We start from the raw sequence: 72089 nt of genomic DNA, 5'->3' as shown, positions 1-72089 counted from the left end.
GTCGGCATAAGCAACATGGGCTCAGTGGGCGTCCATGATAGTGTAAGTGGCTCAGTGGGAGTCCATCAAATGCATAAGTGGCTGAGTGGCAGTCCAGCATAAGGTCCTATTGCGACCAGGGTGATGACCAGTGGGGAATTCGTCCATCTACTAGTAGAAAAGGTTACTTATGGGTATCTTTGCCTGATCAGCAAGATATCTGGTTTATGCCAAATTCTTTTCCTTTCCAAATTTATTGGATATTGCAATTCTGTTCATACTTTACATGACAGAGGTTTTCAGGAAATGTATAAAGAAGATGTATATGTGGATATATATATATATATATCAGAACTAAATGAAGTATATCATAACTTCATTTCCTTTAATAATATTTCAAAGATTTAATCTATTCAAATCTTGTCTGGTAGTCTCATCTATGTGATGAACTGTTGAAAGCTCATTATACTTTGAACAGTGGTAGTTCAAGTAGCTTTATAAATGATATAAGTATAGTGAAGTATTTGGTAACTTCATCCCTTGTTTTTACTTATATCTAGTAAGTAATTATCTTACTCATGATAAAAGATTCTAGTAAGTATCCATTTAGATACTTATATTATTGTTATCACTATATATTATCTTGCGAGCTGTAAGGCTCACTCTTGCTTTATTTCTTCATCACACAACAACAGTTAGGAAAGATGGCCAGACTCCAGCAGACCTAGCGCAAGCGCGTGGGAAGCGTCCCGCGTCTTCCCGATGATGTTGTGGCTGCTATAGCTGCAGAGGTAGATCTATTGGTAGATCAGGCATTCTATTTTTGAGAATCAAATTATGTATAATTATAACTTGTGGCAGATAATGGCAATTAACTGTAAATTTATCAAGTAATCATTTTCGGTTGTAATAACTTTTAAATTGTGGATTCAAAGACTTGTACTTATTTAAATTTCATCTCTGAGACTATAACGGGTTGTGGTGTGTGTTAGTGTGGGGTCACAACATAAGGTTATTATTATTAATTAAGTGAAGTGATATTGTGGAAAGAAAGACCGTGACGACCCGGATCCCCGACCCCGGATCTGGGGGTGTTACAGAAGTGTTATCAGAGCTAAGCGTTATAAACCTCAGAGATGATGTGACGTTAAGATAATAAGTTCACAAAGATAATAAGAACTCTTGCCAAGTTCATAGTCGGGCTACCTAACGTAGTACTGACAGTTAAAACCCTTATGGGAACCCTTATAAATATCGTGATAGGAGCGTAGTTCGTTATCGTGTATGGTAGCGGGACTCCGAACCCTGAGGTTGAGGAGCAACAGCGCGATGATGTTTTATTACTAATTGGAGATCGGATTGTGGATCCGATAGAGTGTCCTAATGCAGGACCGGATGATGTTGATATTGAGGATGTAGCGGTTGAGGATGTTGTCCTAGAAGGGATAGTTGTTGAGGAGGATCCCATGGAGGATCCTGACAAGATTGGATAAAGGACCACTGATGAATTGATGACCATGGTTAGGTCGACTACCAGAGGTAGGATTGGCCGGTCACTACCGGAGGTTCGTTCAAGTTTGTAAAGATAGTAACCCCTTTAACGCGGCTTACTCGTAAGACTGAGAAGTTCGAATGGACAGAGAAATGCGAGAACAGCTTTCAAGAACTGAAGCAGAGGTTGGTGATGGCCCCTATGCTGGCATTGCCGGATGGAAAAGGAGATTTTGTGAAGTGTAGTGACGCTTCGCACAAGGGCTTAGGGTGCGTGCTTATGCAGCACGGTAAGGTAATCGCGTACATGTCAAGACAATTAAGGTAATATGAAATTCGATATCCCCGCCCATGAGCTTAGGCTCGTGGCAATAGTTTTACCCTAAAGATTGGAGGCACTACTTGTATGGAGAGAAGTGCGAGAATTACCTAAGCCATAAGTGCTCTAGTACATTTTCACGTAGAAAGAGCTCAACATATGCCAGAGGAGGCAGTTAGAGCTAATCAAGAATAATGATTGGGAGATTCTTTATCATTCGGGGAAAGCCAATGTGGTGGCTGATGCCCTTAGTAAAAAGGAGAGACTCAAGATGATAATGTCTTTGGGAGAGTTTATAAGAGATTTTGGAAATAGTAGTGAAGGTAACCGGAGCCGGTACCGAAAAGCTGTTTGAGATTGCAATAGAGACCGAATTATTGGAAAAGAGCATACGGTGCCAGAGAAAGATGATAAGGGAATAATGAGGTATTCCTATAGAATTTGGGTTCCGAAAGTTCAAGAGCATAAGGATGAGAACTTAGATGAGAGCCATAGTTTGAGGAATAAGATTTAGAGCAAACCCTGAACGTGATAGTCAGGGAGGTCGCCATCAAGATAGAAGGAACCCATGACATAATGGAGTGGAAAATGAGGATTTTAAATTAAAAGATGACCCCAATTATGGGGAGTAGGATGAAACATTTCATACTAAGGAAACAGAAAGTCGAGTAAGGAAAGGAGACCCGAGACGGTACTCCTATACGGCAATTCATGGACCTGTCTAGACAGAACTTAGACTATTATCCCCAACCACCACCTTGAGGAAACAATGCGATAGGAAATTCTTTCAGGACCTTTAAGTCTCTAAGCTCTCAGAGTTCCAAGGAACAGGTTGACCTAGTCGAGGCAAGAGCCTGGCTAAAGGAAATAGAGGAATCATTTGAGATTCTGAATGATTGACGAACCACAAAAGACTGTTTTGTCACTTACCCTCCTAAGAGAGAGACCACCCGCTGGTGAAAGACCAAGAAAGGCACGGAGCCAGAGGTTAGAATAAACTGATTTAAGTTCAGTCAATTGTTTTCGGGAAAGTAATTCCCAAAGATAAGGAGATAGTGTAAAAGCTTTGGAGCTAGAACAAAAGTGGATGAGTATGATGAATTATGAATCTAAGTTGTAAAAGTTATCAAGATTCGTTCTGAGGACACGAATCCAGAATGACGGGATGTTTGGAATCAATACTTATGTTGTGTTAGTTCATGAAATAATGATAAGAGAAAGGAAAATAAAAAGAAACTGAAGTGGAAAGGAATATAAAGGCAATAGAGTTTGAGGTATGATAAGGGAGTTGGGTATGAGGAAACCCTAAAGACTCGTAGCAATAGACATAGAAAAGTATGTAATCGTCAGGATGAGGGTGATTCACCATGAGTTAAAGTTGATGGTTGAAGGCATACGAGTTATGTACATTTTATCCCCTTTAAGTTGGGAGGATTCAAGGAAACCTTTAGATAGTTCGAAGGATAAATAATAAAACGCGGATAGACTAAGGAGACAAGAAAGTAAGAAAGTAGGAAAATTTGGATGAAGGAAGTGACCTTCAATAATGTGAAATGTAAGACCGGTGGCTCGATACTCAGAAAGGGAGACGCCAGGTATGAGAGGTATCCCAACATTGAGGTGACTATTGAGATAAACAACAAAAGTAAATAAGGAATTATTAAGAAGAAGTTCACGTTGAACATGACCAATATCTTCCAGAACATCCATGTTATCATTACCAAATCAGGAAAGAAAAGCGGATGACCATTATTATCTTTTGGAGGCCATATGGATTGACCTCAATTTGAATAAGGATACTATTATGAAGTTAGGTATACACTATCGAGGTGGGAATGATGAAGAAGATAATCTATCAAGGATATATGACTTGGTTTATCCATGGATGGATGCATGTACCTTTTCAAAGGTGGAATTAAGGATAGAACATAGGTAACTTAAAATGAATCCTAGGGGAATGCATAAAGGTTGGCATTTCACCCTTAATAGGGATAGTATGAAATTTGACAGTATGAATTGGAAAGGATTAAGGTAATAACAACCTTTAAAGAATCAGTGGAGAATTTTTTTTTCAAAAGTATATAGACAATGATTCTAGTATTAGTATATGGTATTTTGATATGCCCTGTATCTAGGGAATACAGGAGGAACGATTCAAGGATAACCTTAGAGGTTTTACAAGGAGAAAGGTAATATTCAAAATTCTCAAGAATAGAAATATGGATAAAGGAAATATGATGTAATTATAGTGTTGTCAAGTGGGGCACGTGTTAAACCACGAGAAAGTATGGATCGAACCAGTAATGGTCGAAATTATTCAGGGCAATTAGGACTTAAGATAAAAGATGTTCTAATTATGATTGAGAGTCAGTCATGACAGTGATTAACCTCTAAAGACTGAGGCAATAACTTATGGAAAAATGGTGATTTTTTTTTACTTATCAGATTTTAAGGAAAACATCTTCACTCAAGCAGTGATCGGAAATAGGGTAGAAAATTTGTGAAAGTGGTTAAAATGAAATTGACTGTAAGGAAATTTTACTATCAGGAAAGGCCAAAGAGGTGGCCGACACTTTAAAGGTAAGAGGATAATTACAGGCGCTTGTGCCAAAATAATACAGTGAGGATGGTTAAAACTGTGAAGGTTGTATTATGGTTTGGAAGATTGACATTCCTTTTGATGACTGTGCAATACCCAACCGTAATAGTAGTTGGTAAAGGTTTAATTCGTGTAATCGCCATGAGCGGGCTATCTATCTTAGGAGGTCCTATCTTGAGATAAGCCAGGACCATGTTTCAAAAAGGACTAGACGAACCTTTGAGTTAAGTCTTCTATTTAAGGCATATGATTAAGAATGGTATTAACCTGCTATCGTTGCTTTGATTGAAACTCTTCTGCAATTTTATCTACTTCATGTCATGAAAGTACGTCAGAGTTTGGAGTGTTCTTCATGAATTGTGATTGGTGGTTATGTTAACTCCTTAGGAGAATTAGATACGAGATGTATGGACTCCGTATGGTTAGCTATTAAGACTTCATGGAAAATGAATGACTACAGTAGGTCAGTGGTGGACCATAGTAAGGCAGCAATGATTCTGCGAGTAATGAGCTGATTACAACCGTGAGAGTTGTATTGGAATGGGTGTTGAGATTGAGTACCACTAATCGGGTCGTGGTAGTGTATAAGTTATCATTGATAGACTAATTAAGTAGAGTATCTACCTAGTGAATTATTATTCTTTCTTATCAATAGAGAGTCGTATTATTATACGAGGAAGGTTGCGGTGTAAGCATAGAATTCTAGTAACGATGATGTATAGAATGAGATCCCAGATTCGATTTTCGATGTCGAGGGAGTTTCAAAGGTGATTGTGTATAAGCTCGAGGAAGAGCATGGGTCCATAGAATGATGGACGGAATAGCAAAAATATTTAGGCATGTGAAATAGGATGCTATAATACTTGATGTTGATATAAATACATATATGTTTTGTTCTCCTATGACAAACCTCTATAGTTCAGAGGTAGGTTCCAAGCCAGATATTTTATGGCAGTATATTTTTTTTTATATATACAATTCTCTTCAGTTCGTTCTATTCTCTTCTTTTTATTTCATGTAAGTTGAGAAGAACAACCCTTCCAGAAGGGGAGGTATTGCCGAATGACTGTCTATCTGTGTGATAGAAGCCTAGTAGGATACCAACTATTGTTTAATTGCTTGTCAAGTACTAAAGGCTGGCCACCTTCTGTACTAACTATGCGAGATAACAAGTGTTCATGATCATAGTGATCTCTCAACAAATTCCTTTACTTCTATATGATTGATCAAACTTTGGGAAATAGAAACAGCTGAAAAAGGAGTAATAAAGTTGTGGTAGTATTCGGAATGGAAACACATTCGTGATACTAAGGTTGACGTGGTTATTAAAAGGTTATAGAACGCTAACGAGCAAAAGTATAACTAGTATAATATTAGGAACGGAAGATAATAGCGACTACGAACTGGGAAAAAGGATGGGTAGTGAGAAACAAAAGCTCTAATGCTAAAAGCTATAATGAGAGTCTATGCAATAGACTTGAAAGAAATTGGAATGATCACTTAACACGGGTTGAGTTTTCTTACGACAATAGATCATATGTCAGTATTGAGGTATCGCCTTATGAGATCCTTGAGGGAAGACAATGTCGATCTCCCTTATGTTAGGATGAAGTTGTAGAGCGCAAGATGCTCGGACCCGCAGTAGTCCAAAGGACCAAGGATATGATAGATCTAATCAGAGGACGGCTGGTAGTAGCCCAAGATGGACATGATAAGTATGTTGATTTGACACGAAAGGAAAAAGAGTATGAAATAGGGGACCTAGTGTTGTTATAGGTATTTCCTTGGAAAGGAAGGATGAGGTTCGGAAAGAAATGAAAGCTAAGTCCACGAATTGTTGGACCCTTGGATATATTAAGACGTATTGGGAGGATAGCATAGGAGCTAGCCCTAACCCCGAACATGTAGCAGGTCGTAACGTGTCTCACGTATCAGTGTTAAGAAAGTGTAATTCAGATGCCAGATAAATAGGGGCTTATGAGCGCATAGATATGCAACCCGACGTAACCTATATGGAGCAACCAGGAAGGGTTGTAGAGTGAAAAAGGAACAAGTGCTTAGGAGAAGGGTTATCAAACTATTCAGAGTTTGATGGAAGAACCACAATGTGGGAAAATTTATTTGAGAGTTAGAAAGTGTAATGCTAAGAAAGTATCCCAATTCATTTTCTATCTGATTCCGGGACGGAATCCTTTTAAGGAGGGGAGACTGTAATAACCCCAATTTTTGGAAAATTTTGAAACCCTTATGAATAGTGTTTTTGCTGAATGAGAAAACTTTTCATGCCACACTATATAGGGGTTCTGATATGGATATTCTGAGATTTTATTAGTACTTTATATGGGATATAAGTGTATGTAAAGATTGTCAGAATCCAAATCCGAACACTTTGATTTTTCCCGGAAATCCAATAGATACGGAAAGAATTGAGTATAAGGTAACAGGATAAAAGGATTTAAATTAAAGGATTACAATAGAGGATCATAAAAAGAAATATAATGTATTGAGAAAGGTTAAGAGAACCTAAGTAATAAGATCCCGGGTATGATCCCTGAAACGATAAACGAAAACGAAAGTTAAGCGAACAGTATAACAGATCAGCGGTCATTAGGCAAACAATTAGGAAGTTAATCAAAGGGATTAGAGAGGATGATGTCACCCAACCAATGAGAAGAGGACAAGGAGGGGAGGATGACATCATGAGGATGACACAAGCATGACATAGGAAGGAAGGAGATGTGGTGGCTTTTTAACCACACAAAATCAAGGGCAACTAGGTAATTTACTAAAACAAACACAAAAATCAAACCAACCAAGCCAAGCAAATCATTTTTCATCAAAATCAAAAAGAAACCAAGGCATTGTTCTTCATGCTCTCGGCCAAAACAGAACCAGCACACTAAAACTGCTGTATCTCCTTCATTTCTCACTCAAATATTGTGTTCTATAGCTCATTGGAAAGGTATTGAGATGACCTACAACTCTTGTTCACAAGTCTCGTTCATATAATCATGGTAAGACCCTCATTTTTACAGTTCTTTAAATCGGACTTTTAGAAACTTCAAAGCCTAACTTTGTGTTCTTGATTTTTTGGGAAAGATCAAGCTTGTAGGAGGCTCCCTAAGGCTTTCTAGCAACTTAACACCTCCCAAGGAAGGTATAAACTTCAAACCCTAGCCTTTACTTTATTTTTTAGTAAGTTTAATGGTTGGTTTTGTTAAATGAGAAGCATGGATTGTGATTATTAGTAGTTTGGTTTGATTTGGAAGTGTTTTGGTAATTGAAGCTTGATTATAGTTTATAGGTCTTGATTGTGGTTGTTTGAGTTGAAAACCTTGGAGATTATGGACTGATGTGGTATGGTTTCGGTGAAGTTTTGTTGTATTGATGGTTATGAGTTGGTTGATGGTTAATTGGAGTAGTTTAAACATTGGTAATCGCGTAAACATAGCCGTCGTAATGTCCGATTTACTTTAGACTGCTTTTGTTCATAACATTTGGACCCGAGAACTCCCTGCTAGATTATGACCATTTCCATGTTTAGATAGTTCATGTTACGAGCTTCGTTTTGATATGTAGTTCGTTTGATTCCGATGTACGGTTTAGGAGAAACGACCGTTTCAAGTAACGGCGTTTCGCGAACGAATCATTTCCCCTCGCCTTACTTTGAAACATAGGTTAAAGACCAAAAAGGGTTAATTAATGTATGAAACAATTATGGTAAGAGTGTTAGGCAGTTGGTAAGACACTCGCGAAGGAATCGCTTTAAAACTCGTAATGGTTAATTTATTAAAAATGGTGGAGCCGAGGGTACTCGAGTGACTTAAGAGAATCAATAAGCACAAAACAAGCGTTAGAGTCTAAGTTAGTTAAAGTATAGATTTACAAGTGACTTTGGTTTAATTCCAACTTACTTATTGTTTATAGGTTACCAGACTCGTCCCGAGCCTTTTATCACCCCAAGTCGCTCAGGCAAGTTTTCTACCCGTTATAACTGTTGTTGTGATGAATATATGTATTTGCATTATCTTGCGATAGATGCATGTTGGTTAATTAGCAAATGATGCAATATATTGAAGCATGCTGCTATAGTATATATATATATGCATGCCTGTTTCACATTCTTTCCATATATATCTGTTGATTCAGTTGATAATACCTATGCTAGAGGATAGCGGTAATTTGCATATACCCTTAGTACAGGGACCCAAAGGTGAAAATATTTTCTAAAACCGGGAGTCGAGGATCCCGAGTAGATTTTGTATATATGGATATAAATATATATATATATATACTTATATATATATATATGGTCATAGTTTTCAAAACTATTAATCGAATAAGGTTTATTCGATAACTTTAACTTTATTTTATTATTGAATATTATTTTGAATATTATTCGAAGGCGTATGACTCCTTTATATTAAATGAATATTATTTTGAATATTCATTCGAGGACTTATGACTCCTTTTATTTTATTAATGAATATTATTTTGAATATTCATTCGGGGACTTATGACTCCTTTTATTTATTTATCTGAATATTATTTGAATATTCATTCGAGGGCTTATGACTCTTTTATATTATTTATTGAATATTATTTTGAATATTCATTCGAGGGCTTATGACTCTTTTATAATATTTATTGAATATTATTTGAATATTCATTCGAGGGCTTATGACTCAGTTTATATTATTTAATGAATATTATTTGAATATTCATTTGAGGATCTATGACTCCGATTATTTGCCGAGGTATATTCTTTATTTTATTAAAGAATAAGGTGTCAATAATCAAACTTATTTTCGATTATTCAAATAAAGATAGTACTTTCATATAAGTATATCTTTGGTTATTTAATACTCGTTTCAAGTATAAGTTTTAATACTTCTACTTCAATTATTTTTATAAAGATTATTCTTTATGGGAATATTATTTAAATAATAATATTCAGTCATTTTTTAAATATTCTGGGGACTGATTTACCTCATTAAATCAGCTTTACTCAAAACACTCTATAAAGTGTTTTCGAGTCTTCAAAATGATTTTTAAAAGTTAGAGCGGATCCCAAAACTCATTTTTATATTTAAGATCTTCCTTTTTAAGGGGATTTAAATACTCGCTCAAAACCTGAGGGATCCGGCTCTATGGTGTATTTTATATTCGCAACAAGGTTGCAGTTTTGGTAAATGAATTGATTACTTACCCAATGTTCGGGAAGTAAGTCCATCTATTGAGTCGGCATAAGCAACATGGGCTCAGTGGGCGTCCATGATAGTGTAAGTGGCTCAGTGGGAGTCCATCAAATGCATAAGTGGCTGAGTGGCAGTCCAGCATAAGGTCCTATTGCGACCAGGGTGATGACCAGTGGGGAATTCGTCCATCTACTAGTAGAAAAGGTTACTTATAGGTATCTTTGCCTGATCAGCAAGATATCTGGTTTATGCCAAATTCTTTTCCTTTCCAAATTTATTGGATATTGCAATTCTGTTCATACTTTACATGACAGAGGTTTTCAGGAAATATATAAAGAAGATGTATATGTGGATATATATATATATATATCAGAACTAAATGAAGTATATCATAACTTCATTTCCTTTAATAATATTTCAAAGATTTAATCTATTCAAATCTTGTCTGGTAGTCTGATCTATGTGATGAACTGTTGAAAGCTCATTATACTTTGAACAGTGGTAGTTCAAGTAGCTTTATAAATGATATAAGTATAGTGAAGTATTTGGTAACTTCATCCCTTGTTTTTACTTATATCTAGTAAGTAATTATCTTACTCATGATAAAAGATTCTAGTAAGTATCCATTTAGATACTTATATTATTGTTATCACTATATATTATCTTGCGAGCTGTAAGGCTCACTCTTGCTTTATTTCTTCATCACACAACAACAGTTAGGAAAGATGGCCAGACTCCAGCAGACCCAGCGCAAGCGCGTGGGAAGCGTCCCGCATCTTCCCGATGATGTTGTGGCTGCTATAGCTGCAGAGGTAGATCTATTGGTAGATCAGGCATTCTATTTTTGAGAATCAAATTATGTATAATTATAACTTGTGGCAGATAATGGCAATTAACTGTAAATTTATCAAGTAATCATTTTGGGTTGTAATAACTTTTAAATTGTGGATTCAAAGACTTGTACTTATTTAAATTTCATCTCTGAGACTATAACGGGTTGTGGTGTGTGTTAGTGTGGGGTCACAACATAAGGTTATTATTATTAATTAAGTGAAGTGATATTGTGGAAAGAAAGACCGTGACGACCTGGATCCCCGACCCCGGATCTGGGGGTGTTACAATAACCCATCCATAAAAAGGTATCATGGAGCAAGATATCCACTGAAGCACCATTATCTACGAGGACCCTCTTCACCGGCCTGTTCCCTATTATTGGTGTTATGACCAGCGGCTCATCATGAGGAAATTTCACACCCTCCAAGTCAGAATTATCAAATGCCATTGTTACTCCTGTTCTGGCCCTCTTCGGGGCTTCCCCAACAATATGCATAACCTCTCTGGTATATGCTTTCCTGGAGTTCCTGGATAACCCGACAGCAGTTGGTCCTCCAAAAATTATGTTTATCACAGGCCCTCGGGGTCGCGGTCCTCCAAAGATTGCATTTATAACCGGTCCCCTAGGCTGGGGATTCCGCCCCTGATCATCTTAGTCCCTCCTACGGTCTTCAAAGTTCTTTCTCCCATTGTTATTCCTATCTCTTCCTTCCCCAGTGTACTTGTTCAATCTTCCTTTCCGAATGAGGAATTTTATTTCATCTTTCTGTTGCCTACACTCATCGGTGTCATGACCAACATCTTTGTAAAATATACAATATTTGCTCTTATCTAGCTTGGCAGGATCATCCTTCAAGGGTTTAGGCCAACGAATATCTTGATCTTTATCGATTTCCATCAAGATCTGGCTTCTTGGAGCATTCAGTTTAGCGTATTCAGTGAACTTTTATCCAGGTCTTCCCTTCTTTGGGGTTGAATCAGGATTTTGCTCAGTTCTGGGATACTTGTCCTTAGCTATATATTCCAGATCAGTTTTTCGCTTCTTGCCTCCAGTGGGCTCGTTACTTACTACTGTCTTCCTCATACTCTCCTTCACTCTGATGTACTTCTTGGCCCTATCTTGGAGCTGCAACATGCTTTCAGGGGGGCGCTTGGCCAAGAACATCTTGAAGAACTCATCCCTAGTTCCCTATTACAGTGCTATCATGGCTACCTTATCATCAAGGTTCGGGACTTTTAAAGCTTCCTTTATGAAACGATTCAGATAGTCTCTCAAGGATTCCTTCGCTCCCTGCACAATGCTCATGAAGGATGCTGAACTTTTCTCATGCACTCTCCCACTGATGAACTACTTAATAAAAGCCTGACTTAATTCTCTGAAGGACCCAATAGGGTTCGGGGGAAAATGACTATACCATCTTTGAGACATACCCGAAAGGGTTTGATGAAAGGCCCGACACTTAATAGCATCATTCACGGGCTGCAACAACAGTGCATTAGAGAATGTCCTGACATGATTAGCGAGATCTCCCGTGCCATCATAAGCTTTGATAGTGGGCATCTTGAACTTCCTTGAGATATGGGCATTCATTATTTCTTCAGTCAATGGTGGAGTAGGATCATCAGGATCTCCAAGGGGAAGTAGATTACTTGGATCAGCTCTTGGGACTATAGCCCTTATTTGTGACGGACCATCCAGGTCTATGATTGGAGGAGGATTTCTCCCCTTAGGTGGTAATGGGAGTCTGGGAGCCTGGTGCGCCTCTAAGTCGCGCTTCAGCATTTGAATCTCAGCCTCATGGGCCTTGATCCTCTCCTGCATTTCTTGGGGATTCACTCCTTAGGTGCTCCTAGGATGTTGGTTACCATCTGCCATCGGCTTTTTTCCAACACCTCTCCTTCTTGGGGCCACTTCGTCATCCGAAGATTCAGAGTCTCTCTCAGTATAAGGACCAGAAAATTCCTGATCCTCCAGGATAGGAGCCAAACCTTGTATGTAGAGGGGTGTTTTCCCCTGTGCTTCATTTCGTCCAGCATGTCCACTTCCTCCAACCTCGGGGTAAATGGGCATTCCATAAGGGGTGTTAGTGGTCATAACAGTTGAATACTCATACCCAACGGGTCGAGAATTCACAGGTGTATGTAGTTGTTAAAGTTGGGGATTCGTACCTTAAGAGCCGGGGGAATCGTCCCTTGAGGTTGAGGTTCGGTTGCCTCTACCTGGGCTCCTCCTTGGGTGGCGACATAGGTTAAATGCAGAGGTACCTCCACGGTTGACGAAATCGTTAGGGTTGTCCCCGCTGGTGTTCCTCCTTCTAGGGCGCTGCTTCCTCTCCGTGTTTTCTCTATGGTTGTTGTTATTTTCCCACAGACGGCGCCAAATGTTATGGATCAAAAACTAAGGTATAAAAATTGTTGTGTTTATTACTAGGGAATGTGAGCTTCGAGGCTCGATTTGACTGCTCTTGTGTTTCGTGACTCGATCTGCCTTACAAGATGCCTATGTACCTTGCTGTATGGTAAGGATCAAGTCAAAAACGTAGTTCTAATTTGTGGGGTGAGGCCCCTTATATAGATATTGGGAGTCCTTAAATTGGACTTGGGTTAGGAGACTTGGTGGTCAAATCTCAGAATTAGAATGGACTTTGGAGTCCTAAGAGGTAGGAAGCTGATTCCTTATCCCACCAGGTTCCTTGGAGACCAATCTACAAGGATTTATTTCTCCACTAGGACTCATCTTATCAGCTGCCTTATCCCTTATTAATTAATTATCAAATTAATTAATATTCAGGGTTTTGGGCCTTCTCAAATGGGCCTAGCTGTTGGCCCAATTCTGATATGATTAATGCAATATTAATTATATACTTAGGCCTTATTTTCTTCCCTATCAGGGTCATAGATGCTAAATATCTTCCGCTGGCATTTGTTTATTGATTAACAGGTTGATTTGGATTGAGGTTTCATAGTGACGACCAAATCCTCTGACCCCGGATTTGGAGGCGTTATATTAGATACTAGTACTTAAATATTTTCATAATTATCCTTGAATAATCACCAATAGGATATATGACTTATATACATGGCAACCACTCTCTTGATAATTAGTAATTTTAGAAATACTTTCTAAGCATATAAAATATTGTGAGTTTTATACACATAACTTAGAAAATACTTCAACTTTCAATATTAGTGATTTTATAAATAATCATTGATTACTTAGAACAAAAATTCTAAATAATATCACTAATACTAAAAGTATCACAGTTATTCGTACAAGATAAAAATAACTATGCTGTATTTTATTTTAATATAATTCAAATTATGAGACTGATATGGAATGGAATTATCTACACTCATAATTTAAATCAATTAAAATAATATTCAAACTTAATGCTATAATACTTTACTACCACAAATGTCTATGACATCGTAATCATGATAATCAAGATAGTAGCACCAAGTACGAGGAACTGGAATACTGACAAATTTATAAGTCCTTTAAATATTGAAGATTTAATACTTATGAACTTATATTAAGAATTCCTTACATATGGGATTTCCAACTAATGTGCAATGAATGATATCCCACACATACAAACCAATCTTGAAAAATTAACTTTATCAAGTGATTTAATAAATATTTCTGTCAGTAACTCTTAGACTAAAACACATGCTCTCGAAAGAAATGATACCTGGTGTGAAGGTGCCTTGTCATAGAGTGTTCACAGAGTTGTTGGATTTGAGGTTGTTTCTTATCATAATAAGAAATCAATCTTCTTTCACGAAGTTGACAGCTTCCTAAGATGCTTATCCTGTCACTTAGATTGACAGCTTCAGAGATGCTTCTCCTGTCTTTCTTACAATCTGCGTAATCTATATCTATATAGCCAAACATGTTAAGCAAAATATCTTTAGGGTACTTTACTCGAAGAGTTGGTAGTCCCGTAAGATATCTAATAATCTTGTTAATAACTATAAGATTGGATTCTCTAGGTTCCACTTGGAACCTTGCACATTGGCATCTTAAGAATAATACATATTGTCTATTAGCATTTGAGTAAAAGAGTGAGCTTGTCATACCTTTATAGCTTTTCATTGTTACCTGAGATGCACTAATCAAGCTTATGTGGTTCCTATTGGTAAGTAGTCTTGACATGTTCTGAATCTTCCAAATTTTGCATCTTCAAAAGATTCTTAACTTGTATTGCCATCATTCTTCTAGTTTACTTGTGCTCCTAAAAGAATTGTTCCTTTGGCTTGCTTGAGCTCCTAAAAGAATTATTCTACTGTCTTACAAGCAATCCCAAAAAGAATTACAACATTTCTAACATGTTCCTCCATACCTACTCTGCAATTACTTAGCAAATAATCTTGCACAAGTCTTTGTTAGTAGACCAACATATAACATTATTATTATTATGTCACTGCACATATAAAATAATATGTTTGTGCCTAGTGATATGAGAGTTATTAATATGACGACTCTACTAGTTTATATTTAACTATAAGTTCAGTTAGAGTGTCATACCATGTCTTCGTATGCAACTTTTTCAACTCTCTTCAAAACTTCAAATGAACCAACATATCGTGGTTTTAGTTTTCCCTTATTGCCAAATCTAGTCAATCCTTTCCATGGTGATATCTTCAGTAATACATGTTCTCCTTCTTGATAATCCACATCTTTCCTAGTTTGATCTGCGTATATGCGTTGTCAATTTTGTGTTGCTTCGAGTCGCTTTTGGATCAGTTCTACTTTTTCCTTGGTCTGTTGAATAAGTTCTGGACCTAGAATTTTACGTTCTCCAACTTCATCCCAACATACAGGTGATCTACACTTTCGTCCATATAAGGCTTCACAGGGTGGCATTCCAATGTTAGCATGAAAACTGTTGTTGTACGAGAATTCTACTAGCGGTAAATGTTCGTCCCAACTGCCTTCAAAATCTTTTGCACATACACGTAACATATCTTCAATTGTTTGAATCTTCCTTTCACTTTGCCCATCCTTCTGTGGATGATAAGCGGTGCTCATATTTAGTTTAGTACGAAGATATTCGTGAAACTATCTCCAGAGTCTTGAATTAAAACGTGGATCTCGATCAGATATAATGGATACAGGCACTCCATGGCGCATCACTATTTCTTTAAGATATAGGTGCACTAACTTATCAAGTGAGAATCTTTTGTTGATTGGAAGAAAATGTGTTGACTTTGTTAATCTATCAATAATAACCCAAGTTGCATCAATGGTTTGCTCTGGTTCTCGGAAATCCTACTACGAAATCCATTACTAGGTGTTCCCATTTCCATTCTTGAATATCCAATGGTTGTAGTAATCCGCTCGGACGTTGATGCTCTGCTTTAACTCGTTGGCACGTATAATATTTACTGACCCATCCATCTATTTCTTTCTTAATATCTGGCCACCAAAAGTTTTCCTTTAAATCTCTGTACATCTTGGTACTCCCGGGATGAATTGAATATCTTGAATTTTAAATGTTTCATAAAATTTCTTCTTTCAATTCCTGTACATTGGGTATCCAGATTCTTGAGGCAAATCGTAGAATTCCTTTGTCCTCTTTCTGACTTGTAATTTCTTCTCCTGTCAAGCTATCGATTTCCTGATTCATTACTTCCTCTTGACACCTTCTTATATTTTCTAATAATTACCGGCTAGAATGTCATTGCATAGTTCACTTCAATGAAGTTTTCTGGAATACGAACTTCAATTTCCAATTTATCAAATCCTCTGATCAATTCTTATGAGGATGTCAACATATTCAATCTTTCCTTTCGACTTAGTGCATCTGTTACAACATTTTCTTTACTTGGATGATAGTTGATTGACACGTCGTAGTCTTTGATTAGCTCCAGCCAACGTCATTGTCTCATGTTGAGTTCTTTCTGTGTAAAAATATACTTCAAACTTTTATGATCCATGTAGATTTCACACTTCTCGCCACAAAGATAATGTCTCCAAAATTTTAGTGCGAACACGATGGCGGCTAATTCTAGATCATGCGTTTGATATTTTTGTTCACGAGGCTTCAGTTGTCTAGAAGCATACATAATTACATTTCCGTGCTGCATTAATACACATTCAAGTCCCCGATAGGAAGCATTACTGTAAATAATGAAGTCTCCTTGATCATCTGGTAGCACAAGTACAGGTGCGGTAACTAGTCGATTCTTCAATTCTTGAAAACTTTCTTCACATTTTTCATTACATACAAACTTTTCGTTCTTCCGGGTCAGTTTGGTTAATGGCGTAGCTATTTTCGCAAAATCTTTTAAAAAATCTTCTATAATAACCATCCAATCCCAAGAAACTTCTAACTTTCGTCGAAGTCTTTGGTCTTTCCCAATTTAGAACAGCTTCAATCTTTGCTGGATCTACTTGAATTCCTTCAGTAATGATTACATGGCCAAGAAATTGTACTTTCTTTAACCATAATTCACATTTTGAAAACTTTGCATAAAGTTATTCTTTCCTCAAAATTTCCAAAGTAATTCTTAGATGTTCAGCATGTTATTTAGTCTTCGAGTAGATCAGGATGTCATCAAAAAATACAATGATAAATTTATCCAAGTACTTTTTGAACACTCTGTTCATTAAATTCATGAACGCTGCTGGTGTATTGGTCAGTCCAAACACCATGACGAGAAATTCATAATGTCCGTATCTCGTTCAAAAAGCAATCTTAGGAATATCTTCTGCCTTAATCTTTAACTGGTGATAACATGATCTTAAGTCAATCTTCGAAAACCACACCGCTCTCTTCAGTTGATCAAATAAATCATTGATATGTGGTAAAAGATATTTATTCTTGATAGTTAACTTGTTCAGCTCACGATAATCGATACATAATCGCATACTGCCGTCTTTCTTCTTCACAAACAATAATGGTGCACCCCATGGGGATACACTAGGCCTTATAATTCCTTTATCCAGAAGATCTTGCAATTGCATTGCCATCTCTTTCATTTCAACAGGTGGCATTCGATACGGAGCGTTCGAAACTGGTTCAGTACTTGGTGCCAAGTCAATAGTAAACTCGATTTCTTGATCCAGAGGTAGACCTGGATGAAACTGATTCTCCAATTCCTTATCAACAATGTCCAGTTTCCTTTTGGTTCTTCTAGCCAATTCCTTGATTCTTGGAGACTTCTTCTGTTGTTCAACTTGCTTCTTTGGATCTTGAGATTCAATGATTTCAGATGGTTGAGCAGGAATTTGATGTGATGAATTTACAGCATGTAGCTTGGCCAAGATAGCAATTTGCTCTTTCTTTTGTTTAGCCTTTTTAGCATCTAGAGCAGCTTGCTTCTTTTCCTGCTTCAATCTAACCTTTTCTTCTCTCTTTGCTTGAGAAAATTGAGGATGTCCAGCCACCACATAAATTTCTTTCCCATTCCTGAAAATTTTAGCAATTCTCTTTTTGGAAGCTGAATCAGTTGGATCTTTGTAGAAAGCAATTGACCTTGACAGAAGCTTCTTTTCATCAGGCTTAGGTGTCTCATACACAGTATCCAAATGGTTCTTCAATGATAATTTAGGATAATTTACCCTTGGTTTTGGAATTATTTCAGCCTTTGGAGATTTGATGCAGGATGGCTGTCCCCTTTCCAGATAGTCCATGCTCATCTCATTCACAGAAATTTGCTTGACTTTAGAGTGATGGATGGCTGACTTTACTGGCTCCTTGACTAGTCCAAACTTCTTTTGTATATCCTCATCAATCTTCTCTCAGTTGATTGGCTTCAAATGCTTCATTTCAGCTGCTCTAATGTTGGCTGTTGCTTCATTTATCAGATCTATACTGTTTGTAACTGGTGGCTTTGAGATAGTAATTGAAGGCACAATTACTTTACTGATTTGAATTTGAAGCTTCTCCCCCTCACTTGGTCCTTTCTCCCCCTTTTTGTTATCATCAAGTTAAGCAGAGGAGGGGGTTTGAGCAGCCACCAGTTTTTAAAGTAAATCTGTCTGTTGGGCTTGATGAAGATGAATGGTTGTTAAAGATGCTTCCATGGCTGACATTCTTGTATCCAATGCATCTATCTTGGTTGCAAGATCAGAATTTTTCCTTAGTTGCCTCTTGATGTCAAGCATTGTAGCTTCTGGAAGCTTAGAGTCCATTTTGTCTGAAATGGCCTTCTTCATCTCCTCAATATCACCCTTGATAGTGTTTACATCCCTAGCATTTTAGAAGCCTTGAATTTGTTGAAGTTGCAGACAGGCTAGATGTGTCTGAGGGAGCTTCTTGGTGCTGGCATTTGAAGTGGTTTGAAGAGCAGTATTTGTCTGATTGATTAGTTGGATCAGGGTTGTCTTGAAGTAGTGCTCATCACAGTGCTTTGAAAATGCCATGATGGCATACCTGATCTCGAACTGGAACCTACTTCTCCCCCTATGTCCATTGCTTCATCTTCACTATCCCCACTTTCATCACCAAAGAAATCAGCTGAGCCACCAGTCTCATAATCCACATCACCAGCTGTAGAGGGCAAAGTTGTGATGGCATCCTTAGCTCTTATCATAGACTGTGTGGTATGCACCAGATTGAGCATCCTTTCTGTATTGTCATTGCCATGTTCAGCTAGAAGTTGATGAGCTGGAACAGGGTGAGTAAATGCCTCAGCATCATGGGAGGTGGAATCTATGACAACTTTAGGTTGCTGAGATAGTCCCTCCCTGTCTGCATCCTAGACATTCATTAACTCATTAGCAATGAAATCCATCCTTATAGCTCCAGTACCTGCATTTCTCTCGTTTTCTCACTTTTGTTGCATCAGGGTCTCACTCTGGCTCCCCACCCTCACACCCTCACCTTCACCTTCTAATGTGGGACTCCTCTCACTTTCTTTTTCCAATCCTGAAAAAATGGATTGCATAATTTCACTCATTTCCTCTCCTTTTTCCTGGGAGCAACCCAGACTCTCCCTCAAAACACTCTTCTCTCTCAATCCTAATAGTGACTGTACAACCACTAATTCTTCCGCACTTGAAATAAATGAAGTTTGAAGTTGTGCAGAGATACTCGACGGATGAGTGATATCCATCGGGTGAGTGGTTTTGCTATCCCACGGATAACTGCTGTTAAGCTTATCCGTCTGGATACAATCACTACTCGACGGATGAGCAATATCCATCGAGAGAGTAGAAATGAATGAACTAGGAATGGAAACTATTGTGGACTCTGTGCTGATTGAAGATATTTTGGGCACAAATGATTCAACAGTTCGTGAAAGAATGGGCAAGTGAACCAACAAATCATCTAAAAGATGATGCTCACTTGCACTAGATTTTGGCTTCCCCAACAAAGTTAAAAAAGGGGAATCAGGAATTGATGTGTTTATCATATCCACATCCAGTGAGTTTGTGGGTGAGTTTAGTGTTTGAGGTGCTTCTATTACTAGAGATTTTGGCTGTGACTCCATATTTATTGGAGTCACATCAAACTGAATTTGTGAAGGTGCAGTGACTGTGTCTTTAGCACCAGTTTGCACAGTGTGTGTACCCTGTGCATCCCCAGGGGTTTTAGATTTCTTCTTTCTGGCATAATTCTGGGGTGAGCTTGTGTCCCTAACCCTTTTGGCCTGTGCTCTTGGTTGAGAGCTTTGTTCAATAACTACATCATTTTGGGAGGATGCAACTAGAAATGAGCTTTTATCCTTTTTAACCACTGCAGTTTGTTGGGAAACTGCAGTGTGGCAACGGGCGCCATTGTTAGAGAATGAGAGCTTGAAGAGAAAGAGTAAGTGCTTTGAAAGAGAAAGAAATTTGAGCAGTTGATTTGAGAATGATAAAAGAAAAGCAATTGAAATGAAATAAGCTTTTATACTATCTCAAAGAATAACTTCTAAAAATAATAAAGTAAAATAAAGTAACCAATGAAAATTGCCTAAAATAGCCGTTTAAAAATAAACTGTAAAAATTCCACCCATTATCCATCGTGTTATGCTTACAAACTGTAAGTATACTCGATGGATAATGTTCAGGAAATTAACGGCTGAGACTATGACAATTCGACGGATGAGAATAGACTGTTATCCGTCGAGTCATAAAATATTCCAGAAAAATAAGTGATTTTTGTTAGCAAATAGTATACCAACGGATGATCAATCTCGATGGATAAGGGTCATCCGTCGAGATGTAAATTTTGACTTAGCCAAAATTTCATCCAAGACTGAAAAATCAATTAAATTTATGGCTGCATATCAACTTGCAAATTATCTCATATTGATTTAAGAATAATTAAGCATACCTAACTCACTTACCAACCTTGAAAAGGTGGATTAATCCAGTGGCTTGGTAAAGATATCTGCAAGCTGCTTCTCACTTGGAACAAAGTGTAGTTCCACAGTACCATTCATTACATGTTCCCTTATGAATTGGTACTTGATATCTATGTGCTTTGTCCTTGAATGTTGTACTGGATTTTCAATGATGGCAATTGCACTTGTGTTATCACAGAAAATAGGAATCCTCTCAACTTACAAACCATAGTCTAGCAATTGATTTTTCATCCATAATATCTGTGCACAGCAACTACCAGCAGCAATATATTCAGCTTCAGTTGTAGAAGTAGAAACTGAATTTTGCTTTTTACTGAACCGGGACACAAGCTTGTTTCCTAGAAATTGACAGGTTCCTGTTGTACTTTTTCTATCAATTCTACAACCTGCATAATCTGCATCTGAATAACCAGTTAGATCAAAACCAGAATCTCTAAGGTACCAAATGCCAAGTTTTGGTGTTCCCTTGAGATATCTGAAAATCCTCTTAATAGCTATTAAGTGAGATTCTCTACGATCAGCCTGAAATCTAGCACATAAACATGTAACAAACATTATATCTGGCCTACTAGCTGTTAAGTACAAAAGTGAGCAAACCATGCCCCTATAACTTGAAATATCCACAGACTTTTCAGTAGTGTTTAATTCAAACTTAGTTGTAGTAGCCATGGGAGTTTTTGCAGATGTGCAATCCATTAGATAAAACTTCTTAAAAAGATCAAAAATATATTTAGTTTGACTAATGAATATTCCATCACTAACTTGCTTAACTTGCAAACCAAGAAAGAAAGTTAGTTCTCCCATCATACTCATTTCATACTTACTTTGCATCAATTTGGCAAACTTTTTGCAAAGTTTCTCATCTGTAGAGCCAAAAATAATATCATCTACATAAATTTGAACAAGTATACTAGAGTCATTAACATTTCTAAAGAATAAAGTTTTATCTATAGTATCTCTTGTGAAATGATTTTCCAAAAGGAACTTTGATAAAGTGTCATACCAGACTTTAGGTGCTTGCTTCAATCCATAAAGTGCTTTCAAAAGATAATAGACATGTTCTGGAAAATTTGGATCTTCAAAACCAGGAGGTTGACTGACATAGACTTCCTCCTCTAAATCTCCATTCAGAAAGGCACTTTTGACATCCATTTGATAGACCTTGAAATTGGCATGGGCTACATAGGATAAGAAGATTCTGATGGCTTCAAGTCTTGCAACATGAGCAAATGTTTCATCAAAATCTATTCCTTCTTGTTGACAATAGCCCTTAGCAACCAATCTAGCTTTGTTCATGACTACTATGTCATTTTCATCCATCTTGTTTCTAAATACCCATTTGGTGTCTATTGGATTCTTTCTTTAGGCTTGGGTACCAGCTTCCATACATTATTCCTTTCAAATTGGTTTAGCTCCTCCTGCATAGCTAAAATCTAATCAGGATCTAACAATGCTTCTTCTACCTTCTTTGGTTCTTCCTTGGAAAGAAAGCTGATGTATAGACATTCATCTTAAGTTGCTCTCCTGGTTTGAACTCTAGAAGAAACATCACCAATTATGAGCTCAAAGGGGTGATCTTTTGTCCATTTTCTTTATTGAGGTATATTAACTCTAGATGAAGAGGCCTCATTGTTGTCTTGATGTGTGATTGAGTTTTGATTGTTAGAAACTCCCCCTGAGTTTGTGGATCTTTGATCTGAGAAAGGGGAACTTTCTATAGGTGATCTATCCTGACTTCCTGCTCCTTTTGATAACCCGACGGATCGTGAATTTTGAGTACCAACGGATGAAGCTGGTTGTCTCCCGACGGATAACGCAGATTGCCTCCCGACGGATGAAGCATTATGTAACTGGACAGATGTTGAGTTTTGTGCTTCATTGGTAGTAGATTTTTCTGCATTATCCTTTGATACTGTTTCTTGATCACTTCCATCATCACTTTCATCACTAACCATCTCCACATTGTCGAATTTTAGGCTCTCATGGTAATCTCCATCTTGAAGTCCTTCAATCTTTTTATCATCAAACACAACATGTATTGATTCCACAACAATATTTGTTCTTAGATTGTAGACTCTATATTCTTTACCAACAACATATCCAACAAAAATTCCTTCATTTGCTTTAGCATCAAACTTCCCATTTTGATCAGTTTGATTTCTCAGAATATAGCATTTACATCCAAAGACATGAAGAAAATTTAGAGTTGGCTTCTTGTTCTTGAACAATTGATAGGGAGTCATGCATCTTGCTTGATTAACCAGGGAAATATTCTGAGTATAGCATGCAGTATTTACAACTTCAGCCCAGAAATATGTCAGTTTAGATTCTTCAAGCATTGTCCTTGCAGCTTTAATAAGTGATCTGTTCTTCCTTTCCACTACTCCATTCTGTTGTGGAGTTCTTGCTGCTGAAAACTCATGCAGAATCCCATTTTCCTCATAAAATGCTCTCATGACTGAATTCTTGAACTCAGTTCCATTGTCACTCCTGATTCTTCTAACCTTGAAATCAGGATAATTATTGACTTGCCTTATGTGATTGATGATGATTTGACTAGCCTCATCTTTGGACTTTAGGAAATATGTCCAAGAAAACTTTGAAAAATCATCTACAATTACTAGGAAAAATCTTTTCCTTGAGATGGACAACACATTGACTGGTCCAAACAAATCCATGTATAGTAGTTGCAAAGGTTCTTCAATTATTGAATTAAGTTTCTTCCTGAATGATGCTTTAATCTACTTCTCTTTTTGACAGGCATCACACAGTCCATCTTTAGAAAACTCCAGTAGAGGATTGCCTCTGACCAGTTCTTTCTTTACTAGCTCATTCATGGTCTTGAAGTTTAAATGGGATAGCTTCTTGTGCCATAGCCAACTTTCATCCTGACTTGCTTTACTGAGATGACAAGTAATAGATTCTGCATTAGATGAGTTAAAATTAGCTAGGTACACATTTCCTTTTATCACCCCAGTGAGAACCACTTTGTTGCTTCTTTTGTTAGTCAAAACACAGGCTTCTGAGTTGAAGGTTACTGAGTTGCCTTTATCACAAAGCTGGTTGATACTCAACAAGTTGTGTTTGAGACCATCCACTAAGGAAACTTCCTCAATGATGACATTGTCCTTTGAAATCAAGCCATATCCCACAGTATAACCCTTGCTGTCATCTCCAAAAGTAATACTTGGGCCAGCTCTCTCCTTGAACTCTCTGAGCAGGGTAGAATCACCAGTCATGTGTCTTGAACAACCACTATCCAAGTACCAAAGATTCTTTTTGTTTCCCTGCACACATCAAAATCAAATCAAGTTGATTTTGGTACCCAAGTTTCCTTGGGTCCTGCCTTGTTAGCTTTCTTTTTCTGTTTCTTAGGCTTTATCTCATTTAACTTGGGGATATCAGAATCATCCTTGGTCATTTGAGTTGGGCCTTTGAAACCATTCATTGCAACAGAATTATCATGCATATTATAATTAACAGGGAATGGCATGCTATTAGTGAACATGTTATTCCAGTAAGGCATGCTAAATGGCATTTGTGGCATACTAAATGCAGCATAATAAGGATTAGGTGCAAATGGCATATTATAAAACTGTGCACTCATATTCTGCGTATACATAGCATTCATAGGCATGGGAGGCATGGCATTCATGTTAGGAAAGTGAGGTGGCACATACATGGAAGTAGGCATGGCAGATTTGCAATTAATAGACAAATGATATACACTTCCACACTTGACACATATTTTTCTAGGAGCATATTTATCAGGTGTGTAGTTATTGTGTTTTTTAATCCCTAATTTACCATTTCTATTATTTTTCTTTTTAACCATCCACCAAATTTGGTTCTAGTTTCTCCTTGTTCTTTTTCCAGGCTGCATCACAGAAGGACTCGATTCCTTGAACTTTGGTAATTTGAGCATGGACATCTCTAGATGTTTTCCATGCCTTAATCACCTCATGTTCACGCTCGAGCTGCTTCTTCAAAATTTCTTCTTTCTTCAAGGACTCAGTTAATCCTCCTTGGCAATCTTACACTCAATTCTTAATTTTTCAAAATCAATGAACTGAGACTCTAGCACATTATTTCTCTCACTCAAAAATAAATTGTTTTCTTTGATTTTAGCATTTTCTTTAGTAAGAGACTTAAGTGTAACACGCAAATGATATAACTCTGTAGACATGTCATTTATAGCATCATTACACTCATCTTTAGATAAATGTGCAAGGTTTGTAGTAATTACCTGATTACTTGAAGAACTTGTTTTTGTTTCATCAGACTTGGCCATTAGGGCTAGATTGACATAGCTGACATCTTCATCTTCATCCAGACCATCTGCTTCCCAGTCGTTTTCTTGTGTAATGAAAGCCCTTTTCTTTTGTTTGAGCAACTCAAAGTATTTTTGCTTATAATCTACAGGCTCAAACTTTTTCTTACTGGAATCTTACTTCCTACACTCACTGGCAAAGTGCCCTACCAAGCCACATTTGAAACATTTGAATTTTGATTTATCCACCATGTTTCTATTTGGCTTGGCTGCTCCAAAGTTCTTTTTGAACTTGAGCTTGGCAAATCTTCTGGAAAGAAATGCTAAATGTTCATCAATGTCTTCCATGTCATCTTGGCTCAAAGAATCTTCACTTTCTACTGCAAGCCCCTTGCCCTTGCTTTCACAGACCCTTGAAGTTGACTCAACAACTTCCATCTTCATCTCCTTCTCTTTCTCTAACTCAGTAACTAGTGCAATGGACCCTCCTTTCTTCTTTCCTCTCTCCATCCTCTCATCTTGCTCTATTTTAAGCTCATAAGTTTTCAGGATGCCATACAGTCTCTCCAAAGTAAACTCCTTATAATCTTGTGAGTTTCTTAATGAGACTGTCATTGGTTTCCATTCCTTTGGAAGAGATCTAAGGAATTTCAGAATGGAGTCTTTTGTCTGATAGACCCTTCCATGCAACTTTAGAGCATTTAGCAGCTTTTAAAACCTACTAAAAATGTCAGTGAGAGACTCACTTTCTTCATTATAAAAATGCTCATATTGCTGAATCAGTAGCTGCATCTTGTTTTCTCTAACTTGCCATGTGCCATCACAGGTGATCTGTATTGTATTCCAAACATCCTTTGCAGTTTTGCAGTTGATAATGTTGTCAAACATATCACCATCAACTCCATTAAACAGGATATTCATGGCCTTTTTATCCTTCCTGACTTGTTCAATATCAGGTCAGACCATTCATGCCTTGGCTTGGGGACAGATGGCTCATTTCCAGTTGCAGCTCTCATTGGAACATGAGGGCCTCTTTCTATGCAGTCCACATAGGCCTCATCTTGAGAAAGCAAATGAAGATGCATCTTTACCTTCCAATGATGGTAATTATCTTTATCCAGAAAAGGAATCTTGACTCCAACATCCTTCTTGTTCATCTTGCTGAATTGTTTTGATCTTTAAACTCTTTGTTCTTCAAGAGCTTGCTCTGATACCAATTGTTAGTCCTTTAACAATGTAACAAGAATTACAGAAGGGGGGTTGAATGGAATTCTTGAAACTTTTTCTTTAATAAAAATGTTCTAACTCAAATATATATATAAGCGTGAATTGATTAGAAGAATGCAGAATAGTTACTTGAAATGAATCAAAACACAAGTAATTAAAAACAAGAATCTTTTAAAACTTTCTGGTGGATTTGAATGATTCCACCAGAGATATATAATATATAATGAGAGAACTCTGTGTGCAAAAAGCTCACAGCTGCTTACAAAATGATAACAACTAAGAACGAGAGAAATGCTAAGAATACAACTTACAAATGTTTTTCTTTTGATTGCTTAGTTTCTTAGTTTTTTTATTCTATTGCTACTTCATGGTTTATATATCACCAATATTACAAAGTAATAAGACAGGATAATAAAACAAAAACTATCAAGTCTAATACAATGCTACTTCATTACTCTATTCCAGCATCTTTGAATATCTTCATAATAGCATGGAAATGGAAATGCTTCTTTGTTCTCGAAAACCCAGTTGAATAGGCTACCACATTCCATTTGCACACACTCGACGCATGTGACTGTGTTGTCACTGTCAACAGATATTTGAATTCTTTATCCATCGGGTTTATGATCATCCGTTGAGTTATTGATCATCCGTCGGGTTGTTGATCATCCGTTGAATTCATTGTTGTTTATCCGTCAGGTAGCAATCACGCACTTGACTCCATTTCATTTATTCAGAATTACAAGACATCTTCTATGTACAATTAATCAACCTATTCTGCATATCTAGTTAAAGTCAACATGACTTAAGTACTACTACAAATTCTAAACAATGTGTATGCAGAAATGTGCTACAGACTTATTGATACATAAGCTACTCACTCGATGGATAATAAGTCATCATCCGTCGGGACTAAAATGAGTTATCCGTCGGGACTATAATCCTTATCCGTCGAGTGCTACATTTTCACTAAGTAAAATCTATCAAGGTGTTTTGTTCATGAAATCTTCAAGTACACAACATATACACAACACCTTAGTACTTCGAATGGTCCTGTATATTTAGGACTCAGTTTTATGTTCTTCCCGAATTTGGATAGACCTTTCCATGGAGGGATCTTTAACAATTCTTTGTCACCGGGTGCGAATAGCACATCCTTTCTTGTTTTGATCTACTTATTTCTTCTGTTGATCTTAAGCAGCAATCAGCCGTTTGCCAAATCACATCCTCTTTCTCTTTCGTCTGTTGCACCAACTCTGGGCCTAATAATTTGCGTTCGCCAACATATCTTCGATTGTTTGAATAGTCCTTTCACTTTGTCCGTCAGTCTGCAGATGATATGTTATATATATTTTTCAATTTAGTGCCCAAATGATCATGAAATTATCGCCAAAATATTGAGTTAAATCTCAGATCTCTATCGGATAAGATAGAAACTAGAACTTCGTAACGCATCACGATCTCATCCAAATACATCTTCACTAACTTTTCCAATGAAAATCTTTCACTGATATGCAAGAAATGCGCTGTGTAATATCCCATATTTTTATAATTATTATAATTATTATTAGAATATATATATATGTGCATTTATGATTTAGAAGGAATAAAATGGTGAATATTTTATTCCTGTTTAACGAGTTGGTGTTATTAATTCGTTATGTGCTAATTGTTAAGTGTTGTATCGATCCTTATTAATTTCTGAAAATATTTATTTAAATGTATTATTTTTAAAAGTTATTTAAAAGCTGATCTTATTGATATCGGTAAATTGAAATTGTTTTGTAATATCCGGGAAATATTATGTAATTATTTTTATCAATAAATAATTATTATATGAGTAGTATATGGATTTTGGTGAATTATTTGATGATTGATATTTATATTTGGGTATTTATATGTGATAAAGTGTCAGTATTTTGATTTTTATTATGTCCAAAATTAAGTATAGATACTTATGGTATTGTTATGGTAATTTTTGGATTGTTATATGATTTTATAAGAATTTATAGATTTAATAATTATTCTCAAAGTAATTATAAAACTATTTTATAAAGCGGGGAATCGTCCAACTTTAATTGTTATTGTGTGTCAAAAAACTCCTTCCTAACCTAATCTGGATATTCCTGACATTTTCCGTGTTTTTACTTTTTCGATCTGGAGTACGGTTTGACTCGCAGGAGTCCCGGCGCAAAATTTTCAACACGATAATCATTTCGGTAGATCAATAAAACCCGTATTCTCGAGAGATGGTATATTTTTACATATTTTCTCATAGGGTGTTTTATAACAAGCTCGATTTTGATAATTATCCAATTCTTCTATTAAATTATATCGTTTCTATAGTTACTTAGCGGCTAAGTAATCTATTTTTGGATCCGATATATAAGTATAAATTAAGTATTAAATTCCAGAATGTTTCAAAAATCATGAAATTTATATTTTCTTAAGTTTTGAATATTTTGAGAATTTTCAAATTATTTCGGAAATTTTTTAGATTATATTTATCCGCACGTTTGTTCGTTAAATTGTAAAATGCGGATATGACGCGCGATTTATAAATGTTTTAAAAATTATGAAAATTTTATTTTATTTGTTTTTTTAATATTCCGAGAATTTTAGAAATATTTCGGTTTCATAAAAATTATCCTATCGAGACGTCAAACCCTACAAAAATCAGACTTTTATTTTTATAAAATCGTGGGACTTTCAAATATTTTATATTTTTGCATTTTTTAAATATTCATAATTTTTTAAAAATTTTGATATAAATTATATATATATTAGATTAAATATTATTCCCCGCTATTTATTAATTTTAGGCTAATATTAATTATGTTGTATTAGTTTTAGTTAAAAAAACAAACAAAAAATAAAAAAAAAATGTGTCACCTGCCCCAGCCACATAAAACCAGCCCCCACCTACACCCCTCCCCACACGCGACATACCCCCTTCCCCCTTATCTGTTTTTCTTTCTTCCCCAGAATACTCCTCTCTACCTTCTGTCTCTCCCTGTTTTACTTCTTTTAATTTTCAAAAATTCATATCTTCTCAACCGTCCGTCCAAATTTCAATTGTTATATATATAAACGATCAGCGCTTCAATACCTACGCAAAGGTATATATGTTGCAAGGTTTTGAGGAGATAATTTGCGTAGAATATTCCCGTGTTAACTTCTTTTCAGGAAATAGAAAAGGAGTTTGACGGTGTTGATTACTCCACATGGCATCTCAGCGTGTATATGTCTATGGCTATTAATTTCAGATTTTTCTGGAGAAATTTTCCAGACATCAGATATTGTCTTCGGGGTGATCAGAATTTATTTTGGGTAACGATTCCGAAATTCCGCCTTCGGACTTATGTATATAATAGCATATTAGTTTTTTTTTATTTATTTCATAAATTTCAGAAGTTGTTGTAAAAGTCGCTTTTGGCCGTGTTTTTTCATTTCTGGCGTGTTTATACGTGCAAATATAAATTATTGTGTGTTTTAAATTTATTGATTTTATTAGAGTACAGTTGGATTGTGTTGTTTGGGATTGATTATGAGGGGTATGACCCCGGGAAAAGTCCATTTTACAAAGACGTTATTTTGAAAGTTTTTCTAAAATATTTATTTCAATTTCAAATTATTATCTTTTATTATTTTCGAAAATCATAATTCGATTCAATTATTTTTAATTTGTTTTGATTTATTCTAATTTTATTCACCATAAATAAATCGTTCGTCCGTTTAATACGAAACAAATGCGTTTACACTCAGAAAAAGATTACGCTTTCATTAAAAATACTTTCGAAACCCAAATCCTTTTTTTTGAAAGGTCCACTACAAGAAATTTGCAATCAGACAACACTTGACAAACAACGGTTAAAAAAAAAACCGTCGTCCTAAAAAATCATACAACGGTGAATTGATTTTACAGAAAAAACAGTTGTGTGAGATCCAGAACAAACAACGGATATTCATCTTTTTTAAACTGTTGTACAAGTTGTATCCTCTTATCGAGTCAAACAATAGTTTTTTAAATATAGTGTTGTTGTAGATCTTTAACATAACGATTACAAACCGTTGTTACTATGTTAACGTATAGGGATATAAGACAACGGTTTTGACATTACATTGTGTAATTGAGACAACGGTTTTTTAGAAAGGTTGTCCTCTAAACCATCAAACAACGGAACGAAACCGTTGTCTGAGGAATTTCAATGGGTACCACGTATTGAGGTGGCAGCACGTGATAGGTGGTAAATCATTCACAAGGATTGCTGACGTGGCGAAATTAGAGCCCTTCATTGATATGAGATTTGATATTGGCCGTTAGATCGAAAAATAGCCGAATTCTTATACAACGGTTTTATGTTAAAACAAAAGTGTTGTCTTAGTTGGTCTCATACAAGCTTTTAGATATTACGTTGTGTAATTCACACAACAGTTTTTACAAGGGTTGTCTTAGAAAACTTCATACAACGGAACAAAACAGTTGTCTGAAATAGTTATTTTATAATTTCAATGGGCACCACCTGATGAGGTGGCACCCCATGATTGGTTGTAAACATTTTACTCGGATTGCTGAAGTGTCTGAATGATAGCCCTTGATTGAAATGAGATTAGATATTAGCCGTTAGATTGAAAAAAGCTGATATGCTCACACAACGGTTTTATAATAAAAAAGCGTTGTCTTATTTTATCTTTACACAATGGTGTTTCAAGGAAACCATTGTAAAAGTATTACTCTATAAATGAGATTTCCGGTTTACAAGATTAATTTCTAAAATGATTTTTTTCGACAATCCAACCGTACGGATGTTAAGATATATCAATTTTAGTCATATGAAAAAATTATTAAAAAATATGAACTTCATCTTGCATGTCAGGATTAGAAAAATCCGGTAAAAGTACCCCTCCCGACAACGAGACTCGTTCCCGATTTACAAGATTAATTTTTAAAATGATTTTTTCGACGATCCAACCGTACGGATGTTAAGATATATCAATTTTAGTCATATGAAAAAATTATTAAAAAATATGAACTTCATCTTGCATGTCAGGATTAGAAAAATCCGGTAAAAGTACCCCTCCCGACAACGAGACTCGTTCCCGATTTACAAGATTAATTTTTAAAATGATTTTTTCGACGATCCAACCATACGGATGTTAAGATATATCAATTTTAGTCATATGAAAAAATTATTAAAAAATATGAACTTCATCTTGCATGTCAGGATTAGAAAAATCCGGTAAAAGTACCCCTCCCGACAACGAGACTCGTTCCCGATTTACAAGATTAATTTTTAAAATGATTTTTTCGACGATCCAACCGTACGGATGTTAAGATATATCAATTTTAGTCATATGAAAAAATTATTAAAAAATATGAACTTCATCTTGCATGTCAGGATTAGAAAAATCCGGTAAAAGTACCCCTCCCGACAACGAGACTCGTTCCCGATTTACAAGATTAATTTTTAAAATGATTTTTTCGACGATCCAACCGTACGGATGTTAAGATATATCAATTTTAGTCATATGAAAAAATTATTATAAAATATGAACTTCATCTTGCATGTCAGGATTAGAAAAATCCGGTAAAAGTACCCCTCCCGGCAACGAGACTCGTTCCCGATTTACAAGATTAATTTTTAAAATGATTTTTTCGACGATCCAGCCGTACGGATGTTAAGATATATCAATTTTAGTCATATGAAAAAATTATTAAAAAATATGAACTTCATCTTGCATGTCAGGATTAGAAAAATCCGGTAAAAGTACCCCTCCCGACAACGAGACTCGTTCCCGATTTACAAGATTAATTTTTAAAATGATTTTTTCGACGATCCAACCGTACGGATGTTAAGATATATCAATTTTAGTCATATGAAAAAATTATTAAAAAATATGAACTTCATCTTGCATGTCAGGATTAGAAAAATCCGGTAAAAGTACCCCTCCCGACAACGAGACTCGTTCCCGATTTACAAGATTAATTTTTAAAATGATTTTTTCGACGATCCAACCGTACGGATGTTAAGATATATCAATTTTAGTCATATGAAAAAATTATTATAAAATATGAACTTCATCTTGCATGTCAGGATTAGAAAAATCCGGTAAAAGTACCCCTCCCAGCAACGAGACTCGTTCCCGATTTACAAGATTAATTTTTAAAATGATTTTTTCGACGATCCAGCCGTACGGATGTTAAGATATATCAATTTTAGTCATATGAAAAAATTATTAAAAAATATGAACTTCATCTTGCATGTCAGGATTAGAAAAATCCGGTAAAAGTACCCCTCCCGACAACGAGACTCGTTCCCGATTTACAAGATTAATTTTTAAAATGATTTTTTCGACGATCCAACCGTACGGATGTTAAGATATATCAATTTTAGTCATATGAAAAAATTATTAAAAAATATGAACTTCATCTTGCATGTCAGGATTAGAAAAATCCGGTAAAAGTACCCCTCCCGACAACGAGACTCGTTCCCGATTTACACGATTAATTTTTAAAATGATTTTTTCGACGATCCAACCGTACGGATGTTAAGATATATCAATTTTAGTCATATGAAAAAATTATTAAAAAATATGAACTTCATCTTGCATGTCAGGATTAGAAAAATCCGGTAAAAGTACCCCTCCCGAAAACGAGACTCGTTCCCGATTTACAAGATTAATTTTTAAAATGATTTTTTCGACGATCCAACCGTACGGATGTTAAGATATATCAATTTTAGTCATATGAAAAAATTTTTAAAAAATATGAACTTCATCTTGCATGTCAGGATTAGAAAAATCCGGTAAAAGTACCCCTCCAAACAACGAGACTCGTTCCCGATTTACAAGATTAATTTTTAAAATGATTTTTTCGACGATCCAACCGTACGGATGTTAAGATATATCAATTTTAGTCATATGAAAATTATTGAGATATTTTTCTATCAACATAGTAATTTTTTTAAATGATATTTTCGAAGATCCAATTGTATTGTGATATATCGATAGTAATCATATAAAAAATTATTCAAAAAATTTTAAATTTATCTTGTATGATTTTATAATGAAAATAAAATAGAAGTGCAATTCCAATAAATAAGACTCTTTCTTGATTAAATAATTAATTTCTTAAAAAATATTTGTATGATCATCTTGCACAATGTTAATATATATTAACTTTAGTTATGTAGAAAAATAATTTAAAATTTTCAAATTTGTTTCAAATGATTTTATATAAAAAATTATGTGAAATTATTTAAAATAAAAATTATTCTATTAATATAGAGTAAAAAAATAAGTATTTAATTATAATATATATTTAAGAAAAATAATTTATGATTTTTTCATTTTTCACAAAAAAATTTTGGTTTCCCCCTTTTAATTTTCATTTCCCCCTCCCTTCTAATTTTCATTTCCCCCCTTATCTCTCCCCTTCCCCTTTGTAAGATCTAATCGGTTCTCCCTCTCCCTACTCTTCCATCTCTCTCCCACGACTCTTCTCTCTCCTCTCTCCACCTTCTACCCGGTTTTGCTTAAAATCACATGGATTAAGTGTGTATTATGATGGGTTTAGGTTTTTGAGTTTTCAAACCCTAACCATCTCACTCACCCAATCTTGTTTCTCTTTTACAAAATTGCCTATGAATTCAGCTCAACTATTAAGATCCAGTTCAAGGTTAGGTTCTATGTTTGTTGTGCTGAATTTACTCCATGGGTTTCGTCTTTTGAGGCCTTGGAGAAGAAAGAGACTGAGATTTTCCCTATCCGAGATGGTACAAGTAATATTCTCAAGCACAATGAGATCCTGGTTCCAATTAGAGGATCCCAACAACTAGATGAAACAAAAAATCGGCAAATTAAAGTAAGCTAGATGTTGATTAAGCTCAATTTCTTTTGATATATGGTTACATTTTCTTTTCATCTACTGCTGTATGTTTTTGCTTTTGAAATGCTAGTGTTTTATGCGAGTGCCTTTATCCCCAAGCCCTTAATGCTGCTCTTAATCCCCAAGCCATGGCTTCTCTCCAACAAGCATAGGTCCTCTTTCCATTTCTCTCTCTCACTCTCTCCCTCTCCACCCTCTATACTCTCTCCCTACCCCTCTCCACCCCTCACTTATGTTGTGACTGTAGCTGTTTACACGCCCCCTGTTTACACGCCCCCTGATTGACTGTGGAACTGATACAACTAATAATGGACTTTTGTTGTTTGAGCATATTGAAGGCATGTTCTGATGCTTGTCATTTAACTTCAACAGCTAAACTTCTGTTACCACAAGGAGAGTGGCTGACTGCTGACTGCTGCTCTTTCCGCTGCAATCGTTTTAATTAGAGTTTGAAGGAATACAATTAAATCAGTAGATTGTTCTTGATAATATTGGGGGAATGTTGTTGTTTATCAGGTAGTAATATGTACTATTAAGATTCTGTTTACTAGTTTATATCATGATTTTTTTAGACATTCTTTTATTCATTTTAAGTATATTTTTGTATGAAAATATATTTGAAGAAATTTATGATTAAGTAGTAATTGTTTAATTACTATATTTAATTTGATTACTATAATTTAATTTTAAGTAGCATATGAAGTAATATGAAGTATGAATAGTTTTTTTTCTTTTATTAAAAAGTATGTGATTGTGGGTTTTTTAATTATATGTAGATTTACCGAGTGTCAAAAATTAAGTTCACGTGTCATTCTTGTCATTAACACTGCTTATGTCTTGTACAGGGCATCTTTATGCTACTCATGAATGAAAGATGTGAACATTAGTATTATACCTCATGGCTGCTCTTGTTGTTGTACATTGTTGCTGTAAGCTTTCCTGGACTTAAAGGACCTGAAATTCCAGGGGCACCGCTTAAGCGCGAAGGTTTGGCTGCAAACCACCCAGTTGTTTTGGTAATTTAAATATGTGATTTTGTTAATGTTATATATGTATCAGCTCTGGAGAAGAGACATCGAGTCCCCTCTGCCTAGAATCGGTTTATTAAGTGAGTATCGATCAGACCAACATTGTCAGTATAAATGCATACATAAATATATATGTCTGTGATGATATATGTGGGTGTGAATATGCAGGGATGAAATTCAACGAATCAAAGCAGCAAATCCAGATATCATCCACAGAGAAGCATTTAGTGCTGCGGCTAAATGTAAGTATCCCCTTGTTATAAATGAACATCAGGGTTCAGACTTTTTGATACAATGATTAGGCTAATATGAAAAAAGAAATCTCTCTTTTTTACCAATTTCACTTCATCAGTGGGCACATTTTCCACACATCCATTTTGGTCTCATGACTGCTGATCAAACTACTGCCAAGAAGATCTTGAGTTTTAGGTTGTGTTGAACATTGCAACCTTTATATTATTATTTTTAGCTTGGAGAGCAATGTCGGTTTACAATAGTGATAATATTTACTGTTTGCCCAATACTGTAACTTTCTGATGATGGTTGATTGAAATTTATGTTTAAGAACAGTCTTAATTCTTTATGATTGAGATTTTGTTTCAGGAATTTGAGCCACCTGTACCTGTTCATCCTGAGGTAGACCCAAAAACAGTAGCTTAAGTTATTCTGGGGGGAGGTACTGGAACTTGTCTGTTTCCCCCGGCTAGCAGAAGAGCTAAACCAGATGTAAGTGATTATTTCATACGTGTTTGTGAAATAGTTTTTCCTGTGGTTGCTTATTATACATTGAGTTTCTTTTAGGAAGTATGTATTATTTGAAATGCAGAAATCATTTCACATGGAAGTAATTATGAAGATTATATGTAATGTTTGGTGAGGTAGCAGAGAGTTATAAAGATTTTGCAGCTAGCCTTCCTGAAGATGAGTGCTGGTTATGCGGTTTATGACTATGATTTTGTGACCTTAGAAAATTAGCACAAGAGCAGAACTTTCTTCATTTCATGGTAAGTACAAAATACAAGGTCTTAATTTTGCTTTATTGGTATTCCATTTCATTAAGTTCATTTATTTCTAATGTGTATATGGTTGCAAAGGTGTCCTGATACTATAAAAGGTAAGGAGCAAAATGATTTACGCAAGCTCTAAGGACAGATTCAAGAGGGAACTCGATGGCATCCAGTTTGAGTTGCAAGCCACTAATCCAATGGGACTTGATGTTTTCAATAGCTGAGCCAATTAAAATGTATAGAGAATCTTTAAGTTATACTTCTAATTCTTGTAGAGAATTTTTGTATTGTAAATTTAATTTCAATTGTGAAATAACAATTGGATTGTCATAATACCATTTTATTTTAAAATTGGTTTATTTCAAACAACGAAATTAAATTTGTAAATAGTTGTGTGAAAGCCACTTAAAAAATGATGAAAACCGTTGTATGTCTCACTGCACATTTTTTTTTAAAAACAGTTGTGTTTTAATATTTTTTGCAATGGTTTAAATCTTTTACTCCATTGTCTTTTAAAAAAACATTCACAAAAGAAGCTTATAAACGGTTGTTTATGACAATATCGTATAAGGTAACAATAATAGTTTTTCTACAAAACCATTGTTGTTAAGTTAGATAGACAATAGTTCAATAAAGAAACAGTTGTTTTAAAAAAGTTCCAACAATGGTAAATATATGGTACCCGTTGTGCCTTCTTGATTGTAACCACTATTAAAAACAGTTGTGTAATTTCTCTTATTACAAGGGTTAAAACAACCGTTGTCTGGTATTCTATCACACGAGTGTTGGATAGACAACGGAAACTATATATGTCACACAACGGTGCAAAACTGTTGTGTGATTGCAAATATGTTGTAGTGGTCGCTTGATTTGCAAATTAATTTTAAGTCGCATATTGATCAAAAAGTTGTATTTTGACCCGATTTCAGTTTTAAACATACCGAGTCGAACCTTTCAACAAACTGAGTCATATATGATATGAATTATGTGATACATGGCTTATATGATTATGTGCTATGTGAAATACGTGTGTACATGGGTCAAAGGTCTTGTATTTGACTGTCTTCTTTATATGTGGGCTATCATATGGGTAGATGATAGGATTTTGACGTGCAATTCGTCGAGCAATTATCGTTTAGATGATTAAAGTTGTATCTTTTAATTATAGATGCGGATCATTCGAGTTGATCAGGATAAGATGTTGGATAAAGAGTGTAATGGAATGGTATTGGATATTAGGCTTCTAGCAATGGCAGGAGCAACATATCCGTAAAGTGTTAAAAAGAAAGACAGTGATGTTTTGAGACAGAATGTCAGAATAGATGTGTCATTACGAGAGTGACTAACTGCTAAAAACCCAAAGGCCAGTACATATCATCACTTATTGTTCAAGTGATATTTCTATTGAATCGTATTATGCAAGTATTGCTTTCCCTCTCCTCAGTTCAGAATAGATAAATGTTTTACATATCGCTGAATTAAATGCTGATTATGCAAGTACTCTTTGCAATTCTATGTTCAGAATAGTTAAATGTTTTGACTTATCAAATTACTGGATTTATAAATATTTTGGATTTTGAGAAAAATGATTTGGTTGCGAGTATTCCTACCCAAGTGAATGGGGGAATAAAAATTTACTAGGGTGTCGATTATATGACCCCTTTTTAATAAAATGCTTTAAGATTGGATGGTTACTGATTGCATAAGAGGCCATGGCGGTGGTCCAGCGGAGAGCTAGGTAATATACAGGATATAATACCTTATAGGCTGATATGTGCCTTGGGTGCCCCATTTATTTAGTTGGATATGCTTTGGCATACCGGTGTTGCTCCGCGGCTGATCACCGGCGACAACACACCGTCGTTTGAGGATTCCAATCTAAATTATTATATTGCTTTTGATAATCTTATAAGGAATGATTTATCAAGTATTTTGATTTTGGATAAAAGGTGAAATGCAGTTTTGATTCAGTTTTTGATTGATGATGATACTTAGTTTGTTGTTAAATATCAAATATGGTATTAGTATAGATGATTGATGTTGACTTCAGTATGGGATGTTGTGAGCATCAAAGTTCTTATTGATATCTAATTTGATATGACAAAAAAATAAATATTAATATTAAGAGTTCGGTTTTGAATAAAATTTATGATTTATTCCATAATTATTATTTCATGTCATTATTGTTTACGATATTTCCGTAAACACTGTTTTATGAGTTTTATTATCGTCAAGATTCAAAGTATTGCTGAAGAATTTCGCTCGAAAATATCAAAAAGTGTTTTGAATACAGTGAGAAAAATTATCCGATTCTTTAATAAATTTTTTGTTTCAGCAATTATGATTTCAAATGTTCTGCTCTAATGTAGATGTCGGTTTTATATCAAAAAGACCATATATATGCTATAATAAACTTGCTGAGCATTCCTTTAGCTCATACTTTCCTGTTTTCAAATTTAATCTCTAGTGAGGATTAGCTTGCGCTGTTTAGCCGTGTAATTCAAGGAAGCAAAGAAGAAGCTTTTTGAAGATGGGTGGTCCAGGGTTTGCGGAACTAGAGTACGTCTATTGTATATAGTTGTGTTTATATATATATGTATTAGTTATGTTATCAAATCATTGGTCTAGTATACTTCTTTTTGAAGTAATACTAGTGGGTAAGTTTTTAGTTTGGGAATTTGTGAAAAGAGTTTGAAAAGAAAGTGAAAAACTATTTATGGATTAGTTTGGGGTCATAGATGTTAAATATTCAACTGTTGGAATTTATTTATTGATTTAACAAGTTAATTTGGATTGAGATTTTATAGTGATGACCAAATCCTCTAACCCCAGATTTGGGGGCGTTACACGCTGACTTTGTCAATCGGTCAATTATTACCCATATTGAAGCATGATTAGACTTAGTTTTTGGTATTCCTATAACGAAATCCATCGCGATATGCTCTCATTTCCTTCCAGGTATGTCTAGTGGTTGAAACAGTCCACTCGGCTGTTGATGTCCCTCCTTTACAATCTGGCGCGTATAGCATTTACTTATCCATTTCGCAATTTCCTTTTTCATATTTGGCCACCAATAACTTTCTTTTAAGTCCTTGTACATTTTTATACTTCCAGAGTGAATCTACAATCTTAGGTTATGCGCTTCATGAAGAATCTCGTGTTTCAATTCCATAATACTAAAAATTCCAGATACGCGAGCAAACTCGGTATATTCTTTTATTATCCTTTTGAGCCTTAATTTCTTTTCCAGGCAACTTGCTCTTCTCGTGGTTCATCATTTGCTCTTGACAACATCAAATTTTTTCTAAAATTTCCGCCTGAAAAGTTATCGCATACATTACCTCACTTCCCAATTCTGGAATCCGTACTTCTATTTCCAACTTCTCAAAATTCTTGATTAATTCCTCAGATGAAGTTTAACACATTCAATCCTTCTTTTCGGCTTAGCGCATCTACTACAACGTTCGCCTTTCCGAGAGGATAACTGATAATACATTCAAAATCTTTGATCAATTCCAATCATCTCCTTCGCCTTTTATTCAATTCTTTCTGCGTAATAATATACTTCAAGCTTTTGTGGTCCGCATAAATCTCACACTTTTCTCCATATGAATAATTCCTCCAAATCTTAAGGGCAAATACAATCACATCATACGTAGGATATTTCTGCTCTTACGGCTTTAATTTCCTTGATGCATAAACTATCACTTTCCCGTTTTGCATCAACACATAACCTAGCCCTTTATACGAAGCATCATTATAGATCGCAAACTTACCCTTTTCGTCGGGTAAAACCAACACTGGTGCGGTTACCAACCTATTCTTTAACTCTTGAAAGCTTTCTTCACACTTATCCGTCCAAACAAACTTTTCATTCTTCCTTGTCAACTTCGTTAATGGGACAGTAATCTTAGAAAAATCATGTACAAATCTCCTGTAAATACCCCATTAATCCAAGAGAGCTTACAACTTCTATAGGAGTCTTAGGCCTATCCCAATTTGTCACTGCTATTATCTTGGTTGGGTCTAGTTTTAATACCTTCACTGTTAACTACATGTCCAATAAATTGAACTTCCTTTAACCCAAAACTTACACTTTGAAAACTTTGCGTATAATTTCTCTTTCTTCAAAATCTCCAAAGAAATCCTCAAATGTTCCATATGTTCTTCCTCCATCTTGGAGTATATCAAGATATTGTCAATAAATAATACGATCATGAACTTATCCAAATATTGCTTAAATACTCTATTCATGAGATCCATAAATGCAGCTAGCATATTTGTCAATCCAAACGCCATTACTAAAAATTCATAGTGTCCATATCTTGTTCAAAATGCCATCTTGGGTATGTCTTCCGCTTTAATTTTCAGCTGATGATACCCAGATCTTAAGTCAATCTTCAAGAAACAAGTAGCTCCTTTCAATTGATCAAAACAAGTCATCGATTTGCAGTAGAGGATACTTATTCTTAATCATTCACTTATTCAATTCGCGATAATTGATACACAGCCTCATAATTTCATCTTTCTTACTTACAAATAGCACTGGTGCACCACATTGGGATACACTCGGGCGAATAACTCCTTTGTCCAGAAATTCCTGTAATTGTACCGCTAACTCTTTCATTTCAACATGCGCCATTCGATAGGGAGCTTTCAATACTGGTTCCGTAATACGGGCCAAATCAATCGTGAACTCGATCTATCGATCTGGAGATATTCTAGGTAATTCATCTGGAGACTGATCGGGAAAATATTTAACTACTAGAATATCTTCAATCTTAAAGGACTCCTTCTCTACATCCTTCACATGTGCTAAATACGCTCCACACCCTTGCTGTAACAATCTCTTCATTTGCATGGCCGTTAGAAACTTCTTCTCTTGCTTCTTTCCTTTTAATATCACTTCAATACCATCTTTGGTCTCCAATTTCACTTTCTTACTTCTACATTCGATTTGAACATCGTGGTTTGACAACCAGTCCATCCCTAATAGAACATCGAATTCTCCTAACTTAAAATGAATTAAGTTAGCAAAAAATTGTCGACCTTCTGTAACCATATCACAATTAGGACCGATTCTATTGGCAATATCTCTTTCTTGGCTCACTACTTCTCTAATCAAATTTGGTTCGAGAGGGTATGTAGCACACTTTAATCTGTCTATAACACTTTCAGCACTAAAGGATCTAGTTGCTCTAGAATCCATTAACACTCTAACTTCTACTAAGTTTATAACAAGCGTACCTGCTACCACATCCACATCCCACACAACATCTTGCATGGTCATGTTGAATGTTCTTTCCCTCGGCTGGGCTGCTGATGTTACAGGGGTTGATGGTCCAGTATTCCTAAGCACATTCGTCTTCTGAACAGGCTCCTTACAGTTCTTTTCCATATGGCCCACCTTTCCACATTTAAAATAAGTCAAATCCGGCTTCCCTGCTCCACTTGGGCATTCCGTCAAATAGTTTCCTTTTTTATTGCACTAAAAACAAGTCACGTTCAGCTTGTTGCACTTCCCCTGGTCTTGAGGTCTATTATCCTTTACTTTTTGTCACGTCTTCTAGAAATGATTATTCTGACATTCATTTTCGGGCTTAAACTTTTGAAACTTCTAACTTTGACCTCCACCATTCTTTCCAAACTTCCCTCTAAAACTTAGAGCTTTCCTGATCTGATTCTGATTCATCAAAATATCTCTTCTTTCCTTCAGCTTCCCTCTTAGTTGCTTCTTTCTCTCCTTCTACAATCATCACTTTCTGAACTAACGTGGCATAATTCCTTATTTCAAGAAGAGCCACCTGACTTCGAATCCCTGGTTTCAAACCTTTCTTGAATCTTTTTGGCCTTCTTTGCTTCAATATTCACATATTCGGGTGCAAACCTTGCTAACTCCGAAAACTTCACTTCATAATCCGCCATTGTTATGTCTTCTTGTCTCAGATTCAAAAACCTCATCTCCAATGGGTCTTGCATATAATTAGCCTAATACTTCTCTAAAAACATCTCCGTAAACTTCTCCCATGATATAACTTTTCCTTCAAGCAACGCCTTTGAAGATTCCCACCAATAACTTGCCTCATCCTTAGGGTGATAACTTACGTACTGCGCCTTTTTCTCATCCTTAACTTCCGCTAATTCAAATGCTTTTTCCCTTTCTTTCTACCACGAGTGAGCTTTAATCGGGTCTCACAATCCTATAAACTTTGGGGGATGTACGGATTGCAAATGCTTGAAGTTTCCGACTTAAGGGGCTATTGGTTGTTGCGAAAGTTGAAAAAGTCAGTTCATCATAATAGTATCTTGGTTTAGTTCTTGGCCTTGCGTTTGAGTTTCTGCTCGGTGGTTTAGTGATGTGGCCATTTAATATAAACCTGATTGAGCAATTATTTAGTAATACGATAGCATGGCATTGATACATAACAATAAAGATCCTTTTTGAAACCACTTGTGGGTTTTAAGCTTTACCCAGTGGCACATGAAATCCTATTACAACATAATTTGTTCATCAGTTATGGTCCTTACATGACACAGGGTATGATTTACAAGGTATTAAACAAGGTTGTTTAGGAACATAATATGTAAAATAGTTTATAACGACTCGTGTATTTTTGAATTATTTAAATATGTGATTATTATGGAAATTATTAAATAAAATATGTGTATTGGTTTTGACAGCAGTGTGTTGGTATATACTATTTCTCTGTGATTTATTGGTGTAAAGGATTGGAATGTGCAGTTAAAAATTTTGTTATACTGTTCTGTTTTATTTTTCAAAGGTGATTTTATTACAATTTTAAATCCGTAGATATTTGAATTGTCTCTAAAATTAGTTTTATGATTTTATAATTTCAATAATTATTTTTGGGATTTTACAAAATTTAGATATCAATATTTTATTAAATATTTAACCCTGTATGATTTTCTGATTACACTTATTTGTAAAAATCTGTATTTAATTCCAGAATTCTTCAAAAATTATGAAACTCATTTTTATTTAAGTTTGGAATATTTCAAGAATTTTAAAATTATTTTGGGAATTTTTAGGATTAATTTTACCCGCGCGTCGATTCGTTTAATTGATAAAAGCGGATATAAATTGTATTTCAGAAATTATTCTAAAATTACGAAATTTATGTTTTTACAAACTTCGGGATATTTATGATATTTTAAGACTATTTTCGTAAATTTTGGATATTATCTTATTTGCACCTTGGTTCGATAAATTGCAAAATGCGGTACAGAATTAAGCTCTCCAGTGTTAATTGGTACACGTGTTTCGTTTTTGTTAAGCAACAGCTACGTGGTAGACAGTTGGCTAGGAAGAAGAAAGAGATAAAAAAAAAATAGATAAACACCCACAAACCCACACCTCTGTTTCATCTCTCTCACTGCTCAATCTCCATGCTCTCTCTCTCGACTCTCTATAATCTCTCTCATATCTCTCCCTCTTCTTTTCCTTTTCTTTCACTCCCCTTCATTTTCTGTTTTCTGTCGCCCCTGTTTCCGGCGATTCGCCATTTTCCGGCCACGGTGATGTTCCTCGGTTCAATTGCTTACGCTTCGTTGATTGTTATACATATCTGCGTGGTATAGGTGTGTAATCAGTCATGTATGATGTGTTTGGCGGTGTTCCGGTTCGTGTGCTGCCTTTTTCTTTTCCGGTTGCCGCCATTTTAAATATCCGGCAAGGTGACCGGAGGGGCGAATGGACGTGCGCTGTTGTGATGTGTGTGTTACTGTGTGTGGGTGTGTGCGTTGTGTGTACTGGTTCCAGTTTGTTGCATGATTTCGGCTGTTTTCTGATGGCTGTGTCTTCATTTTTGGCTGCCCTGTTCTATGTTGACAATACACGCGCGTGCGTGTGGTGTTTTATTTATTTATTTATCTTCTGAAAATCTGAGTGATTAATTGGTATTTTGTGCGATTAAATTGTTAAATTAATCGGTGAAAATTTGTATGGAAACCCGAAATTAATCGGGCACTGACAAATTTTTACCGCCGTCCGCGATGAATTTCGATGAGCGGACGGTGGACGGTGATGACGTTGTTCTGAGTCCTACAAGTTAATAAATAAATGCGAATATAAATATAAGATGTAATAATAATAATTAATTAGTTAAATCGGTGTTTTGGATTTGCGAAATGGATTTCGGTTGTTTTGGTGGAATAAATTTTTGGATTGTTTGTTGTGATTTGACGTCGAGTTGTTCGACGGGTAGGCCGATAAACAGTGGAAGTGCTGCCCGAACTTTTGGAAATTAAATTCAGAAATTCAAGACATACCCTGTAATTATCGGAACGTCGAACGAGTATAAATAAGTATATATATCTTCTGTGCGGAACGTGATTGTACGTTGTGGTGGATGTTTTGGTAAAACTCAATAACCCTAATTTCGCAAAATGACAAGTATACGTATTTTCCGAAAACAAACACCGAATTGATTTCCAAGATTGTGAACCCTAATTGTTATGCGTGATATTATAATCCATATAATTACGAGTCAGGATTTGATATCGAATGGGTAGATGTGTTATTGAGGATATGTTAAGCATACTTAGACGTCTAACGTAGGGTATTTCGACCCTGTAGGTTATAATCAGGAACCTGAAAGTGGACGATGGACTAGAGATGACTTAGTAGTCAGTCGACGAGCTTAATAGAGTTTCAACAGAAAACCTGAGCGTCGGAGTCGAATCTAATGTAATCCAGTGGTTGGACATTAAAGCCTGAGCGGTAGAGTCGGTTCAGAGTTGATCAGTAATAGTTGTAAAGCCTTGTAAGGCAAGTATTTCTGAACTTTTCTTCAAGACATATTACCAATGTTTTCGAACTGTTTCATAACATGTTGTTATTATTAAACATAACCCTTGTTTTATAATGCAAGTGTTTTAAACTACTTACCCTTGAACCCTGATTCTTTCTTGATTTTGAGCCGTAAGCCTTATTCTTTGTAAACCATCCTTTGTTGATCCTCAAATATCAAATCACACCAATATGATACTACTCCCCAAAGGTATAACTACCGAACACCAAACACTGCAACAAAATTGTTTGAAAACACAGAAACTTTTATACTACTACCATTCTTTATAACATCAAAGAACTATACCTTGAAAAATCATTTCTGACCTAATACCGGATGCTTGTACAAATCGAAAACCGTTTCTTATACATACCCTGAAATCCCCTTGAGATATCCATAAGTTTCCTTATGCTTTTATTCAAGTGTTTAACCATCGTTGACTATGAACTTATTTTATTGAATTTATCGTTTATCATATTGAACTGCTTTAGGATTGGATAGTTTTTTTTATATATATATGTGGACCAGATTCGTGGTCAGACCATACCAATGGTCAAGTTAGGCCAATGTGTGCCTTGGATCCAGTAATTAGAGCAGTGTTGTGTGCTTGCTCGGGGTTAGTGCGTGACTGATCAGCAGCCTAACCTTGGTTTTTAAAACTTAAAATAAGTATCCAATTCTAATGATGAGTTAAAAAGAAACTTGATTCCTTTGAATCATCTCATTTGATCATTGTTTAACCTCAGTTATCACTATTATGACTTGCTGAGCTAGTTAGCTCACCCTTGCGATTCTTTTATATATTTTACAGTTGAAAAGAATATGGATGATAGTGAAGTTCCTCAGTCCAAAGTGCGGGCTAAGGTTCCAGATGAATTGAATCGAGCTAGCAGAAGCTTCATGCGGTATAGAGATAGTCAGATTGTAAGAATGTTTTATTATAAATTGTAAGTTAAATTAGATGGGATTTGGTACGTTGTAATAAAAAGTTAAGATTGTGGCTTGTTTTCATACTTTGACCTGTTGAGATCCGTGGTTATGTGAAACAGGGTCATTGCAATTAATATTTTATGTACAGGTTTATATATTATGAATGTGTTGTGGACCCCAAACTTCTGACCCGGGTTTGGAGGGCGCCACAGGTTGGTATCAGAGCTACAGGTTATAAGTCACTGAAACAAGCCTAGATTGTCGGGATTGGGTAGAGGGTTAGGATTAGGAATAGGAAATAGAAAGATAAGATGTCGCAAGGATGAGTGCAATTACATAGTAAGTCTCCGGCATAGTTCGTATTACGATTCGAGATTCTCAGCTTGCGACGTGATTTCCAGACAACGGCAATGGCAGATCCTGATTTCCCGATGTCATTTAATCATCTGGAGCTTCCCGTTTGAGGATCGTCATCTTCTCTCAGATTGGAATTGCACCTTGTTCCTCCACCAGTATTAATGGCACTACCTTCTGTTATAACGGGTGCACTTCTTCAAGCTATTCGACGCTACTTTTCCATTTTTTATATGAGATTACCTATTCAAGAACCTCCATATGTTTATTCTTCTTTCACTGGATATTCGGCTGTGAGCGTATCTCTTTAGTTTACCCTACATCCTGTTCTATACCCCCAGTTTAGAACTTGTCCTATGAAGCGATTGTACCTACGAGGATGGATTCGAGAGCTACAGTAAATGGTGAGCGCTTGAGTTATAAATAGAGGTGAAACGAAGTTTAGAAAGGAGATTTAAGTGTTTCAGAGGATAGCTGTTATCGGGTTAAAAGAAGCCCTTAGTGACTAAGTCACCCGTGAATAAGTATGGGATGAACCAGGTGAATTTTAAAAGAGTAAGAGAGAAAAGTATAAACCTGGGATTTTTGTGAAATTAAATGACGATGATATGATAAATGCGATGTGTAAAGTAGTAATGTGATGTGATACGAGCAAACTTTGTTCTATGGAATAGACTTATTGACTATTGGATGGCCTGTTTTACTTAACTACTGCAACGGTAATGTTGGGAGTATTACCAGTATGGAAACTTTGACGTGAAGCTATGAATAAGATAACATGCAACGACAATTGAAGTTTCCTTCGATTGAGGAAGGCAGATGAACCAGATGAAGAAGAAAAGGTAGATTGGAGTGAACGAACTTTTATGTAATTGTTTCTTTAATATGGTACCTTGTTATAAGTCGGAAGGACAACAACCAACTCATACAGTAAGGACAACCAGGTTTGTGATTTTCTAAACTTTTAAAACAAGTTTTCGAAAAAGATTTTCCTTTACAAATTTCTAAAAGCCTTTTTGAATAAAATGATTTTTAAACATTGGTTGTCAAGTTACTATTTGAGTTTCTTGTTTGTTTGAAAGCCCGGATTATCAGGAAGAATGCTGTTTCAGACTTAGTATTGTTAATTTAGAGGACAAACTGATCCGTGATTATGAAGAAGTTGGTTATTCTTAACAGAAAGGTATAAATATTGTTGGATAAGATTAACAACAGAATCAGTATACGGAGCAATTACTCATCCAATTACAGGATTATCCAAGTTCAAAGAATTCACTGATCTAACAGAAGTCTGAGTATGACTGAAGGAGATTGAGAAGATTTCCAGACTTCCTAAAAAGAAGAATATTATTAACACAAGGATCGCTATGGTGAATGCTTCGGGGTTATTCTAAATTGAAAAAGGAAACTCGAGGTTGTCTGGTAGGGACGTCATTATGATCGAGTTGTTAAAGTATTATATGTGGAAGTGTGATGTTAAAGACGCAAGACGTGACAAGTAAGAATATACCATAAAGCTTAATTTGCGAAGGCATTTCAACGTACTTTCTAAAATTTATTATATGAAACAATGGAGATATGATCGAACAAGCTCGAAAGATGAATACAAGTGAAATGTGGATGGTGACCAATGGTATCGTTCTTGTCTTCAATATTACAGCGTATATTCCCTTTTTGAAAACCTAAATAAGTATGAACTTCTTTTCTTAAATAAACTCCTTGCTATGATATCGAAAAGGAGGATATTGCAATCCTTTTAAATTTAATTATTTCCCTCAATTTTTGCTTTCTGATTGGGACAAACAGTGTTATGGTGAGACACTTTGTCAGAATGACGAAGAGTCGGGTGGGACGCCACCTAATCATATGCTGTATGCCATATGGTATGAAAGACTGGCCATCTTAAGTACCAATGTGGTTGTCTCATTCATATTCAAATCCTTGTTTCTTCTTTCTTTTCAACTCTAATTTTGTTGGACTTTGAATCCTTCTAGTCATTTTGTTGTACTATCGTTCTATGCAAGGGGTTTTCCAAACAGAAATCAACGTATCCTGAATTAAGCGGACGAAGTTCCATCTACGTCTTATGCATGGGAAGGAAATAAGGGCACCTGGCAAGGATTGCAAATCACTAGTCCCAGTGAAGAATCCACTAAGAATCAAGGGAATCTACTCCAATAAGGAATATGTTTTCCAGAACGAGAATACGCGATTTTTCTGTGAAATATGTTATTCAGAATACGGACGTGATGATATGGATGATCAAGGTGAATACCTTATGCGTTAAAGTATTAAAAGATGTGGGAGAAACTTAATTGTTTATCTCTCAAAGTTTTATTGATAAGATGAATTACCCTGTTGAATTGATAAGATTGTGATGAAAGGATTAGCAAGTCAAGAACGTGTAGTTGTTAAATAAGTGAGTACCAATATTGAAACTGAAATTCTTGGCAATAAGTTGTGTAGAATTGATATCCTGGAAGGTAAGAAGATTTGATATTATTCTAAGGAAGGGATTGACTACTAAAGCGTGGTGTCCATACAGACCGTCGTGACGAAAAGATAATTCTGAGGATGCCAAATGAGAAGGTGAGGAGGTTCAGAAGATGAAAGAAGGTAACGAATGTGTTAATGATGATTACGGTGATCAAGATATGAGCATTATGGTGATTATGGAATACACAAAAGTCGGAAGCAAACAAAGTATGAAGATTTTATAGTAATTAAGGAGTTTCAATATATGTTTTTGGATGAGTTATCAACATTTCCTTCGGATATAGAAATTGAGTTCGTGACTGACTTAGCACCTGAAATGAAGCCAGTGTCCAAGGCCCCACACAGAATGGCGCCAGTTAAAGTGAAGGAGTTAGCAAAGTAAATGCAAGAAATGCTAGAAAAAGAAGCGATTAGACCTAGTGTACCCCATAAGATGCACCGGTATTAAATGTTAATAAGAAAGATGGAAGTATGTGATTATGCGTCGACTAGAAAGAGCTCAACAAGTTTACTATCAAGAACAAATATCTGTTACCTTGACCCAATGATTTGTTTGATCAAACGAAGGAAGCAAAGTACTTTTATAAGACTGATTTAAGACTTGATATTTCACCAATTGAAGATTAAACCTATGGATGTATCAAGGATAATTTTCAGAACTAAGTACTGTTCTCATATTGTCATCTATATTAACCAATATACCAGTAATATTTGAACTAGATGGACAGCACCTTTAAGGAATACCCGAGTAAGCTATAGTTGTGATACTTAAAGTCAACGGAGGACTATGCGAAGCATTTAATGATAACTGGGAAGTTGGAGAAGAAAGAAGTTGTATGAAATATAGTTCTTAGCATAAATAGTCAATGTAGAAAAGATCAGAAGAGATTCAGCAGAAGTTAAAGTTACTATGAATGAAAAGAGACCAGAAATACCAACAAAAGTAAGAAGTTTATATGAAGTAAAGAAGGGTAAAGAAAGTTTTACAGAGTTAAGTGAAAGAATGGTTACAACACCTGTTTTATCATCTTAAAAGTATCAAGGAGATTTGGTAGTTTATAGTGATGCTTCTCATAAGGGAGTAGGATGTGTATTGATGCGGTATAATAAAGTTATTGTATATGCACCCAGACAACCGAAATCTTATGAGCAGAAGTATCATACTCATCATTAGGGCTAACAGTAATAATATTTGTTTTGAAAAATGGGGAGACATGATATGTATGGAGAAAGTTGTAAGAGCTACGGATCATAAGAGTTTGAAGTAAGTATTATGAGAAAAACAGATGTAGTGGCAAGCGATAAACAAAAAGGAGAGAACGAACATAGAGACTATACCAGAAGGATTAACTTTAGGATTCTCGAAGTTGGAATTGGAAGCTAAAGTTCATAATCCAAAAGGAAGAAAGATAGATAGTATGACCTTTCAGTTGAAGTTGTGAAGGGAAAGATAAAATGTCAAGAGAAGATAATGGATCACGATGTTAGTAGTTAGAAAAAGGAAATGTATGCGCCCAGGAAAACGATCACAATATCTCCAGATTTTCTTCCAGCACTTGGATGCTACAAGTAGAAGAATCAAGAAATAAGATCCCACATGGAATTCACAATATTAAGTATTTAATTAGAGAAGAGATGCCAATATATATGGAAATTTAAAGAAAAATAGTGATAACCAAGTATAAGAAGGAAATTTCAAGATAGACCAGGAGGTGTTGGACATGTCAAAGAGTTAAGACGAAGTATTGGAAAGCCTAGTGGATAAGGCAGATCCAGGAAGTGACTTTACAAGAGGCAAATCGTGAAGTGGGAGTTTAGCAAAACAACGAATAAGAATAAGTGACCCTTATAAAGAATTAATTTCCTACGAGACCTAATTCAAGCAATATATTAGATCTCGAGAATTAACTTTAGATCCAACCTGAGAAAATATCAGAGATTATGATTAAAGTGAGTTAAGAGCATTGCAAGATCTGGTAATATTATATGAAATAACGAGTGTATCAGGTGGCTATAAGGAATTAAGGAATGTGGCGTAAAAGGAGTACTTGGATAAGCAAACTGTATTTATTGATAACATCCTCAGCTACCCAAGGAATAAGAAAGTCTGCGTGGGATGCCCAAGGATTTTTCTCCAAAGATCAGAAGGAAAGCAACTATACGCTGAGTCTTCAAGAATGAAATTTTGACTAAGGTTAACAAAAGATTCTGAATTAATCCATTAACAATCACCTAAGCAAAACCGTATGGTAACGGGTGTTTTAGGCTGACAGAAAGGATTGGATATAATTAAGATCACCAAGGAGTTAATAAACAAATTGGACAGAGTGAAATCTGAAGTTTAAATATTTAAAAATAACAGTACCTGAAAATATGAGATTACTTTTCAGCCTTAAGTGATGAAAAAGAGTAAGAGATATTCAAATATTTGGAAACCAAGTTGAAAATGAGCACCGCCTATCATCCTTAAATGGAGAGTCAAAGTACGAAAGTGATTCAGGAACTGTAAGATATATTGAGAGATTGAGTTTTTAGGAAAACACTGGAATGATTATTTATCATCGATGTCAGCTTTAGAATGCCATTTTATCAAGCTTTATGTGAACGCATGTGTAGGTCCCCATTTTTATTGAGATAAAGTGGGAGAAAGAAAGTTGTTAAATTCTAAGTTAATTCAGCACACCAAGAGCGTAGGAATATTGGGTCAAGCAGCTCGGAGTAGACAAAGAAAGAAGGCAAAATTGTATCAAGAGAGAATATGAGTATAGAAATGGGACCAGTAGTGTTAGTACAAGTTTCATTTTGAAAGAGACTGGATAAGTCTAAGTAGAAGGGACAGGTCAAGTCTTAAAATTAGTGAACCAATCTCGGAATATTGATAAATATAGATAAAGTTGCTCATGAGTTGATGTTACCGTCACAACAGTATGTACATATAATGTGTTTTGCCTGTCAATGTTAAAACGATAAGTATCTGATTCAAATTAAGTGATTGATTAGGAGCCAATGGACTCTTGTCCAAGTTTGTTTTGCATATAGTGATCAATCCAAATTCTTGATCGTTAAAGGCGAGTCATTGGAAATGAGTGTATATCTATAAGTACATTTGAAATCCTCGAGTAGAAGAGTCTACTTGGAAACTAGAGTCAGATATGCTTGACAAATATCCTCACTTGTGTAATTAGACCAGATTCTGAGGACATAATCTTTTTAAGGGGGGAAGGATATAACGACTCGTGTATTTTTGAATTATTTAAATATGTGATTATTATGGAAATTATTAAATAAAATATGTGTCTTGGTTTTGACAGCAGTGTGTTGGTATATACTATTTCTCTGTGATTTATTGGTGTAAAGGATTGGAATGTGCAGTTAAAAATTTTGTTATACTGTTCTGTTTTATTTTTCAAAGGTGATTTTATTACAATTTTAAATCCGTAGATATTTGAATTGTCTCTAAAATTAGTTTTATGATTTTATAATTTCAATAATTATTTTTGGGATTTTACAAAATTTAGATATCAATATTTTATTAAATATTTAACCCTGTATGATTTTCTGATTACACTTATTTGTAAAAATCTGTATTTAATTCCAGAATTCTTCAAAAATTATGAAACTCATTTTTATTTAAGTTTGGAATATTTCAAGAATTTTAAAATTATTTTGGGAATTTTCATGATTAATTTTACCCGCGCGTCGATTCGTTTAATTGATAAAAGCGGATATAAATTGTATTTCAGAAATTATTCTAAAATTACGAAATTTATGTTTTACAAACTTCGGGATATTTATGATATTTTAAGACTATTTTCGTAAATTTTGGATATTATCTTATTTGCACCTTGGTTCGATAAATTGCAAAATGCGGTACAGAATTAAGCTCTCCAGTGTTAATTGGTACACGTGTTTCGTTTTTGTTAAGCAACAGCTACGTGGCAGAGAGTTGGCTAGGCAGAAGAAAGAGATAAAAAAAAAATAGATAAACACCCACAAACCCACACCTCTGTTTCATCTCTCTCACTGCTCAATCTCCATGCTCTCTCTCTCGACTCTCTATAATCTCTCTCATATCTCTCCCTCTTCTTTTCCTTTTCTTTCACTCCCCTTCATTTTCTGTTTTCTGTCGCCCCTGTTTCCGGCGATTCGCCATTTTCCGGCCACGGTGATGTTCCTCGGTTCAATTGCTTACGCTTCGTTGATTGTTATACATATCTGCGTGGTATAGGTGTGTAATCAGTCATGTATGATGTGTTTGGCGGTGTTCCGGTTCGTGTGCTGCCTTTTTCTTTTCCGGTTGCCGCCGTTTTAAATATCCGGCAAGGTGACCGGAGGGGCGAATGGACGTGCGCTGTTGTGATGTGTGTGTTACTGTGTGTGGGTGTGTGCGTTGTGTGTACTGGTTCCAGTTTGTTGCATGATTTCTGCTGTTTTCTGATGGCTGTGTCTTCATTTTTGGCTGCCCTGTTCTATGTTGACAATACACGCGCGTGCGTGTGGTGTTTTATTTATTTATTTATCTTCTGAAAATCTGAGTGATTAATTGGTATTTTGTGCGATTAAATTGTTAAATTAATCGGTGAAAATTTGTATGGAAACCCGAAATTAATCGGGCACTGACAAATTTTTACCGCCGTCCGCGATGAATTTCGATGAGCGGACGGTGGACGGTGATGACGTTGTTCTGAGTCCTACAAGTTAATAAATAAATGCGAATATAAATATAAGATGTAATAATAATAATTAATTAGGTTAAATCGGTGTTTTGGATTTGCGAAATGGATTTCGGTTGTTTTGGTGGAATAAATTTTTGGATTGTTTGTTGTGATTTGACGTCGAGTTGTTCGACGGGTAGGCCGATAAACAGTGGAAGTGCTGCCCGAACTTTTGGAAATTAAATTCAGAAATTCAAGACATACCCTGTAATTATCGGAACGTCGAACGAGTATAAATAAGTATATATATCTTCTGTGCGGAACGTGATTGTACGTTGTGGTGGATGTTTTGGTAAAACTCAATAACCCTAATTTCGCAAAATGACAAGTATACGTATTTTCCGAAAACAAACACCGAACTTGATTTCCAAGATTGTGAACCCTAATTGTTATGCGTGATATTATAATCCATATAATTACGAGTCAGGATTTGATATCGAATGGGTAGATGTGTTATTGAGGATATGTTAAGCATACTTAGACGTCTAACGTAGGGTATTTCGACCCTGTAGGTTATAATCAGGGAACCTGAAAGTGGACGATGGACTAGAGATGACTTAGTAGTCAGTCGACGAGCTTAATAGAGTTTCAACAGAAAACCTGAGCGTCGGAGTCGAATCTAATGTAATCCAGTGGTTGGACATTAAAGCCTGAGCGGTAGAGTCGGTTCAGAGTTGATCAGTAATAGTTGTAAAGCCTTGTAAGGCAAGTATTTCTGAACTTTTCTTCAAGACATATTACCAATGTTTTCGAACTATTTCATAACATGTTGTTATTATTAAACATAACCCTTGTTTTATAATGCAAGTGTTTTAAACTACTTACCCTTGAACCCTGATTCTTTCTTGATTTTGAGCCGTAAGCCTTATTCTTTGTAAACCATCCTTTGTTGATCCTCAAATATCAAATCATACCAATATGATACTACTCCCCAAAGGTATAACTACCGAACACCAAACACTGCAACAAAATTGTTTGAAAACACAGAAACTTTTATACTACAACCATTCTTTATAACATCAAAGAACTATACCTTGAAAAATCATTTCTGACCTAATACCGGATGCTTGTACAAATCGAAAACCGTTTCTTATACATACCCTGAAATCCCCTTAAGATATCCATAAGTTTCCTTATGCTTTTATTCAAGTGTTTAACCATCGTTGACTATGAACTTATTTTATTGAATTATATCGTTTATCATATTGAACTGCTTTAGGATTGGATAGTTTTTTTATATATATATGTGGACCAGATTCGTGGTCAGACCATACCAATGGTCAAGTTAGGCCAATGTGTGCCTTGGATCCAGTAATTAGAGCAGTGTTGTGTGCTTGCTCGGGGTTAGTGCGTGACTGATCAGCAGCCTAACCTTGATTTTTTAAAACTTAAAATAAGTATCCAATTCTAATGATGAGTTAAAAAGAAACTTGATTCCTTTGAATCATCTCATTTGATCATTGTTTAACCTCAGTTATCACTATTATGACTTGCTGAGCTAGTTAGCTCACCCTTGCGATTATTTTATATATTTTACAGTTGAAAAGAATATGGATGATAGTGAAGTTCCTCAGTCCAAAGTGCGGGCTAAGGTTCCAGATGAATTGAATCGAGCTAGCAGAAGCTTCATGCGGTATAGAGATAGTCAGATTGTAAGAATGTTTTATTATAAATTGTAAGTTAAATTAGATGGGATTTGGTACGTTGTAATAAAAAGTTAAGATTGTGGCTTGTTTTCATACTTTGACCTGTTGAGATCCGTGGTTATGTGAAACAGGGTCATTGCAATTAATATTTTATGTACAGGTTTATATATTGTGATTGTGTTGTGGACCCCAAACTTCTGACCCGGGTTTGGAGGGCGCCACAACAAAACTCCCATCAACTTAATTGTGTATGTTTGCAGCATCAAAGAAAATGTACAGAAGAAGACGTTGAAGGCAATATCAAGAGATCATTGGCCTACAGGAGCTGTAGATAGCGTTGGTAAGCTTCGTTCACAATTTTTTGACGATGAGTACTACAAGGCTGGCTCGATGAGTTGCAGGTAGAAAACTTTTGTTGCCACATACGTATATACAATATGGTTTTGTAGTTAAGTATTCTAGTATATTTATTTAGCAAAAAAGGAAGTGTTGCAGTATGTTTTTCTTTCTTTTTTAACCGTATTATTTACTTGCATTCTTGAAAATGGGGGCCGGTCTACAACAAACGTTTGTTGTAGACCGGTATACAACAAACAGGTTTTCCACCGTTGGATGGTGGATCTAACGGCTGATAATTAAAACAGCACCCAATGGACCGCGGAAATTTTCAGCGGTCCGGAGTAATTACCAAAATACCCCTCTGCACGGACCGCGGAAATTTTCAGCGGTTGGTGGTGTTTTTTGTTTACCTAATTCTTGGCAAACGCATACTCTCAGAATAGATATACACAAACACACAGCCGCAGCAGACGCAAACACAAATGCAGCAGCAGCCAGCAGCAGGAGCAACACCCACAGCAAAAAATATTTTGAGCAAAATCAGTCTTCTTTTTCACTAATCAAGGTATGTAATCGATATCTTAATTGTTATTTACAGTTTTATTCATATAAACTAATGTTTTTTTCTTGTTATAAATCTGAATTTATGTATGTAATTTTGATATTTAGGGTTAATTAATGTATTAATTAACATATGAATCGTACTATGAATAAATTCAAATTTTTATAATTTCTAGGGTTCATAATTTGGACTTGATTTAATATCGATTTTTAGGATAAATTTGTGTTAATTTAGAATTAATTTAGTGTATAAAATTGAAATTTACAATTTTAATTCGAATTTACAATTTTAATTCGAAATTTTAATAATCGAATTTATAATTTTAATTCGAAATTACAATTTTAATTAGAATTTTTAATAATCGAATTTATAATTTGAATTAATTCAAATTTATAATTATAATTCAAATTTTTAATAATTGCGTATAAAATTAGATTTTTATATTATAATTCGAATTTGAATGTAATGAAAAATCTGTAAATTCGAATATTAGTGCTAAATTTAGTGTTAAATTTAGTGACAATTTAGTGATAATTCGAATATTTAGGAATAAATTTAGGATTATTCGTGATAATTTTAGTGTTAAATTCGAATTATAAATAAATTTAGTGTTAATTTAATTTATTTATAATTCGAATTTGTAATGATAAATTTAGTGTTAAATTCGAGTTATGTTAGTGTAAAAGTATGGATGCAATTAACATATAATTTTGTTGCAAATAATGGGTAGTTATTTCGAATGTATTGTGAACTTGGTGTTTATATATGTGGTGATTGTTTTTATTGTGTACGTTGTGGTGTTTTATTGTGGTGATTGATGAATTTTGTTGGCAATATTTTCAGGTATGGATAATTTTGATGATTTTGGGAATATGTTGCCGGGTCCTAACGCGCATAATATTATTTGGGATAATCGGTATCACGTCAGTGAGGATGTTTGGGATGGTACAGGGAGAGATGAGTTGCAGAGCTATTCGGGGAACAAGTCATTGCACTTGTGGAAGTTAAGGAGACCACAGCGGGAATTGCTACACATGCTTGGGTTTGGGATTTTTGCAGACCCTGCTGTTGTCTTGGCTACTAACACTCGGTTGATATCTGCTTTGGTGGAGCGTTGGAGACCTGAGACCAACACTTTTTTCACGAGGCAGGGCGAGATGACTATTACATTGGAGGATGTGGGGTTTATTTTAGGGGTGCTAGTTCAGGGGGATGCGCTGACTTGTGGGGTGATAGAGAACAAGGCGGCGTATTTTGCTAATAATTGGTTTGAGCCTTTGACCGAGGAGGAGGTGAAGGAGGCTTTGTATCGGAATAACATCAAGCTGGGGTGGTTGTTCGAGAGATATGGTGCACAGAAGCCTGAGAAGAACAATATGAGGGCCACGGTTGTACATACCAAGGCATATCTGCTATTCATTATGGGTTGTATCCTCTTCCCCAGCATCAACCGCTCTTTTGTTCATGTTCGGTATATGCACCCGTTGATTAATATGCGGGAGATTCCTTATTATGCTTGGGGTGCAGCTGTGTTAGCTCATATATACCGGGGTTTGGAGATTGCTGCAAGGAAGGGCAGCAAGAGCATTGCTTGTTGTGTCTGGGTGTTACAGGTTTGGTCTTACGAGAGATTTCCTCGTATTGGCGTGCCTTTACGATCTCCCGGTCAGGAGGATTATCCGGTTGCTGAGGGATGGGCCTATGCTAGTGATACTCATGTCGGGGTTTCGAAGAAGCGCAGGATGTCAGGCCCTCACCACAGCTTACCGTTCTATAGGGGTGAGTTTGATGGTGTTGCTGGTGATGAGGTGGTCTGGAGGCCGTATGCTAGGTTCGAGGATGTTATGGACAGCGAGATGATACAGGCACAGTTAGCTGGGTGCGGTCGAGTTCCCCTTGTATGTTACGACGTGGTCGAGTGGCAGCATCCGGACAGGGTGTCGAGACAGTTTGGTTCTAGTCCCCAGATTCCACGGGCACCGGTGAACATGGTTGGTTACAGGGGGGCTAAGGATGCCACGTTTGCAGGGGAGGATTGGCTGGTGCGGTGGTTTAATGATATTGGCAAATGGGCCAGGTTCTGTTCAGATTTGGATGGCCTTGTTGATGACTCGGTAGACATAGCTTCGGAGGCTGATTACATGGCGTGGTATGCTGATATATCTCGTATGCGCATAGGGAAACCCGATCCACAGCCTCAGCAGCAGTACAAGACGAGGGAGTTGTATGATAGCCTCGAGGGCTATGAAGTTGTAAGTGTTTTACAAATATGTATATTTCATATTACACACCCAATTCAAGGCTAGTTACCTCCCAGTGACGTTTTTTCTTTTGATAATTGACATACATCCTCACCTTGCACTCGCTTTTAGGAAGAACCTCTCTACGCCGTTTATTTTGACTACTCTCGGCGACGACACTTTTTCCATAAAGCCTACAAACATATAAACGACCATATATCTCGTTGTCTTTATTACGATGGCTAGCTTGAATTTTAATCGCAAATCCATTTCGTAAAGCATAAGCCCTAAAAAAATGACCGGCCTCATCCACACTTTGAAAAATTTGATTCAAATATGGAACTCCCCCCATCAACATTTTCATACAAATTTGCATCCTCTACATTATCAATTTCATCCTCACCCTCAATATTATCACTATCATTTTCGACCTCATTTTCAACCTCATTTCCATCACTTTCATCTTCAACATCAACCAAATCGTCATCTAAATTAATAAATTGCTCATTTCTATCTACAAAATCATCATCTTCAACATATACAGGGGTTTTAGGTTCTTCACTACTATTTAAACTATCAAGATGTAAACTACAATCAATAGCCTCTTTTTTTTCATTTTGACGTTTATGACGAAACATGCGAGCAAATAATTTATCCGCCATGAAAATGAGAAATTTAAGACAAGAAATATACCTTGAATTGACAAAACAACTTGAAGTTCTTGATGAAAATCGCCTAAATTGTAAACTTGGAGAGAGTAGAATTTTTCTACAAAATTTTGGTGTTTTTGTGGTGAAATGAGGTGCTGTTGGGATGCTGGGGATAAGGGGACAGCACCCAACCGCAGAAATTTTCCGCGGTCCGTCCAGACCAACCGCTGAAACTTTCCGCGGTCCGGGTACCATCTCACCCGTTAATCCCCATCCAACGGCCCTTAAAGTGTTTGTTAACAATCTAATAATAACAAACAGTTGCTACAGATTGGTCCCCTTGAAAACCATGAGTTAATGTCAGAAATACTATGACTACGAGAGGGGGTTCATGTGCCAATTAATTTATGCATGCTAAAGTGAAGGCCCACCTGAAGGTTAACTTAAAGAGTATGCTTTCACGGGATTTGAGACAGGCTGACAAGAGAGTTCAAAATAGTACTATTTTGAACCACACGACGGGATGGGAAGCCTCTGCATATTGAACCAGATGCTTGGAAGCACTGTGTGATTGGTGGGATACACCAAAGTTTCAAGCTATTTCCAACCAAAACAAGAATAACAGAATGCTCAAGATGTTATTGCACACTGGCGCAGAGCCTTATGTCATTTTCCGACAGGGAAGTCAAATTTCTTGCGGCGATTATCTATTTTTGTCAATGTCTCCCGTTAAAATTATCTTTATATTAAATATTAAGAGAAACTGTATGAATCTACTTTTTTTTATTATCTTATTATGTCTTATGTCTTTCTATAGGAGCTCGATAAAAAGGAAAATTGGATGTTAACACTGGTCGAATTCTTTGATGCTACCCATGAGAAGAAAAATAAGAGAAGGGAGCTTTTTGGACACCTGAGGCCACAAATCATACGAGGATATGTGCATTTTTCCGCAAATTGTAGTGGATATTGTTCAAAAGATATATTTGGATTAATATAATCTCTCACTAAATATAATGGCTTTATATATATGAAGTTGTTATTGTTTATTTCATGTAATATGTAGGCATATAATTGACTTGTAAATTAAAAAAAATATAATCTCCCACTAAATTTATATGTGTGGACACCTGAGTTCCTAAAGAAAATTCCCGTGTTGGCGAATTAGAGGTAAAAATATGTAATTCATTATAATTGGGTGATTTACAACATATCAAAAGAAGATTGGCATGTATTTATATCCCCCAATTCAAACTTAATATTTGTAACATCAACTACTTATATGACTTTTGCAAAAATGATTAGTATTGTACTTGTAAGTTAGTGTGTTAACTGTCAATGAAGCCAGTATTTTTTACTTACTAAAATTAATTATCTATGTTCTTTACTTATCGTTTATTTAGTTTGGTATTGCATTCTGCATTTTCAAACTGTTTTGCCAAAGTGGTTGCAATAGCTTTTTAATATTCTTGTACATGTTTTGCATTTGAAATCCGATGAAATTATTCCAAGTGTTAAGGGAACCTGGGGCAATATGTCTCTCTGCAAAACCTCTCAAGTGCATATTACAGATAATAGCATGATATTCTGTATTACCAGTTATTTTTAAACATTGCACTGAACCAGAGAAAATTTATGTTATATCAAAAGAGGAACAAAGCAAAATAGGAGGCCTATAACAAATTACAAAAGTTACCTGATTTTTAAAATTTTAGCTACAAGTTCCCAAAATATAAAATTCCAACTCCGACTCTGTCAAAACTGTACTCCTCAAACTGGCAAAATACATCAACTACTAACAATACATTTTAATATAAAATTGATTTTTTTATTAATATTAAAAGAAATACATTTTAAATCGAAAAAAATATATTAAGATTCGATAAAATTAACTCTACAATTTTTTAATAATTTCAGAAATATAATTCGTTACATTAATGAACCTTTAAACCTTTACACAACCAGCCACTCTAAATTTTGCTTTCTTAAAATGCGCATGGAAGTCGGTCAGTTTGTTGCTGCAAATTTTAGTGCAATTTCTATTATCAAACTTTCCCACCTACTTAAGTTATTATTTTAATTTGCAATTTGCATAAGAATTAAATATTTTTAGAAAAAAAAATCTTTTTGGGTTCACCACTCACATAATATTCAAACTAAAGGAAGATATATATGTTTTAAATTTAAATAATGTATAACTAAATATTCTTAGAGCCAAATAAATGTATATTTAAAACATATATGTCATTTCTGAATATGTTTTACAAACTTGTATTTGTATATGCATGCATGTTTATAGCAAAGACAGAGAGAGCACTCATGCATGGCTATATATTTAGGGTACTAAAGGAGCTGCAGAAAGAGCTGTAAATCAAATTATGTGTGTATAAATAATTCAAAGCTCCTCCATCACCTAGCTCTCTGCATCACTGGTTTGAAACCCTAGCAAATTACATAGGTACAGTACAGGATTTTCCCAAAGATCTGTTGAAGGATTTTGTAAAGGAGTGAGTATATATAGTATAAATATCAACCTGTGAGAAGTTCGTCTCAAGGACGGCCAACAAAAAAAGTTCTGCTCAAGCTTGTGTACTCTGTTTAGTTCCGTTCATCATCTCAAGGTATATTCTTCATACTATCAGTTAATTTCTTGATTTATCTCGACTACTATTATTATTTGTGAACTAGCTAATATCCGTGTATCCCCCATTCTCCCCTTGTGGACTACTATTATTTGTTTTCTGTAATGATCTTGAGTTGAAAGTTCCAAATTAGCAACTGTAACTTTTAGTACAGAGCATGTAGGGATAATAAGAAAATTCAAACAGATAAAAATTGTAATTGGAATGGTTCAAGATTAAAATTGAAGTTCATAAAAATGGTGATCTAGAGATGTAAGTTTGTTTCTAGTAAATTACACCTAATATATTGCCTTGTAGAGCCTTTACTGCGAAGATATATACTCATGTAAAGGTTGAAGAAGCTATTGGCAACTAGATCAGGGATATAACAGAAGCAGTATTGACTTGCAATTTTTGTCATGTCAAGGTTTTGACATAGCAAAAGCATCAAGGGCTCATGGTTTAGCCAAAGAAATGCAAAAAGAATCAATGCGAAAAGTAAAACCACGGCCAGATAGGGAGGGAAGGAGGGAGAGAGGTCAGATTTTAGGTACCCTGTCATGAGTTTGTAAACAAAGCTAAGAAACTCGGAATAGCAATTCCAAGTAACATTCCCTAATACTCCCTTTCTGGACTACTATAACTTATTTCTGTATTAATGTTGTACTTAGGATTGCAAAATCACAGCTGTAGACCATGTACAGAGAATGTAGAGTGAGGAAAAATAAATATATTATATTTGTGATAAAATGGAAAGTGTAATTGCCTTCACCTCAAGACAAAGATTGAAGTTCAAGAAGATCGTAATGGGGAGATGTAAAATTATTTCTAGTAAAGTACACCACATAAATAGCCTAGTAGAGCCTTTACCGCGAAGATATATACGTTCGTAAACGTTGAAGCAGCTAATTGAAACTAGACCAGGGATAGAATAGAAGCAATATTGACTTGCAATTTTTGTTATGTCAAGGTTTTGATGTAGCAAGAGCATCAAGGGCTTGGGCCTTGAGGTTTATGTTTGACCAAAGAAATGCAATGAGAATAACATGAGCATTATATTTCTCTAATTTGATATTGATGCAATGCTTCAACTTGTTTCTTCTTCATGCAGTCCAATCCCCGCATATAAGCCACCTGACTTTAAATATATTTGTTTTCAGATGTGGGCTTATTTACACCAATTATTCAGAAGAATGATGATCTATGTATGCAGGTAAATGACAATATTTACTCGATATAAATAAATGCATGAACTTTCTAAATAAAAATTGAATCAAGTTTTATATGGTGGTGCAGATTTCTTGTAGCCACTGAAGAGCCTATACTAGAGGTGGACAGGGGCCCTTCGATCAACAATGAGATCGAAGAGGTTACGACGGTGGAAACAGCGCCACATAGAAGTTCGATCAGTGAGATCGAAGAACTCCCGGTGGATGACACTACAAATACTGAGCCCCAACAAGGTACCATTAACACAGCTAGTGGTGAGACCAGGGGACAACGGCATGGTAACACTGACTGTGGCAGGGGCACAACCGATTATGGTACATATAGTACTAAATATAAATATTTTCGTTATATCATGCATATTATTTTACTACCCCTATTTATGGTATTAACAGTATTCGAAGCTTTGTTTTTTTCCGTAGTAGATAGACGCAAAGCAGTACTAGTAATATTGATGGCATCAATTGTCCTTATACCTAGCATAACCATATATTTTGTTTTACATAGTCATCATCATAAAAATCCAGTAAAAGTCCGAGTGTCAAATGTTACTACGTACCAGTTTGACACTGTGATGGATTATATTTCTTATAACATTAGGTTTTTTATAAATATAAATAATGCATATAGATCTGAGAATTTGAAAATTAAATCAAATATAACTCTTTTGAGCTACCAAAAAGTAATAGGTTTCCAAGATATTTCTCCTATATTTCTAAATAGTTCTATGTCTCAAATTATAACGTTTGATCTATTTAAAAATAAACTATTTTTTAAACCCGAACGTTACATTTTGTCTAAATATATAAACTTGTATTTGCTTATTAGATCAGATATCACAGCTCAGTCTACCATGCCACCCTACAAAGTTTCCACTTATCCTCTGAAAGTAGGGTGCGGTATCATCCTAAGCAAAGAACTAAACGGATTTACCCTACAACGGGAACGCTGCAGGATACTGTGAAAAAAGTTTCAGAAAAAAGCAAGTGTTGTATCTGAGAAGTAGGTATAATGAGTTTGTATATATTATGTATGTTAACTTGCATGCAATTAAGTTTCAGTGTAAAGATTTGTTTCGAGATGTTATAAAATATAATAAAGTACCCAGCTCATGTTTTAAAACAAATGTGCTAAACCTCTGATAGTCCTATGAAATTTTAACTCTTTTAAATTCTGAATATAGCTATTAGAAATTATGTACATCGATTAATATTATGCATTCCTAATTATCCTCGCTAGTGATAGAATGACGGACCTAAAGGTTCCCTCAAATACACACACACATAAAGGTGCAGGCAGGGGGCACTTTCCCCTCAAATCTTGTTATATGGTGGTCTTAGTCTCTTAAAAAGAAAACAAAACTATCAAACGAAATATAGATGTATAGTACAACTGGTAAAAAAAATAGAAACGTATGGCTGGAAGTAAATCTTTTTAAGCTACAAGTATATATTATTGAGACTTTTTAAGGGGTGCAGGTTCGACTAGTAACCTTGATACAGGGGCTAATTCAGTTGATACAAGAGGATCTGACAGACATCGTATCCCTCGTAGTTACTTACATCGGCTATACCTCCATCCAGATTAGAGATGTTAAATTAGCTAGTAACCTCGTACTACAGTATTTTTTACTCATGTTTTCTGTATAGAAGCATAAACTGTAATGAACTGATTAACAGTGAGTTCACTAAGAGGATGAATAACTGGATGAGAATAGAGAAAATATTTGGTACATGTAATAACTTAATCGAATTGTTTATCTTCTGGAAACTGCAAGTTTGTCTATGTACCTTCACGCTGTTATTCTACTTTCTTGCCAGTTGCTACCTTGCATACTCTTAATGCTGGTCTCAAACTGTCCTGACCGAGCATCATCTCCCTACTTTGGGGTTGAATCTACATAATCCCAAAAAAAATAATGATAAATTCCTGCATTTATATAGAAGAGACTTAAAAACTAATTATAAGAGCACATCACAATTACAAAAAAAATAACCAAAAAAATGTTCAGGCTAAAGATGACAACTTCAGTCAGTAGAAGAGCAGAAACCATGAATTAGTCTATCTCAAGTAATAATAGAAAGTGTATATTCTCTTGATATTGAATAGCAAAAGAGTTTGAGGGGTTCAATATAATTTACACGCGATTATTTGTTTCCGAGTTTACAGTAGATTAATTATAGGCTTATTTCCACTTTAGCCATTCAAGTTTTACACTAGTGCACACATAAACCACTAGAGTACCCTCAGTTCAACCATTGATGTTAAAAGATTGAACACCATGACCATGTAACACAGAGAGTGTCTATCTCACTCTTTGAGAGTCACATTCACCATAACTAGTCATATGTAATCACAAATGAAACATAATACATACACTTGTCTGTCACATTACTAATTGCTCATTAATAACATAACGCCGACTCGACCCAAAGAGAGAACAAAACTATTCTAGTACCATCAGAGGTCAGTATTTCAACCATGCATCTATCATGATTTTCCTGGCTCACAAATGACTACTTTTTTGTTCTGTAAATCATGAGAATTTCAATTCAAAGGAAAGACTTCTGAATGGCTTAGCAAACCAGCTATTTGAGAGAGTTCTACAGGATTTGTGCTTTCTATTATAAATTTAAACGATAAACAAGTTTCAGTTATTAATATAGACGTGGTAAATATACTTCTTTAATATAATTAAGTTTACCTCTGCTTTTGTAGGATGGAACCTAGAGTTATTATGATCCAGCAATGATTGTACACCATCACTAATTATAGAGGTATTCTTTAAAGTTGCAGCAAGTCCACATTTATCGGTTGGTCTTGCTTTGAGTGATAATTCTATGTGTTGACAGAACAGAATATGTCTCCGGAGTTTGCCCTCTTAAAGCTACAGTGTTCTTTGATAAAGCAACTTAAACACAACACATTGTCATAATATTAGTTTTATCCAACAGCTTTTCAGCTAGAACCGCCAGTAAACCTGCTGCATATGGAGTCTGCACTTCCAACCCGGTATCATCCTTTATAAAGATTGTCTCAATATCGGCTACCATAAAAGGTGTGATACCTTTTTTATTTGAAGAATCTATTTGTGACATATTGCTATTATAAGTTAAATACGTTCTTATTGGAAATAGGTTTAGCAACCGGAGGTTTTACATGTCTTCTAGCTTTCTCGTTCAAAACCTTATCAAGAAGAAGCCGCTGACTGTTTTACATCGCTAAGAAAAGAGTACTTTATAAAGAATTAATCAGCCACTCCGAAAAGGTCTGAAAAAACAGGTAAGGCCTCTCTTGCCTTCGCCACTCAAGTGTACGTCATTATCCTTGCCTAGGCCCCTTCTTCCCTCGTGAAAGAGTCCACCGCCTCCCCTAGTAGTCTCAAGTAAGGTGTGCAGGCCTGCCTAATTTTTGAGTTGATTAACTAGCAGTCTAGAAGATCGAAGAAATTCCGGGAAAAACTTTTTCTTATAGAGTGTATTTCAACAGAGTTAGCAAAAAGAAATGTCAGGAAAACCGACATGATCTTTAGGAAAACGTGGCCACCTCGTAAGATCAGACGAAGAGGTGGTCTCCTCGTAGGTTCAATTCCTACCAGGTAATGTTAGCTCATCGATTTCCTGTTAAGGGTTTTCTATGTCCTCACTCCTCACACACTAATTGCTAAACGGATCAAATCCTGTTAGTAAGTGGTGCATCCGCCAAAGAGCCTACAACTACAACATTGACATGCTCTCTTTCAATCAAGTGGCCAAATGACCTTTCTCATTTATTCATTCGACTATCGTCTGTCGTATAAGAGTTGAGTTGGCTGGGATATTTACAATTTCACAAGCTCGCCCCTAGAAGAGTTAAGTTGGCTGGGATATTTACAATTTAACAAGCTCACCCCTAACGTCCTTAATAAGTCATCACAAATATGAACCCACATTCATCACAAATTTGAACCCTAGTTTATATCATAACATATAAAACCTAAATAATTCATAAGTTACAAGAGTAGATGAGACTAAAATGTGAAATTGATGACATAAGAGCTCAAAGTTAACATTTGACTAGAATTGCTTAGTTTATAAAGAAGAGTAAATTATGTAAAAAGAAGGGAACTTAAAGTAATATAGAAAACAAATCACAATTACAATTAAAAAAAATGCAGAGTAAAGATGGCAACTTTAGTCAGCAGAGGAGCACAAACCATGAATTATATCCATCTCAAGTAATATCACAAACTCTATATTTTCATGATATTATATAACAAAAGAGTTTGAGGGGTTCAGACTAATTTACATGCGAGTATTCATTTCCAAGAATTTCATTAAATAAATTATATGCACATTACCAATTTAGCCATTCAATTTGACACAGTGTACAACCATTAGAGTACCAAAATGATCGGTTTAACTATTCATATTGGAAGATTTGACACCATGACCATGTAATAGTGAGAGTGTCTCTCTCACTCTTCAAGAGTTACAACTTACATTGACCCAGAACAGAACTAATCTAGTAACCATCAGAGGGGCGGTATATGAACCATGCATCTCGTTATTTGCCTGGCTCACAAAGTTGACTAGTTTTTTTTGTTTTGTAAACCATGAGAACTTCAATTCAAAGGATCGACTTCTAAAAGCCTTAGCAAACCTTCTATTTGAGGAAGTTCTACAGGATTTGTGCTTTGTATTATAAATTTCAACGATACAAAAATCAAAATATACACAAGTTTCGGTTATTATTATTATAGACCTAGTAAATACAATTGTATACCATAAGTAAGTATACCTCAGTTTTTGCAGGAAGACATTAAGAATTATTATGATCCAACAATGATTGTGCACCATCAATAGAGATATTCTTAAATGTTGCAGCAAGTCCGCATTTATCAGTTAATCTTGCTATTAAGTGATTATCTATGTGCTGACAGAACATAAGATGTCTCCGGAGTTTTCCTACTTAAAGCTAAAGTGTTCTTTGATTCAGCAACTCCAGTGTTCTTTGTGGAAAAATACTTTCGACTTAGGGGTGCAGTACTGTTAAGGGTTACTTTCGTGCCAGGTCATGGGTTCGAATCCTACCAGTTCGAGTCCTACCAGGTTACTTTCGTTCATCGAATTACTGTTAAGGGTTTTTTTTTATGTTTTTACGTTCTCAGAGATTGATTGCTAAACGGAACAAAAGTTGGACATAGAGCCCTACTACATTGCCCTGCTCTCTTTATAAATACACACACCACACTCATCATCACAAAAATATGAACTCTAGTTTATATAATCACAATATAAAACCTAAATAATTCATAAATTACAAGAGTAAATGACACTAAAATGTAAAATTCATGACATAAAGAGTTCAAAGTTAAAAAGACATTTGACTAGAAATTAAAGAAAATTACCTCCAACAGAGAGAGAGAGACTGACGAGTAGAGCCGGCCAAACGAGCGGTTTGGCTCGGCCCGAACGTAACTCGGCTCCCCAAAAATTCGTCAGACTCGTCTCGCCACATGCCGGTTCAATAATCGGCACTAACCGTGAATCCACATGAGCCGAACACGAATTATAAAATCTGAAACCGGAACCGGCCCGGAACCGCTCGCCAAAACCGTATCTGAATAATTATTTATAAAACGATTAATCGGCCCGCCTAACCGCGGTTATTCGGCCCGCCTAATCGCTGTAACTCGCGGTTATTCGCGGTTATTCGAGAAAACGTTGGACTTGCACACAACTTCTGCCATGTTCAATTAATTGATTGAGGTTGAGGATAATTATAATAATAATAATAATAAAACTATTTGTGGAGTTGAGGAAAAGTGGATGAGCTTTGAAAAAGAGAAAATTGTGGGGATCGTTATCTACAAGCAAATTGCTATACGCATCATCAAACCCTTTTGTGGAAGCATATTATTATATGTGAGGATAATAATAATAATAGTAATAAAACTAATTTTTTAATAGAAAAAAATTAGATAGAAAAAATGTAAAAACTAAACTAAACTAACATTTGTACATATATGTGTACAAAACAAAAAAAAACAAAAAAAAATAGTAAAAACGTGTCTGTAAAAAACAAAGAAAAAAATAAAAGTAAATAACAAAAGTAAAAAGTAAAAAGAAAGTAAAAGGAAAAGGGAAACAGATTAGCTGTTGTTCAAGGCGTACAAAACAATAAACTATTCGCCGCCTGTATTCGTGTGTATTCGCCGGTTAACAGGCGGTTCAAATGAACCGTTTTATTCGCCTGATTCGCGGTCCGTACACGGTTCAGCTGTGTTAATAACCGGCTCGGCACGGCACGGACCGTTTATTTACCCGGACCGTTCGCGATTCCAATTGTAAATAAACCGGCCCGTTAAATATTCGGCCCGGCACGCACGGCCCGTTCGTTTGGCCGGCTCTACTGACGAGCCCACGCACAAACTCCGGTTTTAAAGTTATGTAATTATTCTCCGGGGTGACACGTGCACATCCAAAATGGGTCGTGAGACTAAATAAAAATAGTTTCAAAGCTCATTTATCTGTTTAGGTTTAAAATATACTTATAATTTGGAATATGGATTGTTGGCACACAGGATGATTTTAGGAAGCACCAGAGTATTTTGTACATACAGGGATTATGTTTATATTTACAGTTTTATCTTTAAAATATTACAGAATAAAATATGTTAATTTTGTTGGGTTTAATATAAACTCATTTGTTTATGTTAGTTATTTTATTTATGTTAACGTTAGTTTTACCAAGGTGTGTCTTACCATGAACCGGTCACAGTACGTGGAGTGATTGTAGGAACTATAGCTTTGAATAATAGTAGTTGAGTCATGTTGGGAGTTTGTGTTTTACCTTTCCTAGTTTGTAGGTATCACATCTTATGTGATTAGCTCTATATATGTATTCGTTTTTTTTAAAAATAATATACAAGCAGTAGTAAACGAGTACATCTCTTTGTTTTCTAAATTTTAGAACATACATCTGTTATACATATATATCTGTATCTGCAGAAACTCTGGGACTCTAGTCCAATAATCTGGTATTAGAGTTTGAGAAACTTGTGGATGCCAAAGTATATGTCACGGATGACGACTGACAAAAGTAAAGAAGGAATGGTCACACTGAATTACCCCATGTTGATGAAGGGGAATTACACTACTTGGGCAATGAAGATGCGTGTTTACATGCAAGCTTACGGTTTATGGGATGCTATAGAGCCAAAGGATCCCAAGGCAGATGTCGAGGACAAGGTGGATAAAATGGCGTTAACAGCTATCTACCAAGGTATACCCGAAGAAACAATGTTATCCCTTGCAGAGAAGAAGACTGCAAATGAGGCGTGGGAAAGGATAAAAACTCTGTACCAAGGTGCAGAACAAGTGAGAACAACCAAGATTCAGACATTAAAGACGGAGTTCGAGACGCTGAATATGAAGGAGAATGTGCCATTGGATGATTTCTGTATCAAGATGAATAGCCTGTTGACTAACATCAGAGCGTTGGGTGAGGAAATTACTGAAGTGTATGTGGTTAAAAAACTGCTTCGTGCAGTGCCTTCCAAATTCTTATAAATTGCTTCCACCATTGAACAATTTGGAGATTTGGAAAATATGACAATCGACAATCGAGGAAGCCGTGGGCTCACTCAAAATACATGAAGAAAGGTTGTGTGGTCAATCAGAATCAAGTGCAGGCCAATTGTTGTTAACTGAAGAAGAATGGATAAAGAAAGATAAGGAGGAAGGGAAGTTGTTACTTACCAAAGAAGAATGGTTGAGACGCAGTAGCATGGGGAACAATGACTCTAGCCAAAGATATCGGAGTGAAAATCGCACCAGAGACAGCGTTGGGCGAGTTGGACGTGACAGGACAAGAGTAAAATGTTTTAGTTGTGGTGGGTACGGACACTACGCGGCAGAATGCAGGAAAACACGAACAGATAAGGAACAAAAGGAGAAAGTTAACATTGCTCAAATACATGACGATGAACCAGCTCTTTTGTTGTCAGAGAAGGAGGAATGAGTGATGCTCCTAAATGAAGAAAAAGTAACACCAAAGCTAGATGCAACCAGGGAAATTGAAGGCAAGGAATCAAGTGTGTGGTATCTAGATAACGGGGAAAGCAATCATATGATGGGACAACGAACGAAATTCAAGGAATTGGACTAAAGCATAACCGGACAAGTGAGATTTGGAGATGGATCAACAGTACTGATAAAAGGCAAAGGTTCGATTGTTTTGAAATGCAAAGCTGGAGGTGAACGCATACTAAGTGAGGTATATTATATCCCTACTTTGTGTAACAATATAATTAATCTTGGACAACTTGCAGAAAATGGATTTAGGGTCATACTCAATGGAAATTATTTGTGGGTATATGAAAGCCAAGGTACTTTACTCATGAAAGTAAAGAAATCAATAAACAGACTCTATAAAATTCTGATAGAGAGCAACAAACAGAGCTGTCTACTGTCTAAAGGTGATAATCCTTCTTGGCTGTGGCACTATCGTTTTGGCCATGTTAATTTCAAAGCTATGTCCCATATGTCCAAAACACAGATGGTGAGAGGTTTGCCATTGCTTGATCAACCCAAGGAAATCTGCACAGAGTGTTTGATGTCAAAACAAACTCGTAAATCTTTTCCATCACATGACAGCTACAGCGCAAAGCGGACTCTCGATCTAGTACATGGTGATCTGTGTGGCCCCATCTCTTCACCACAACAGCTGGAAACGAATACTTTCTTCTAATGGTTGACGATAACAGTAGATTCATGTGGACTTACTTGCTGAAAAACAAAGACGAGGCCCTTGATGCTTTTAAGAAGTTTCATATGCAGGTTGAAAATGACTCAGAAAGGAAAATCAAAGTTCTCAGGACTGATAGAGGAGGGGAGTTCAACTCAAAGGCTTTCCAGAACTATTGTGAAGAGGCAGGAATTACACGATATCTTACGGCTCCTTACTCTCCATAGCAAAACGGAAGTAGTAGAGAGACGTAACCGAACAATTGTGGAAATGGCACGTAGCTTGTTGAAACAAATGGAAATGCCTTTATATTTCTGGGGTGAAGCTATTCAACATGCTACATACCTCCTCAACAGATTTCCTACGCGTGCACTCTCAGGTGTTACGCCATACGAAGCTTGGTGCGGGGAAAAACCACATGTTGGTCACATTTGCGTTTTTGGATGTGTTGCACATGTCAAGACCTTCAAAGGACATCTCTCAAAACTAGATGATAAATATAAGAATATGTTGTACCTGAAAGAGATGTGTCCTAAGTCCAATCATGTATGATGATTTAGGAATAACTTTATGTAATCTGTTTTGATTTCATTGATATTAATAAAAGACTTGTTTTGGTTTTATTGCGGG

At 35.7% G+C, this 72089-nt stretch overlaps 1 protein-coding gene and 2 long non-coding RNA genes across 3 annotated transcripts; 2 read left to right on the top strand and 1 right to left on the bottom strand.

Moving 5' to 3' along the window:
* Nucleotides 1-34478: 34478 nt before the first annotated feature.
* Nucleotides 34479-36467, top strand: LOC141703269 (uncharacterized). Its single transcript, XR_012567424.1, has 7 exons — nucleotides 34479-34620; nucleotides 34950-35091; nucleotides 35164-35212; nucleotides 35301-35374; nucleotides 35736-35858; nucleotides 35959-36136; nucleotides 36227-36467. It is a non-coding gene; the product is annotated as an uncharacterized LOC141703269 (long non-coding RNA).
* A 4374-nt stretch (nucleotides 36468-40841) lies between these two features.
* Nucleotides 40842-42064, bottom strand: LOC141703268 (uncharacterized). The gene is made up of 2 exons (XM_074506833.1): nucleotides 41944-42064; nucleotides 40842-41614 (listed from the first exon to the last, which is right to left on the bottom strand). The coding sequence occupies exons 1-2, from the start codon at nucleotides 42062-42064 to the stop codon at nucleotides 40842-40844; spliced, it is 894 nt and encodes a 297-aa protein (XP_074362934.1).
* A 19212-nt stretch (nucleotides 42065-61276) lies between these two features.
* LOC141703267 (uncharacterized) lies at nucleotides 61277-63323 on the top strand. The gene is made up of 3 exons (XR_012567423.1): nucleotides 61277-61502; nucleotides 62663-62715; nucleotides 62799-63323. It is a non-coding gene; the product is annotated as an uncharacterized LOC141703267 (long non-coding RNA).
* Nucleotides 63324-72089: the final 8766 nt, after the last annotated feature.

Source organism: Apium graveolens, unplaced genomic scaffold (assembly GCF_009905375.1).
Source record: "Apium graveolens cultivar Ventura unplaced genomic scaffold, ASM990537v1 ctg6410, whole genome shotgun sequence".
Classification (NCBI taxonomy): domain Eukaryota; kingdom Viridiplantae; phylum Streptophyta; class Magnoliopsida; order Apiales; family Apiaceae; genus Apium; species Apium graveolens.
Note: the sequence above shows the minus strand (reverse complement) of the source record. Positions and strands in the feature narration are given on the sequence as shown.

Excerpts from the sequence above, each read along its gene's own strand:
- LOC141703268 (XM_074506833.1), bottom strand. The coding sequence starts at position 42,064 with ATGGCGGATTATGAAGTGAAGTTTTCGGAGTTAGCAAGGTTTGCACCC. Across the intron at positions 41,615-41,943 it reads AACCAGGGATTCGAAGTCAG|GAAACTATTTGACGGAATGC; the intron begins GTGGCTCTTCTT and ends GCAATAAAAAAG.